The 72089-nt window shown below is 36.7% G+C and overlaps 1 protein-coding gene across 1 annotated transcript; it reads left to right on the top strand.

The window, feature by feature from the left end:
* Positions 1 to 31012: 31012 nt before the first annotated feature.
* On the top strand, positions 31013 to 71807 carry OPRM1 (opioid receptor mu 1). The gene is made up of 3 exons (XM_015073668.3): positions 31013 to 31404; positions 69960 to 70312; positions 71045 to 71807. The coding sequence occupies exons 1-3, from the start codon at positions 31112 to 31114 to the stop codon at positions 71608 to 71610; spliced, it is 1212 nt and encodes a 403-aa protein (XP_014929154.2). The 5' UTR covers positions 31013 to 31111; the 3' UTR covers positions 71611 to 71807.
* Positions 71808 to 72089: the final 282 nt, after the last annotated feature.

Raw genomic sequence — 72089 nt, 5'->3', positions numbered from 1 at the left:
CTCACTTATCACATCCCCAAATAACTTGGCCATACTTTTGTCTGAGTTTCACCTCAGCCTATGAGCATGCACCAGTCTCATTTCCAAAAGTTCAATTACTTGGACTAAGCAGTTTCTCTAGAGACATAGAACTGGGAAAATTCTGGGTGCTCTCACTGTTACTTCAAAAGCTAATTCTCATTCCATCGAATGAAATATTTATCCCCTAGGGGAGCTAGGGAAGCTGAAGAGCATGTTTCAATCGTCTGCCTATTATCACTTCCAGTGCTTATTCCATTAGACAATTCAGTGACTCAAAGCCAGATGTTTTTATCCCCAAGTGAAAAGTCCTACATTTGGTCTAAAATGACAAATACACTGCAGTGCGGAAAATGACATTCTGAAATTGGCCAAAGGGTTTTGTTTAACATCAGAGCACTTAGAGCATTTCTGAACTTTCCCCAAAATTTTATCTTTCACAAATACAGTCTTCGTATCAGTACGTGCTTCATGACATATCAATATTTATTGCCTGACCAGTAAGATTTCGTTTTCATACAGGTCTGGTTTTACTAAATTATGGCTCAAAAATAGATTGTCATGGTACTTCTTTTTTGGTGCTGAGGAAGATAAATCACATCTTCCTCTTACTTCTCCATGGGCTCCATCACTAATACCATCCCCCCACCCCGCCTTGCTTCCTCTATAACATTGGATAATTCTATTTACTTATTTTTAGTGCAGTAACTGATCTCTTTTTAAAATTTAGGCTGCTAGCATTTTTTTTACTTACCACTTGAATAATTGAATGATTATTTTTGAAAAATCAGTGAGATTATATATATATTATATACAAGAGAGAATTCATATATTATATACTATATATCTATCTCCAGGTTTTTCTGGACACCACTAATGTATGAAATTCAAGAGTTTGAAATCCTCCTGTAGCTCTGTGATTCCTTGCTGATAAATAAGGATTATGCCACAAAAAAAAAAAAAAAACCACCATTGTTGATGGAGGAAAATGTGTTGGCAGAGAATTCTGGGACAGCAAAACAGAATGATATCACACTGACAGTAATTCACAGTTAGCCAAAAAACAAGGAACCACCCTGAGGCCAGCTGAATGGCTTCAACAACTCAGCAGATGCAGAGCAAACACATTTTCTAACTCTAAAATGGAATCCTACCCTTTGAAATAACTCTGCCATATGGTGGTGTTGCTAAAACTTTTACAATGATCAAGACAATTCAGCAGTTTGCCTGTGCAGAGTCCAGTAAGGTGTCCTGACCGAGATCACACCTATCCTGAATCTATCCACAACAGATACGAAAATTTGTGGTGATTCACTAAGACTGCATACCCAAGCTCTATAGCAACCTTAATTCAGAACAATTTCTACAATAACTTTTGGGCAAAACAGCAGAATATGTAACAACAGGGCAGAGGGTCAGGATCCAATCCCTCTTCAGTGGAGAAACAGAAACGCAGAACTTCCTAATTGCTTCCAGATGTCTAAAGCATTTACTCTCTTCAGATGACTATTTCACAAAATTTTATTTCTCCCCAAAATGACAACATCTCCTCCCCAAAACATCACTCAAGTGGCAAAATTAGAAATGCTCAACAGATAACTTCCTCATCCTATTCCACCACCAAATCCACCAAGATCAAACATCTGTTCTTTTACACACTGCTTCCTTTGGTGAATGGCCTTTCTTCCAGAGCACATCAATGCCTCTCCCTGTGTTCTGGATCCCAGCTCCTGAAATTACCTACTTATGTCCCTTGTCAGGATTTCCCTCTTCACTGGATTTTCTCATGACAAAATAAACATGGGACATCTTTTTCCTTTTAGAGAGTCCCTTGTTTGGGTGTCTGTGTTTTTTTTTTTTTTTTTTGAATGTTTATTTTGAGAGAGAGACAGTACACATGTGCAAGAAGGGGAGGAGCAGTGAGAGAAAGAGAGAGAGAGAGAGAGACAGAGACAGAGAGAGAGAGAGAGAGAATCCCAAGCGCAGAGGCCAACGCAGGGCCCAAACTGATGAACTGTGAGATCATGACCCGAGCCAAAACCAAGAGTCAGACTTTCAACTGGTTGAGCCACCCAGGCATCCCGTGTCTGACTCTCATGGTCATGAGTTCAAGCCCCACGTTGGGCTCCACATTGGGTGTGAAGCCTACTTAAAAAAAGAAAAAAGAAAGAAAAGAAAAGAAAAGAAAAGAAAAGAAAAGAAAAGAAAAGAAAAGAAAAGAGAAGAGAAGAGAAGAGAAGAGAAGAGAAGAGAAGAGAAGAGAAGAGAAAAGAAAAGAAAAGAAAAGAAAAGAAAAGAAAAGAAAAGGAAGAAAGGAAATCCCCTTACAATTCTACCTACCTCCAATTTTGAGGAATTTTGCTCCCTTTACTAGCAAAAATAACAAAAACTGTTTTGTCCTCATTGCCTTCATTTTTTCATCATCCACTCTCTCTTAACCTCATAATTTTAGGCCTTCATCTTTACTACTCCACTGAAATCAATCTTGCTCTTCGTCAATAAATACATTCATGTCGTCACATCCAAGGGTCATGACTGACCCTCTTCGTACATGCCCTCTCAGGAGCATTTGACCCAACACACTTTCTTCTTTCAAACACCTCTTCACTTGGATTTAAGGACATCATATTTTTCTGATTTTCCTCCTATCTCACTAATCATTTCTTCTTGATTTCCTCTGTCATCCGCACATTAGTGCCTCCAACAGGCTCCCTAGTATGGATCCAACTACTTACAAGGCAGTTCTACTAGATGTCCAGTAGTCATCTAAAAGCTAAACTTCTATTTACCCTACGTAAATAAACTTTTCTTTAAAAACTTTTTCACCTCTAGGTAGTATTGTTGTGATCCCAGTTGTTCCAACCAGTAACATAAAATACCTTGATTCTTCTCTTTATCTCACATCCAGCAACCTCTCAACAAATCCTGTTATCTCTGACTTCAGTCTCTTCTTATCTCCTGAAATTTTAGTTCAAGTTCACATCATCTCTCACCTGGACAACTGACTAGCCCTCTGACTGCTCTCGCTGCTTCTTTTTTTTTGCCTTTCCGCATCCCCGTTCTGATTATCTATTGTTGTATGACAAACTTTCTCAAAGCATAGTGACTTATAAAAATAAGGTTATTTTTTATTTTCATCTTTCTATTTGTTGACTGGGTTTAGCTGAGCAATTATCTGGTTGGTCTCAGTTGATGTCATTAACACAGTAGCTGCTGTATAGTGATTAAGATCTTGAAAACCTGGGCCTCTCTCTCTCCTTTGTAGTCTCAGGGCTTGTCCTCTCCATGTGATCTCTCCAGTACAGTAACCATATGTCTTACATGGTTATATATACTTCATTAGATAGATAGATAGATAGACTATTTGTTCTGCTTCTCTAGAGAACCCTGACTGATACAATGATGCACATTTTGCATACCGTGCATCCTTTTAGCTTAAATAGACTTTCCTATTATTAATGTCTCTTTGAATTCTCTTATCTGGTTTCATTTCAGTATGTCTTTGGAAAAAGAAAAGCAGTTTTTGACAGCCAGGAGGCAGCCTGGCACTCATAGCTAGGTCTTGGTGTTCTCCTGTGGAATGTAATTTCAGAGAACATCAACATCAGAAAAGGCCAATCTGTGACTCTTGTGGATCAACACAAAGACAAGACCATAACCATGTCTGAGTACAGACAAAAACATTAACATCCTCCAAACTGCAAAAATGTCTGAACATCCCCCGATCCTGGTTGATACAAATGACTACAATTTTAACCTTAATCTAGTCTTCTTTCCTTTTTGATAAGATTTATTAAGATAGAATTACCTCCACTCTCTGACAGTGTCCAATCCAGAACAAAGTCAGCTTCCTCAGTCTTCTTCAAAATTGATAAACCAAGCCCAAATCTTATTTTGAAAAGTTGTTTCTAAAACTCTCTTACTTAGATGACTCACAGTTCTTGATGGTGCAGATTTCCCCTTGTTGAAACGAGCAATAAACCCAAGTTGTTCAATTATTGTTATATTTCTGATAGTCTGGCTAGACAGTATTTGCAATCTTAACTTGTTATATATATTATCAGTGGCCTTAAATGATATCTGGATCAAATCAAGGTGCCACGCAATGCTTAAAAACAGCAGCATAAAATATGAAATTTTAAAAGACCAATAAAAGTTTTGTATCCTAAATAATTCTCAATGATACACTGATTGCCTTCAATGTTTATTTTAGTTTCTTATGGTTTAAAATCAATATTGAATATCAAAAGCACTCAGCAAATTGCTGTCTGGAAGTTATTAAATTAATCCCAAGTAGCTATATTGTTTCCTTTTCCTGAAGAAAACTGTAGGCTTGTAATCATTATAATTCTAGGTCCTGTGAGTATTCTGCAGCAATCAAACACTTATTAACTGCCACTGTTAATGCATCCATCAAAAAAATGTAGAATGTATAAATTTAAATTCAATTTAGGAGATAATGGAACAACACAGTTAAAAACTCAAATGATGAACAAAAAAGAGACAGAGAAAAGCCAAACATATTGAGGCACAGAAAAGAAAATGACAAACATACATCCAAATGCATTGAAAAAAAATGAAAATATCTCCTACTAGGCAAAATGGAGCAGTAGAGACTTAATTAACTCTCCCATTGAAACACTCAAAAACAGGATGAGATGTATAAAACAAAAACTTTCAAGACATTGGACCATGGCAACAAAGGGCAGGGATTCCTGAGAAATGTAAATTGAGGTAAACCCCACAATTGCTCGAGCTTATTGCTTTGAAATAGTTCCCAGTCAACTGCCACAGGAAGGGGCAACATAGGCAGAGAATCAGAGTTGTGACGTCGAACTAATAGTCCAAACAGTTAGATGTACCAAGCAGAGTCCTGGAGACGAGAGGGCTGCCCAGAAAAAGGACCCTGAAACCTGCAGAAGATCACTCTTGAGTATTCAACAGAGTACTGAACAGTGCGTGTGTGTGAAGAAGGTATTGGAAGGCTGGCGAAAGAACCACCCAAAAGAATTAGAGGGACCAGTACCTGATACTCACACATAGCTGAATACAGTGCCCGTTCCTACCAGCCAAATGGAAAAACATCATATTTCACGCAGCATTGAGTAAAATATTCACAAGGCCCTCTAATCTACCAGTCAAAAAACCACAAAGTACATGGTTTGGGACAGGAAATGATCTTCCTATAATTTTAGTTATCTGCTCAAAAATCAGCCTTTGTTTTTACTAATTTTCTCTATCATTTTGCTATCATCTGTTTCATTGATTTCTTCCCTGATTTGTATTATTTCCTTTCTTTTGCTTGCTTTGGGATTATTCATCCTTTCTAATATTCTGAAGTGGAAGCTGAGGTCATTGATTCGAGACCCTTTTAAGACTAGTGCTATTAGTTTCCCTTTAAGTACTGCTTTGTCTGCATTGCACAAATTTAACAAGATGTATTTTCATTTTTATTCACTTCAAGATACTTTTTCATTTTCCTTTTGAATTTTTTATCCTATGGGTTACTTAGAAGATCTCTAAGATTCTAAAAATATTACTTTTAATATTTCTTTCTAATTCAATTCCACTGTGCTCAGAGAACATCCTATGACTTGAATCTTTGAAAATCTATTGAGAGTCATTTTATGTTCTAGAATATGGTCTACATTGTTAAATGTTCCATGTGCAATTAACAGATTATTCAATTAGTCTTGGTGGGGGGGGTGTTCTATAAATGTCAATTTGTTCAAACTTGTTGAAAGTATTAAGTTCTCTACATCTTCACTGGTTTTCTGTCTACTTGTTTATTTAATATTAAGAGTAGATGATTAACTATTTAACTATAATTGTGAGTTTGTTTATTTTTCTTTACAGTTCTTTCGAGTTTTTCAGTTTTTACTTGAGGATCTACTATTAAATGCATAAATTGCATTTAATTAGGATTGTTAAGCTCTCTTCATGAATTGACCTCTTTATTATCATGAAATGGCTCTCTTTATTGCTGGTAATATTTATTCTGAAATCTACTATTTCTGATATTAATGTAGCCACTCCAGATTTCTTTCGATTACTGTTACCATGGTATATTTTCCCATAGTTTTACTTTAAATTTATTTGTCATTTTTTACAATATTTCTTTATACTTTTCCTTAGTCCCTTTATGTAAAGATTCCATTGCTTGAATTTTTTTCTACAGCTATCTGATATCTTCATTTTTTTCATTGTTTACCTCTATTTCATTATAAGTATTATCATTATATATGCCTGTTCACTGATTTCTTTCTTCTGCAATATCTAACCTACTGTTAATCTCATCCAGTGTATTTATTCTCTAAGACATTGTATCTTTCATCTTGAGAAGTTTAATATGGAGATATATACTTTTTCCATTTCTCTACCTAATATGCCTAATCATTCCCCAGCTTCTTGAACATGTGGATTATGATTACAATAACTGTTTTAACATCCTTACCTACTAATTCTGTCATGTGCATCATTTGGGAGTTGTTTTAGTCAATTTTTAGTTTTACTTCTCATTAAGGATCATATTTTTCTTCTCATTGGTACACCTGGTAATTTTCTATTGTTTGTCAACATTATAAATTTCACCTTGTATGTTGGATATTTTTGTATTTCTATAAATATTCTTTACCTTTATTCTTGGACAGAGATAAGTTATTTTATATGATTCTTTCAGGTCTTGATTTTCACCTTTGCTAGGCAAGACCAAAGCAGTATTTATCTATGGTGAATTTTCTCCACTATTGCAATAAAAGTCTTGATATCTGATGAATTAAGAGGTTTTTTACACTGGCTGGTGAAACTATTCTCAGTCCCAGTTCAAGTACTATTTTCTCTAATCTTTTAGGCGTTTTTTTCCTCTAGTCTCGGTGGCCTCACATGCATGTACTTACCAGAATACACCTATATAAAAAGACTTGAGAAGGAACTCTACAGGTCTCTCTAAATACAGCTGTCTCTTATCTGGTAATCTGCCATACAAATAAAACCATGTTGACCTCCATGGACTCCCCAGCCCTCTTCTCAGCTGAAGGAGACCAGCAAGTTCTTTCTGGGTTCTTACCTCCTTGTATTATATGAAATTTTTTTCAGGCAAGGAGTTGGGACAATGTTGAAATTCACCTTGTTTGTTTCCTATTTTTGAGGCATCACTATCCTTTGTTACCTGATGTCCAATATCTTAAAAACCACTTTCATATATATTTCACATTTCCTCAGTTATTTAGGAGGTTAAGTTATTTAAGAGGTTAATTGCATTTCCACTGAAAGCAGAAGTCCCAGACTTGAAGATTTCAATTTACAAAGGACTGATCCCAGATAGAAATGGACTCCAGCTTTAATGTAATATACCCTGATTCTTCCCAAGGATATAATTATTGGTACAAGAAAATGGATGATTACTAAGAATGGTAAGGATTGACATTATCTTAATATTTTTTTCATTTCATACACAGTAAAGGGAAGAAGAAAGACTTCTCACATTAAAGATATCTGAATCTGCCCCTACTTTTATTCTTTCAACCTCCATGGTCTATTAATTTTCCCATCAGCTATTTCAAAGGAAGAACATTTCACCAAATAGAGTGACTGGCCAGCTGTCATTCTGTATGGACACTGTTTTTTTTTTGCATTGAGAACAACACAGACAATCACTCTGGGAATAATTTGGGGAAGACTGTGAATAGTGTTCTGTTGTGTTTCCCTTTTTTACTACTGCTTTATGGACTTTATATTGTACTTGGGTTGAAGTTCACAGAAGTTTTAATAAATGTATACCCCAGGAACTCATAAACCATATCTGAAACTCTACAACTGTAATTGTTCTTTATTTTGCTATGCTCTAAGGAATTCTGACACACGCCCATATCTCAAAAAAAAAATTTCCCACTCTATTTAACTTATGTGTTTATTTAGGAAATATTTATTGAATGACTACTATGTCAAAATACTGTGTGAGACACCAAGGTTGTAATATATGAAACAAAAAATAGTCTTTTTATTAATGAAGTATATAATCTAGTGAAGAAATGGATAGCACAAGTAAGCAAATAAGTATTTAAATACAAGGTGTATTAGGTGCTGTGAAGGAAATCAACTAAGGCTATGCTACAAAATTTTTTAAAAATCAATTTTTATAATATAGAACCGTCTTATCTAAGACAGTAAGTTAGTTATAAAATGACCCACTGAATGAAAAGAATCAATCACACGAATAGCACAAAAGAGAATGGGCATGGGGATGTGTTTGTGCTGAAATATTAAAAAAGATTAACTTGATGTGTTCAAAGATATGAAATAAAGCCACTGTGGTTGAAGTATATAGCAAAGGGGACAGTAGAAGCAGATGAGGTCGAAAGAGAAGCAGAAGCCATATTGTACAGGTCCTAAATGCTACAGTCACTGAAGAGTTTAAAGCATGGGGACAGCAGGATCAACCTTATGTTCCTAGAAGACCACTCTAACTTCCATATGTATAACAGATCAGAGGAAGGCAACAGTAGAAGCAAAGATGTCAAGTGGGAGACTAACGCAGGAGTCCAGATAAGAACAATGGTGAAATACACTGAGGTGGTGGAGATGCATGGGGTAGATGACTATATGTTTGGACAGAGAGTTTGTGTCTGGATGGGGATGGAGGGGGGGGGGACAAGTTTCTGGTTTCAACAACTAAGTTAGAAATGATATCATCATTTACTGAGATGGTAAAAGACTAAGTGAGAAAAAGCTTTGGAAGTGAAATCAATTCATTTTGGGGCACAGTAAATTTGGAATGTTGGTGGGTTATCAAAATAGGGATGTCAAGTAGCCAGCTAAATAAAATGATTTGGGGGAGGAGTTTGAAATGGAACTATTATTTTGGTAGTTGTAAAAATTTCAATTATACTTAAAGGCATGGGATTTAATAAACTCATCTAAGGAGAGAATGTAATCAGAGGAACCTAGGACTTACCTCAAGTGTGATAGTTAATATTATGTGTCAATTTGACTAGATCACAGAATGCCCAGATTATCTGCTTAAACATTATTTCTGAGTGGGTCTGTGAGGATATTTCTAGAAGATATTGGCATTTGTATTGGTAGACTGAGTAAAATACATTGCCCTCCCCAGTATGGGTAGGCATCATCCAATCCACTGGGGACCTGAATAGAAGAAAAAGGAAAAAAGAAGAACTCTCTCTCTCTCTCTCTCTCTCTCTCTCTCTCTCTCTCTGAATATTGAACGGGAGCATTGACCTTCTGCTGTCTTCAGCACCTCTAGTTCCCAGGACTTTAGACTCAGACTAGAATCTACACCACTGGCTCTCTGGCTCTCAAGCCTTCAAACTATGCTACTGGTCTTCCTGGGTTTCCAGATTATAGATGGAAGATCATGAGGCTTCTCGGTCTCCACGATCAATAGATACAACACCAGATAGGCAGGTAGGTAGGTAGACTGATTCGATTTCTCTGGGGAACCTTGACCAACATACACCAAGGAACTCCAACACCTAAATTTCACACAGAGTAAGAGAAGAATCAGAGAAGAAGAGAGAGAACAGTGTGACAGAAAAGCCAAAAGAGAAAAGTATTTTGAGAAAGGTAATGTGAGTAGGTTGTGGAAAGACCTGTGCTGATCAGTCCTAAAGCCCAATCACTCTTGTGAAGAACAGTTTTTGCAAAGCATTAGAAGTGACAGCCAGGTTGAATAGGGTGAAAAGAAGTAAGAAGTGAGGAAGTAGAGACTGCATGTGTGACAAACTTGGAAAAATGATCTTGAAAGAAATATGTGTGTGTGTGTGTGCAAATAAAGATATATTTCCTCACTAAAATAGACCCTGAATATTTGCCATGGTACCAACTGGAAGCATATAAATAAGTTAGGGAAAGAAAGAAAAGCTTCCAAGCATCATCAAGGAAGGAAATATGCCTAGCGGTCCATAGTCTTGAAAGATATGTGGAAATCCATTCAGTCTATCAATATTTGTGCAAACCAACCTATTGCAAAAATTCATTAGTATCAGCACAGTGTTACAAAACACCTATCTAGCCAAAGATATTCTTTCTATTTAATAAGAAGAAATGGTTGACACAGATTCTTAAAAATTGCAGTAAGTTATGTGACCTTTGCCACTATGAAAGCTTTCTTTCTCTGACTGTATAAAACTACCATTAAAACAAACAAACAAACAAACAAACAAAAATACTACGTACAACCAGAACAAAATAGACCTCAGATTTAACTTCTAGGTGTGATTTTCCCATAATTTTACTTCAAAAAGAGCCAAATTCACAGGATATTTTCAGCAAATAAGAGAATTCGTTATGTCTCCCAATATGGGTGAGATACAGAGAGGTGAAAAGTCCATAAATAAGCGAAGGTGAATGGCTGTTGCAATGGCTGTTGCAAGGTGAATGTTGTTGCAAGGGAGCAATCAAGAAACTAGTCTTATTATTTACTATGAAAACATACAAAGTTTAAGTGAAGGGACTATTTTTTAATTTAAAAGTTTCCACCCAAGTAAGGACACAGAGCCTATTCCATTCATTCTTACTGAACACAATGAGGTTGACCTTATTATTTTAATTTTACAGATGAGGACACTAAGGTTTATGGAAGTTAAACATCTTACCCAAGGACACACAACTGGTGGGTACCAGAGCCAGGGTGTAAACCCAGCTTGTCCAACTCCAAAGCCCATGCTCCCAGAGATGTGGCATAGTGATTAGCAGTAGAGGGAAGAGGTTAGGACTGTAGGCTGGAAACCAGACTGCCTGAGTCTGACCCCTAACTCAACCCCAAATTAACTCTGTAAACTCGGGCAAGTTGTTTCTTCTACTCTAGGTCAGTTTTCTCACATATAAAAGGAAGATAATATTTACTTCATAGGATTGGTATGTAAATTAAATGAATTTAAACAAGACTTGGGCCATGGATTTCAATAAATGGCGGTCATTCGTATAGGAATAATTCTATCTTTAGTAAAGTCACCCTTGTAAGGGAGCGTTCCTAGTGACTTCAGGAAGCAAACATGCTTTCCGGTCAAATCACCCTAAGCCGCTTTTGATCTGACATCTGAACACAGACAACTAGAATTTTAATTTCAAAATACGGACAAAATTGTCCTTCTCTCATCATTGCTTACATGTTTGCTTGTTGTTCAGGCTTTCCCCTCCCCAGCCCCCAATAAGTCTTTGTCTGCCTGTAAAGAGAAGGATCGCAACTAAATCAATCAGCACCAAAGCTGGGAAATCTTCCAAGATCATTTGGAGAGTACCCACAAAGCTTAGGGAAGTGTGATCTGTCACAATATTGTAAGCTTTCACTACGTCTGCGTTCTAAAACTCACCGGAAAAAGCAAAGGCGAACAAGATGGAGCAGTGGGTCCGGAAGGGCTTCTCCGTGCCGTGTGCGGTAACGATTTTACCTGCGTTAATTGCCCTTTTCTTTTATGAACGAGAGAATTCAGTCCAGTAGATGTGGCAGAACTATGTTGTTCTGAGAAGACAGAAGAAGACGCCTATCTTTTATGTAATTGCAGCCCCTTGTTCCTGTGTTTGTTACATGCAATAAATGTCATTCTATGAGAAGGACCAGCGCTTGCATCCCATCAAAATCTTCCCCGAAAAACCTGGGGCATACATACCCTCTCATATTATGGCAGAAAAGCAACAGTACAAGGCACGTTACCGAAATAACATAGCCCAGGGGAGACAGAGCTGATTTGTTTTGTGGCAGAAACCTTTTCCACTGAATTTGCTACAAAAGCAGGTCTAAGGACTACTGAAGACTCATCTTTTGAATATGGTGCATTCTGCCTTGTCCCTGTGATGGAAGAGCTGACAAATGAGGGACAGCAAGCACAAAAGGAGTAATTAACAGCTTTGAGAGTTAAACAAAAAGACATGTATGTACGCATACCTGTGTTTCTCCAGAGTGGCTATGGAATAAGTAATATCTATGCCAAAGTATGGTTTTATAGAAATCATTTTAGAGTTCCTGTGGTTACTTATTGATTTTATTATACATTTGGAACCTTGGAAAACATAGGGAAATCTAGATTTCCTAGCTCTAGGAATTAAATATTTAGAAAAATCAGCTTAAGAGAAAAGACAAGAAAGAAAAGTTTCAACAGATGAAAAGTTTCATGCAAGTTTTTTTTCAATATAAATATAAACTGCATCCTGACTGTATGCTTATCTGTGTGCGTGTCTTCGTGCCCTCACACATGGTTATACACACGTACTGTGCACTCGCACGTGGTTATACACACATAGAACTCAAGGGCAAGCAATTTGAATTGAAGTAATACATACGTCTCAATTATCTGGATGCTACAAGAAAAAATAAAAAATATTCTGACCATAATAGTTTTCCATTTCAATCATGCATAGACCACTTTAAAAATGTTTAGGACATTTTTTATTTAAAATAAATCTTTGGCAGCTGTTGGAATGGAGAATAAAATAGGCCCATTGGTTTATTTATTTCACAGATGGACTTCTAATACAGATGGTGCTACTAAAATTATGTTACAGCAATGTTTGCACAGAGATGGGATTTAAATTCAAACATGGGGGGAAAATGTTCATTCAGAACAAAAAGGAATTGCACTTTAAGAGTCAAGATGAGGGACACCTGGGTGGCTCAGTCAGTTAAGCCTCTGACTTCGGCTCAGGTCATGATATCACAGTTCATGGACAGCTCAGAGCCTGGAGCCTGCTTCAGATTCTGTGTCTCCTTCTCTCTCTGCCCCTGCCCCGCTCATGCTCTCTCATGTCTCTCTGTCTCTCAAAAATAAATAAAAGTTAAAAAAAATTTTTTTAAAGAGTCAAGTTGAGACAACCTTTTAGGTAACTTAGACCATACTGTAACTATCAACAAAATAATTTAAGTTATTGAACTTCCATTTCCAAATGTAAAAACTTAATTCTCTCCTGATACCAGGAAGTCTCTGTCTTGAGGACACAGCTGGAAGAGACAAATAATTGCATCTTTAACACTTCTGTGATGAGATCAATTCAATAATACCAATGGAACTGACAATTTATAATCATTGCTTCAACAAGTGATTTAATATGGGCTAAATAATAAAACTATAACATGCTAACATTTTCACAAAGGTGGGTTTGAATATCTGACAAAGTTCTAAAATAATCCCAAGCAAGTAAAACTCAACAGAAATAAACATTTGTCTTCTAATTGCTGTCATGATGGAAATTTTCCATAACATACATTATTGAATTATACTACTCAAAGAGGAGCAGTAGGCAGATCCATCAGCTTCTGGTCTAGATTATCAATGGCTACATCTCTTTCTTCCTCCACGAGGTGCTGGGTAGACTTAAGCCGAAAATACACATTTGTGGAGCTCCCACTATTGGCAAAACAGTGGCATTTATGATGACATCTGATTTCCAGAACCCTTCCTGGGTATCATGGCTTTAAAGGGTTAATGTGGCAAATAATGCCATCCTCTAACACCTGTGAGCCTAGCCCAGAGTCTCACATTTAAAAGCAGGATTTGGGTCAAAACTGGCTTCAGGTTTTGATTACAGCTCAGGCAATTAAAAACGTTTTCTCTATCTTTAAACTATTCATCCTCAATAATGTTCAAAAATAACAGAGGCTAAATTAAATGTTTTCCAAAAATAAAAAAAAATGAGATAATTTTTTTAGTAATATATATTGCTCACTATCCTTAATCAGTTAGGCTTGTGCAAGAGGAGAGGAGAGCTTCAAGTCTGTGTTAACCCTGAGCCCCAAATATTTTGATTCCTGCCTTTTTAAGTCAGCCAATAATCCAGAGAAAATAAGAACAATGAAGATGGTTATGTGTAGAGTGCCAACCAGTTCCAGCCAGTATATTTTCAAATAATGACATATGGAATTCTAGGAGGAGTTAAAGACAGCTATGTGCATTTAATTTAAATCACAGTGTAAATGTGTGTGAGAGAGTGGTTTGAGAAAATCTATTAATGATGTCGTTCAAGTGTCAAATAATCAATGCATGTTAACAAAATATGTGGAAACAATTTGGGAATTTATTCATCTAACAAATGTTTATTGAGAAACTACTCTTGCCAGAAAAACTCCCTGCTTTCATAGAATTAGTATTGAATGGTAGAACACAATAAACATAAAAGTAACATATAATCAGTTGACCCCTGAAAGCATGGATTTGAACTTCACGGGTCCACTTATAGGTAGATTTTTTTTTCAATAAGTACAGTATAGTGTTGACATTTTCCTTGGAATTTTCTTAATAACATTTTCTTTGCTATAGCTTACTTTATTGTAAGAATCCAATACTTTATTGCAACAATGAATAATAATACAGCATACAAAATACGTGTTAATCAACTGTTTATATTATCAGGAAGGCTTCCATGATACAATTGGCTACTTGCAGTTAAGTTTGGGGTGAATCAAAGTTATACATGGATTTTCAACTATGTGGGTGTCAGCACCCCTAACTCCAGCATTGTTAAAGGGTCAACTGTAATTGGTGGATAGTGGTAAGTGTTAAATAAGGCTTAGCGCTATGAAGTAAAATCAAGTGGCAATGGTGTGTCTATAGTTAACTATTACTACCAAGTTGTGACATTCAGCAATAAGCGTTTATTGCACATGTGTCAACTATGCTGATCTGACTGGGGTTGGCTGACTATAGAGTGGTCAAGGTCAATCTTGGCCAAGGGATTGGGGCAATTTAGCTCTAATCCATGTTTCTCAAAAGTCCAGCAGGCCAGTCTGAGCAGGTTCTCAGGGCCTTGTAAGAAGAGTGGGAGAACATATAGAAACAGCCAAGGCTTCCTGAGACCTAGACTTGAAATGGGCACAGTGTCACTTCTAGTTCATTCTACTGGCCACAAAAAGTCATATTACTGAACTTGAGACTCAAAGAAGAGTATAGGTCATCCCACCCACTGGCTTCAAGAACGAACTGGAATTAATAGTAAGGGTATGGACACAGGGAGGAGTAAAAAAAAAATGGAGCCAGGGATACATGAACCACAGTGTGTACGCTACTTGAAAAGATTGGTCAGGAAAGGGGTTATTGATCTATTTGATCCAATTGATCAGACACCTTAAAAAGCCAAAGGAGTGAGACACTGTGATAAATGGGAGAAATAGTTCAAGTGCAAAGGTCTTGAGGCAGTAAGGAGGATATGAGGAGAAAGAGGTAGAAAATGAGGTTACAAAGATGATAGAAGGATGTGGTTTGAGGAATAGATATTATAGGGCCTTGTAAGCCTTTGAAAGAATGTTCATTTTTTTTTTGTAAGATGAAAGCCATTTAAAGATTATGAGATAAGGAGAAACAAACTTTATATTTAAGGGGACTACATCTCACAAAATGCAGGGCAGGCTAAAAATTGTCATGAAAATTGAAAAATTGAGAGCCATCGAGAAATATTGCCTACAGACAATAAGAATAATGGGTAAATTCTACATGTGGAATCATATATACAAAAGTACATACAGTAGTCCCCCATTACTCACAGAAATTGTGTTCTAAGACCCCTAGTGGATGCCTGAAACCCCAGATAGTACTGAATCCTATATGTACTGTATTTTTTCCTACACAAACATACCTATGATAAAGTTTATTTTATAAACTAGGCACAGTAAGAGATTAACAACAGCAATTAATAATAAAATAGAACTATATTAATATACTGTAATAAAAGTTATGTGAATATACTCTCCGCTTAAAATGTCTTACTGTACTGTCCTCACCCTTCTTCTTCTTCATGTAATGATATGAGACGATAAAATGCCCATGTGATGAGATAAAGTGAAAGAAATGGCATAGGCATTGTGACATAGCATTAGGAGCTTCTTGACCTTCTGACTATCTCAGAAGGAGGATCGTCTGCTTCCAGACTTTGGTTGACCACGAGTGACCACGGGAAGCAAAACTACACATAAGGGGTGACTACTATATATAGGACCTTAAAGGAATATTCAAAGTAAGGTTATTCACAACATTCTTGTGCTGAATTTAGAAAATAGCCCAACTAAACAGAGACTCCAGACTTCAGTATGAATTGTGGCCTTGGATTTATTACTGAGAGGCTCACTAAGCGCAGATATTCTCTATGTTATGTAGTATATGCATTTCTGAAAAGTTTTCTGGGACTTTGAATTTTAAACTGAAGTAATTTCCCAGTGCTATAATTTAAAACATGTAACCTCATGCAAAAATGAATTGAAATCCCCTAAAGTAAAAAACTTTACCATAGACAATAATGAAACTTAATAAAGTAACAGGTATAAAAAATTAACATACAGAAAGCTATACCGTGTATACACACACACACACATACATACATACACACACACACACACACACACGCACACACACAAGCATCCGACTTCAGCTCAGGTCATTCATGATCTCATGGTTCGTGGGTCTGAGCCCCGCTTCAGACTCTGTGCTGACAGCTCAGAGCCCAGAGCCTGCTTTGGATTCTGTATCTCCGCCTCTCTCTCTGTCCCTCCCCCTGCTCGCACTCTGTCTCTCTCTCTCTCAAAAATAAACAAACCTAAAAAAATTGTTTTGAAAAGAGTTTAAATTGCTTATAAAACATCTTTTAATAAGTTTTAGAACTGAATTTAAAGAATTTATATTGAAAGTCATTTTCAAATTTGGAAATTCTTTTTTTTTAATTTTTTTAAATATTGTTTTGAGAGAGAGAGAGAGGGTGTGTGTGTGTGTGTGTGTGTGTGTGTGTGTGTGTGTGAGCAGGGGAGAGCGGGGGACATAGGGGATCTGAAGCAGACTCTGTGCTGACAGCAGCAAGCCCAATGCGGGGCCCAAATTCACGAACCGTGAGATCATGACCTGATCCAAAGCCTGACATTTAACCGACTGAGCCACCCAGGTGCCCCTCAAGTCTGGAAATTCTAATTCAACTTTTGTTAACATAACATTAAGTTATTTTCTACAGCTAGTCATACATAAACAGATGCCTTGGTATGCGTGAAAGCATAGTACGTACGGACCTATCTTCACTGTGATAGGTGTTCCATCATTATACAGGGAAGAAGGAAATTGAGACTGATAGAAAGTTTTCTCAGTTGAAAACCAGGTTATCACCAAAACTAAAAAAGAGTTCTTTAGAAATAATAACCTCAATAGTAAATAATTGTATAAGGAAATAAAAATATGGTTGGGCTTCATTCTCTTAAGGGCTATGATCTCATTTATATGATTGAAAGCAAATATCCCGATATACCTCTCAATCTGGTTCTTCGTTGGACTGCCAATCTGATTTTAACACAAAATTGACTTGGTTTTTTACTAGCACTTATTATCTTCTGACGAATCATAAATTAGTCATTAACTAATTTATTCCTCCTTTCTCTCTCTCCAACTGCTCCCTACCCCCTCTTCCCTCCCTCCCTGTAGAATGCAAACTCCATTAATGCAGGGACTTGGCCATACTTTTATCTTTACCTGGTTCCAGTGCCTGACACATACAAGTTGCCCAATAAATATTTTTAAATAAATGAATGTGTGAATGTTATGGCCACATATCTATCTAAGAAGTGATATGGTCCTAGTGTGTTTGACGATGTGTATAAACCCAGGTATTTATGATGGACAGCTTAACCTCTAGGCTTTCAACTCATTCCACCCTCTCACAGAGCCTACTTTACTCACCTGTATAGAAAAATTCAAGATAGTACCTGCCTCATGAGGCTATTCCAGGTAAAGCACCTACCACAGTGCCTGGCATAAAATAGGCTCCCAGAAAATGTCTTACTCCTATTCATATGTTGTGAGAAGAGATTGAGAAAGGAAAGGGAATTGGCCCCCTAACATCTAATTTCCTGAAGTCTCTATTCTACTATGTTCCATTGTTAAGTTGTGGAACTATTCTCAATTTCAGTTGCTGAGTTAGTAAAATGGAAATGAAATGATTCCTAATCAGCTACCATACCCAGGTTCTTCCAAAAATCAAATCAGACAACTTAAATGGAATTGCTATGCTACTACGTGATGTGGAAAACAAAGGCAAATGAAAAATTAAATTTCCTTACAACTTACAACCCACTGACAAATCCTTGAAACAGACAGAGTGATCTTCTGGGAACTCAGCTGCCTCCGTGATGACACTTTGCTAAAGGCCAAAGGCAATCTTAGCTTAACATTATCCTGACCCACCCAGGATCCTGTGAGTCAACTTTAACATATAAAAATGTCTTTGGAAACTTATTGTATCTCTACCCTCCAAGATATAGGTTGGCAATCATCCTCCAAGCTTATGGCCCCCTGATATACATCTGAAGGGTCTCATGACTGAGTTTTCCTAAATAGTAACAAATGACCTTTTCCTAGCAGCAGCTAGCGCCTCCAGGTCCTGGAAACTTTACTTCCAAAATACCTTAGAGACATATGTTCTCCCTAACTTCCTCCAAGTTTGAAGGTATATCATCAATCACCCCTCACAACTGCAGTGCAGCTCTTTCTGCCCATGGGTCCTGTCCCCATGCTTTAAGAACACCATCTTTTTGCACCAAAGATGTCTCAAGAATTCTTTCTTGGCTGTCAGCTCCAAACCCCAACACTTCAAACCATGTCACTATACAACTGTGCTGTGTCATATGCCATCTACTCATTCAAACCATTTAGTCAAATAAGTCTACTGCTCTATCAAATAGTACATATTTCACACACCATGTGAAAAGCACTGAATTCTTCACCATGTGCAATGATTTAGCTGTTCATGGCACCGCCCAGGGAAGCCATAAATGGATCCAACATTGTCTTCTGACTTTAGTTTAGCATTTGGCTGCTGGCACCCACATGTAAACATGGAAGAGATTTTCTTCACAACACATCCCTAGGTTCAAAGTTCTTTCTCATTTTCCATTTTCCCCCAGAAACTCCCTTTCTTGTCTTTTCTGGTCATGCTCATCAAAAATATGGGAGTCCAAAAGCTATTATAGTTCTGGGAAATAATAAAAATAAACTAAGGTTACTTATTGACCAAGGACAAAGCATTAGATTTCTCTTTGAAGCATAGTGCCATTGTCTTACCCACACTTCAAGCCCAGGAATGAACACTCAAGTCCTGAAAAAACTACTATTCCCAGACCTATGATAACCTTTCTCTTTGTGGTTCATACATCTTGGAAAAAAGAGAGCATCTTCTATTTAGATGTAAGACCCACCCTCCTTAGATCCATCATTAAGCTCTTCTCCCAGGCATCCTACTCGCACCCCATTAATATCTCTCTCCTCTCTTTTTGAACTTGGAATTTCTCCCTCACAGAATTTTTTTTCATTATATATTTCTGACAATATGACCATCTTATTTGGCCCAGTTTATAGGTTCCTATTCTCTTTGTACAGGTCTCTAGATCCCTCCCATGGGGCTTCACTGAATTCAAATAAAAATTCATACATAAAATAATTCCCCCTTTATGCTTTGATCTTCCCTTAAAACATTTTAATATACATAAAACTGACATTTTTTAAGGTAGTACATATGCAACACGACAGCAAATTAATTTTTTTTTAAGTTAAGCCCTCTAGAACATAAATGAAAGTACTTTTTATATGGTTATTTTGTGAGGTTATATTTCTAGAAATACTTCCTGTTTCAAGGACCAATCTTCAAATTGCCTTCAAAAAATGTATAAACCAAATATTTTTTAAAAATTCAGCTCCATAGTCTAAGGCTGACTATCTCATTTTAAACCCCATGTAACATGACATAAACACAATACATAAACTTGGCTCTAAATGACTTTTTTATTACATGAGAAAATCAATCCTAACATCAAAGAAAGAAGACCAACATTTGCAGCTATATTGAGGGATACATTAATAATTATAAAAAAGCACAGTTCCAGATGAGATTATTCTATCCAGATGAGATGGGCTATCATTGGTAATTCTGAAGGCTTCTATCATAAAATGTTCTATCAGGAAATGAGAAAAATTCCCATTTATTTTTATATTCAGGAGTATTCCCTTAAATATTCAGAGTATACCTGACATTACCTTTCTGAGAGTCTCCTGATGTTACCCAGATATGTATTTACATTTAAGAAGACATATTAACATATTTACAGGGAAGTGTAAGCCCTGGTTTTTGATCTTGAAGTTCTTAAACTTGTTTAAAGAAATAACTTGACAAGTATTATGGAAACACTAGGATTTTAGAAATTTTCACTTATGCTGAGAAATACTGTAAAAATTCAAAATAGGACTATGTCTGGTGCCTTAAGGAATTAAAAAATTTTAATAGGAGTGTATTATCAAGTGTAAGCTTAGAAGTGTTAGCTTTCTTGAATCAAGTCTTACTATATGTCTGAATTCTTTCAAAAGAAATGCAGAGAAAAGTAAAATTATAAGCTAAAAATGAAAGAACAATAGATAGTTAATCAAAGATATGTGCTCAGCTTTCTTCTCACAAATTTTTTCTGGTAAAGACAATTTGGGGATATTTTCCTCACAGGATTTAGAAAGTACAGGGAGATTGAACAAGAGGTTTGGGTGATGCACGTTGTCCTACATCAAATTTTGTGCAATCTATTCACTGAAAAGAGGAAAATTATATGAATGTCAGAAGGATCCAGAGTTAAAAACAACTTTAAAAATATATGTATTGCTTTCATTGTTCCTGTTAAAAAAGGGGGTCACAGAAAAGACCAAAAAATAGGGCAAAGTTGTATTAACTTATCTCTCTGAACCTGCAAATGGATACAGACAAAGGCTAGAATATGTAATCCAAGATAATGGCCAGAAATTACAGCCACAAAGAATCCAAGTGCTACCTAATGCTAGGGTTTTTATAGACATTTGTTTTAATTTTATATTAAAAATAATAAAAGAGGCACCAAGGTGGCTCAGTTCGTTGAATGTCCCACTTCAGCTCAGGTCGTGATTTCACTGTTCATGAGTTCCAGCCCCATATTGGGCTTGCTGCTATCAGCACAGACCCTGCTTCTGATCCTCTCTCCCCCTCTCTCTCCACCCTTTCCTCCCTTGCACTCTCTTTCTCTAAAATAAATAAAATATTTTTTTTAAAAAAAGCAATAAGAAAAGAAAAATCTATAATAGTTTAATACCATCAAAAGCTCCATGAGGGTCTATATCTCTTGAAATCCTATTTCAAAAACACAGTCTCTGAATGTTAATATACAGATATTGGCATTTAGACAATTTTACATTATTATTTTGCTAAAAGTGTTTACGGGGAAAATGACCAATCAGTTGTTTGCCACAAGTGCATTAAGTTCTGAGATACTCTGCTCCCTATGTCCAGAATGCCTCTCACCATCGGCTCTTCACCATGTTCCTGGCAATCAGTTGTTACAGAATGTTCACTGAAGATTTTCTATATTCTATCTCTGACCAGTCTATATCATCCAATGGGGCCAAAACAGTGCCTTGCAGTCAGTCAACGAACACTTATTAAATACTTCCTGTGTGCCAGAGAAGAAAATGATCAAAATACAGAGACAAGAAAGAGTATGGCAAGTGCAGAAAACTATAAGTTGTTTAGTACTCACAGGGAGCAAAGTGCAAACAGTGAGTACCCCGGAGATGAAGCTAAAAGGGTTTATGCTGAAGGACTATATATAACAGGAAATTCAACTTTATCCTACAATAATAAGGAGCTAACAAACATGACCAATAGTGGCACAGTCAGATTTCCATTTGTAACATCTCTTTGGCAGCACTGTGTAAGGTGAATGCATAGAGAGAAAAAGAGAATCATTGAGATTACTATTCAACTCTACAGGAGTAATAAAAGCCTGAACTAGAAGACTGATAGCAAGAATGAGACGAAATTTAAAAGGTAGAATCAGCAATCACAGTAATTGAATCTGGGGATAAAAGGGGAGTGGGAGCAGTCGATGAACTTATTTAACAAGTATTTATACCATGTTTAATGCACCAAGGACTCTTGTAAGTGCTTCTATTAACAGCAACACATGTAATACCCATTAAAGCTCTAGTGAGAACTCAATTTTATAGATGAAAAAGCTGGCCACTAGCAGGTTAAGTAAATTGTCCACAGTTGCATTGCTTGTTTGCGATTAACATGGGATTTTACCAACAAACGGGGCACCAGAGTTCATGTGCCTAACCACTGCAGGATTCTGCCCACCTAGAAGTGCTGAGGATGGCTACCCAGTTTCTCAGTTGGGAGACTCCAGGGATAATGACACCATGAGGAGAAGTATGTTTGGACAAGATGGTAAAAATACATTCAAAGGATGGCATTTCTAGTACCTGTGAGTTGTTCAAGTGGAAAAGTCCACCAAACCCATGGGTATTAGAATCTGAAGCTTTAGATAAAGGTCAGAGCTGGAGATATAAATTGATTGGGTCCATCATCCTATAGGCAAAAACCAAGAATGATTTGATATTACTTTGGAAAAGCATGTTGAGAAGGTTAGTAGACCAGATGCTGAAAAACATCAGCATCTACAGAGCAAGTACGGGAAGAAAGAACTATTAAAATAAATTAAAAGGTGTGATCAGAGTGATAGGATAATCAAGAAATGGAGTTGAGGAGAGAGACAGTGAAGAGACTCAAGAAGACAAATCCTGTAAGACTGAAAATGCCAGGAGGTTAGCATTATGAAAGTCCCTAATGCCCTTAGAAATGAAGGTCAGATTTTAAAGTGTCGAGGAATATGAGGCTGTGAGAAAAGAGGGGAAAGATTAAGGGCAGAGCCTGGGTTAGAGATAAAAACATGAATAAAGTGCCATTTTAATGAGAATGGAATGGCATCCTTTTACTAACACCAAAGTAAAAGGGTCTTTTGTACAAAGGCCTATGTGTAATGGTTTGAATACAGAAATAACATGCTGTAAAAAAGCTGCCACCATCACTTTCTTTTTTTTTCTTAAGGTTTATTTTATTTTTGAGACAGAGAGAAACAGAGCATGAACGGGGGAGGGGCAGAGAGAGAGGGAGACACAGAATTGGAAGCAGGCTCCAGGCTCTGAGCCATCAGCCCAGAGCCCGACGCGGGTCTCGAACTCACGGACCGTGAGATGGTGACCTGAGCTGAAGTCAGACGCTTAACCGACTGAGCCACCCAGGCACCCCTGCCACCATCACTTTCTATGTGATCTATGAAGCATGGAGGTTCAAGGAGGGGGGAAATGAGGCAATGAATCAAGAAAAAGGAAACACAAAGTAGTATGTAGATAAGAATGCAGGTTAATGAAGTTGGTTTGGGTGAGTCATTAAAGGCTATGGTGCAAACGAATGATTTGCTCAAGGAATGACATGGCACTGACACACATGGTCAGTAGATTGACAGGAAACAGAAAACAAGAAATATTTATAAACGTCTGAATCAGTGGTTCTGAAAGTGTGGCTTATGGATTCCTGGAGGTCTCTAACTCTTTCAAGGGAGCCATGAGGTCAACACTATTATTACAATAACTCTAGAAAGTTATACAGCTTTTTCACCATGTTGAAATTTGCATCAATAGTACAAAAAAAAAGATGGGTAAAACTGCTAGCACCTTGGTAGGAATCGAGGCAGGAGCTGAAAACTGTGTTGCTATATTTTTCACGAATACACAGTCACAGAGAAGAAAAAAAATTCACTTTTAACATGTCGTTGACAGATCAGTAAAAATAATCGGTTTTATTAAATCTTGACCCTTGAGTATGTGTCTTTTTGATATTTCAGATGATGAAGTGGGAAGTGAAGCACTTTTGCTACATCCCAGGGTAGAACGGTTGTCCCCAGGAAAAGCATTTCTGTGATTTAGTGCAAACTAAACTTTTTCTATCACTTTAAGGAAAACTGAATATATTTCTTACCAATGATAAAATTCAGACTTTCAAGCAAAATTGGAAATTAGAAAACTTTTGTCTTCCATTGTAGTTTGACAACATCCCATATCTGAATAAATTTCCTAGAATACCAGTGGTGGCATTTTTTGATACCATACAGTAGACTGTTTCAGCATTCAGAAAATTGTCATAATCCAGTAAACCAACATTTTCCAAATCATCAGTGCATGGTGTTACAAAATCATGCATGAGTAGCAGATTCGCTCAAAGTGGAAGATAAACCAATGGCTTTTAATATAACAGAACACACACACACACAAATCACTATTTCAATTTCCACATTCCAACTAACCTTTAAGTAACTAGCATTTGCTAAATTCAGGTTTAGTATCAAAGAAAAATATCCACAATTATCTGCAGAGGCCACTAAAATACTCATCCCCTTTCCAACCGCATATTTGTGTAAGACTGTATTTTCTTCATATCCTCAACCAAACAACATATTGCAACTGAATGCATAAAGAAATGTCCTCTTCTAAACCAGACATTTAAAAATAATTGCATAGTATAAAACAATGCCACTCTTTCACTAAATATTTTACTTTGGAAAATATAGTATTTTTCTAAAAACTTATATTTACCTATAATAAGTTTACAGTTATTTTTTTAAGCTTTTAATGTTTATTTATTTTTGAGAAAGAGTGTGAGTGAGGGAGGGGCAGAGAGAGGGAGAGACACAGAATCTGAAGCAGGCACCAAGCTCTGAGCTATCAGCACAGAGCCCGACGTGGGGCTCGAACCCAGAACAGCAAGATCATGACCTGAGCCGAAGTTGGACGCTTAACTGACTGAGACACTCAGGCGCCCCAAAATGAATGGATGTTTCTAAAGTTTTTTTTGTTTTACTTTTTAATATGATAAGTTGTAATAATGATAGCCTACATAAAACAAAGTTTGTTTTGAATCCTCGATATTTTTTAAATGTGTAGAGTCCTGAGACCAAAAATATCTGAGAACTTTTTGTCCAAACATAAAGCAAAAAAAGAAATAGAGTAATGGCAGACCTCTATAACTGGAAATTGAAGAGGAAGACTCAAATAGAAACGAGAATCCAGATTTTAAGAAAGATATTTAGACCAATGAATCACTTAAACTAGCTGCTGAAACTAGCTCAAAAGAGTTAACTGGACCCATAAATACTACCTTCAGGTCCTTAAAGCAATCAGCTCTTTAAGGTCAATTTTATACTATTAAATATAGTGTAATGTTTCCACTAATTCTTCTTGCTAATATTCAAGCCACACACAACAAGATATAAAAAGCCAAAAGGCAAATTATAAATACTTTCACATACAATGGAATATTACTCGGCCATTAAGAAGAATGAAACCTTGTCATTTTTGGCAACATGGATGGACCTAGAGAGTTTTACGCTATGTGAAATAAGTCAAAGAAAGACGAATACTATATGATATCATTTATATGTCGTATCTAAAAAACAAACAAGTGAACAAGCAAAATAAAATAGAAACAAACTGATAGTTGCCAGAGGGGAGGAAGGTGAGGGGACAAGCCAAATGGGTGAAGGGGAGTAGGAAATACAGGCTTCCGGTTATAAAATAAATAAGTCACAAGGATGTAATGTACAACATAAGGTTTATGGTCAACGGCATTGTAAGAGCATTGTATGATGACAGATGGTAGCTACACTTGTGAGCACAGCATATAGAGTTCTCGAATTGTTCTGTTGTGCATCTGGAACTAACATAACTTGTGTGTCAACTATATTTCGATTTAAAAAAAAAAACAGGACAGCACCTGTACAATCCAAATAAAGAATTATCCAACCCCCTCAAAATGTGAATCACTATGTAGTACACCTAAAACTAATACATTGTATGTCGATTATAATTCAATAAGTAAATTTTTTAATGTTTTAAATAAATAAAGTCCAAGGCTTTTGTCCACCCTATCTCAGACATCTCTCTCTTAGGTTTATCAAGTTGAGGTAGTGTGAAATTATTTTTTATTTTTTGTTCTATTTTTACCATGTAAATAAGTGTACCTGTTCCATTTTATTGAATGTAAAAGCAACAATACAGTAATTAAGGATAATATTGTATCATAATGCAATTAAGTCCTTTAGTATACACATTTAGATATTATATGGCATAGAAAATATCAGTAAATAGGGGCGCCTGGGTGGCGCAGTCGGTTAAGCATCCGACTTCAGCCAGGTCACGATCTCGCGGTCCGTGAGTTCGAGCCCTGCGTCGGGCTCTGGGCTGATGGCTCAGAGCCTGGAGCCTGTTTCCGATTCTGTGTCTCCCTCTCTCTCTGCCCCTCCTCCGTTCATGCTCTGTCTCTCTCTGTCCCCAAAATAAATAAACGTTGAAAAAAAAATTAAAAAAAAGAAAATATCAGTAAATAAACACATATTCTTCTAATGAAACCTTAGATGCCCCCTTTTTTCCAGAACATCAAACCACTGTAATACTTTTACGCATTGTATTTATGTATTCTTCATTAATAGCTGTTAATCTTGTGTTCCATTAACAGTCTCAAAAAAATCAGGACTAAGCTATTAAAATATGTGTGGGGTAAAGGCATTTATACGAATAAAGCCAATGTATTTTGAAATTCAAAGAAGAGGGGCTTTTAGCACTTGTTTAGAATCTATTCCATTACTAAATGCATTGCTTTGAAGCAAATATTTTTATGAAAAAAGTGTTTTGTGATAAGGTTTGATATCAATGTTAAATCTTGACTGGTGGATAAGTTTTTCCCTCTTCAGATAGAAAAATCTAGGCTAAACAAGAAATGTTAACAAAAAAGCACATATTCCTAATATATAGATTAAGGAAATTAAAAGCTTAAGGAAACTAAATATTATATGGCTAGAATCCATGTTATATAAAATAATTAAGCATGTAATAAATTGCCTTATGTATTTACATTTCACCCCCTTTTACAAGAGACCTGAGATTTCACAGCAGACTTAAGACCACTCTGGTATGAAACATGCAATTATGGAGAAAAGGGAGAACACCCCATAAAGCAACTAAAATATAACAGAAGCTGGAACATGAGGTCCTTTTACACTATATGCTAAGTGATACCAATTTTTATTCCCATAACAGCTCTTCCCTGGTTTTATCAAGGCTTTCCTAAGATATTTATTTGAAAGAGAAATTAAGTTTGTCCTGCATTTTCTCAAACTGTATAGTGAATAGATGGGAGATACTGAGATATAGATATTAACATAATTTAAGGAAAGACTTATGATGTCCAGAATATCCCACATTCAAAACAGAAATGATAATTTTCTCAATGAAACTTGAGAAAGAGTAGCAGAAAAGGAAAACATCAGATTTCAGTTAAAAATATATAGTTGAAGCCCAGAGTTCAAATTCCTACTCCATAGAATGAAAAACAAATAATGTTTCTAGAGAAAGACAGTGGGAATTTGTACTCTGTGACAGTAATTCTAAGAGAAAAGTCACATGGTTAGTCCATATGTCTATACACTGAGTCCTGGTTAGTTAACAGAATATACTGACTTTAAAAAAATAAATGTTATTATTATACTCATAAAGGTGTTTTGTTTTCAAGCTGTGCCATTTAAAAATCACCCAGATTATTTTAGATGAAGTATTGTCTTTCTCAGTTTGGGCTGCTATAATAAAATCCAGAAACTAAGTGGCTTACAGTCAAAAGAAATTTATTTCTCACAGTTCTGGAAGCTGAAAGCCCAAAATCAGGGTGACAGCATGGTCAGATTCTGGTAAGGGTCTCTTCCAGGTTGCAGATTGCCAAACTGCTCTTTTCTCATTGTATCCTCATATGGTGAAAAAAGAGCTAGAGAGTTCTCTGGAGTTTCTTTTATAAGGGCAATAATCCCATTCCTTTTATTTTTTTAATGTTTATTTGTTTGTTTTGAAAGAGAGAGACCAGGCAAGAGGCAGAGAGAGAGGGAGAGAATGCCAAGCAGGCTCCAAGCTGTGAGCATGAACCCGACACAGGACTCAATCCCATGAACCATGAGAATCTGATACTTAACCCATCGAGCCATTCAGGCACTCCAACAATCTCATTCCTGAAGGCTCAACCCTCATTACCTAATTGCCTCTCAAAGACCCTATGTCATAATACCACCACACTGAGTGTTAGGATTTTAACATATGAATTTGGGGGGGGGGACACAAACATTCCATCCATAACATTTATGAAACATATGCTGGGCACCTGGGTGGCTCAGTCAGTTGAGCCACGACTCTTGATTTAGGCTCAGGTCATGGGATTGAGCCCTGCATCAGGCTCTGCGCTGAGCATAGATACTACTTGGGACTCTCTCTCTCTCTCTCTCTCTCTCTCTCTCTCTTTCTCTCTGCCCCTCTCTCCTGCTCACTTGCTCTCTCAATAAAAATGACAAAAAAAAAACACATATACTAATTATGTCTCAATTAAATTAGTATATTATAGATGGAAATATATTACACATTTAATACATACAGAGGAAAAAGTCTACTATGTTTTAAATACCACATAGTGAACGGACCTACCCTCAGGAATCTTCTTGCACAGTGTATAAAGCTGAGAGAGTAAATAAAATATATAAAGTAGGAAGTAGGCATACAAAAGATGACAAAATCATATTCCAAAAGATTTTCTTAGATTTGAGTCATGAACTAGATCTAACAAGATGTCATTTTAAAATTAAAAATCTATTGTGTTGTGCTCAGATCACTCTAAACAACTATAAATTTATAGGACAGGAGAAACATGACTTATAAGGCATAAGAAGTAAGCTCCAATTGTATCTAACTTTTAAAACTGCAGAACTTGGACCAAAGTAGACCTTTAATAAATATCTATTGAACTCATTTGGCTCATGTTTAGGAAATGTCGTCAATATTAAACATAAGGACATAAGGAGAGTCAAGAAAGTAATGTGACTTCAAAAAAAAAAGTCAATGGGGCCTTCCAATAACTATATTGGTAGAAAGAAAAGTTTGTAATATTGCTAAGTTTTTATTGGTCAAGCCAAACTTAAGGCACTGTTTTTAGCTCTGGAGATGTACCTTAAGAACCGGGGTGGGGGGGGGGAGGGAAAAAAGGAAAGGAAAGGAAAGGAAAGGAAAGGAAAGGAAAGGAAAGGAAAGGAAAGGAAAGGAAAGGAAGAGTGAAAGGGAGGGAGAGAGGAAGGAAAAAGGAAATAAGGACATACAAACTATAATGTGACTAGAAAAAAGGCAAGGTTACAGAAAAAAACCAAAACTACATTTTATAAGGAACAGCCAAAAGAAAGTAATATTTAAATTGTAGAAGAGACTACTTAATTATTGTCAAATATATGAAGTGGAATAATAAGTTATCATTTATTAACTACTATTGTATTATATATATCATTTAATCCTGCTAACAGGCCTATGAGGTATTATTAACATTTTTTTTACTGATAAGAAAACTGTCACTCAGTGTGAGAAAGTAACATATTCAGATTCACACAATTAAAAGTTATAAATCTAAAATTCACAAAATGATTTGAGTCAAAGGCCAGGGCTTATTCCATTGTGCCTATTTGTCTTTCACATCAAGTAAAGCTTCGACTGCTTCTATGTGTCCTCAAGAGACTAAATAATGCCAGAGAGATTTCAGTTCATTGTGAGTGAATTGATATACAAGTTCATACAAGAATATGTGGTAAGGTATTTTTATTAGTCTTTGGGAAATCTCTGTAAACTTTTATTGCTGAAATTACACCCTTCAGTATAAAAGGATAAAAATAATACTGAACATTGGCCAAGTAACTTATGGTTAGTGGAGTTTACTAATGAGTTATCTGCTTTCAAGAAAATGATAAAAAAAAATTGGAATTAAATGTTCTTTCCAAGCTCCTTAACCTACTCCTCTCTCTGTTCCCCAAGAAGGTTGCTTTTTACAACCAATTGGGGATACCTAATCCCAATGCTTATTGTTAAAAGACATATACATACACAAATACACACATGTACAGATATGAGAATTACTTCAGAATTAGTATTAACTTACCAAAAAACAAAGAAACAAACAACAACAACAAAAACATCTTACCCCTGGTTGATTTAAATTTTATTTCTAAAATAAAAATATTTGGGGTCTTGGAAGTGAGGTATCAAATTTTTAAGTGTATCAATATTCTTCAACCTTGTGTGGATATCAACCAGTTCCAGATATCTATGAAATTCCTCTAGGAATCTCTATAGGAGGAAACAGACTGAAATAATGTGAATGCTTGATGTTGACACGCTTCTACTGAAAAGCACATGTTCATGTGCCTGGCAATAAAAGAGGTAATAAATAATTCTAAACAGATCTGTGAGAGTTAAGTGTGGAGGATCACCTTTATCTTTCGTTGACTTTCCTGAATGCCACAATCCCCTGATTGCTGTAACCAGTTCTTGTGCCTTTTCCCCACCAGGATAGAAATCAGTTGCAACTAAAGCTTCTGCTCTAGGAGAAATTAAAGGAATATGGACTGAATGGAATAAGTTTCCTACACAAAAGTTTGTTTCTCGCTTCTTTTTCAGAAAAAGGACATTTGTTTCAGACAGGTTTGTAGGGTTGAAAATTCTCGTTCAGTGATGTAAAAACACCTTTGCTATGTGTAGACACGCAGGACTGAGACAAGGGGACTAAAGACGAGGAATTTGTGCGCCCTATGCCAAAGATTTCAGCAGACTAGAGGGCTGGAAAAGGGTTGGGGGGTAAGGATTACTCAGGTTGCACCAGGCCAATGTGCTTCCTGTCCTATTGTATTATACAGAGAAAACGGCGCTAGGAAAATAGAGTGATGTCAGCCCCCTTTCTTATGCTTTACTGCTGCCAAGAACTAACTCTCTCTCCCCCCAACCCTTTCCTCCAACTCCCTTCCCCATTCTGCTCCTCCTTAGATGTGTTTGCAGGGACGAGTGCCGAATGGGGAGACAGACCCACTCATTAGATCGCTTTGCGCAAAATCCACCCCCCTTCTCTCTTCTCCCTCCCCTCCAGCCTCTGGATCCCGCACAGCCCTCCCTCCCCTCCCTACAGTGGTGTTGGGTTGAGGATGTGTCTCTACTACTAAGGCGAAAGGGGGCTACAAACAGTGGATAATATCAGATGCCCAGCTCTCCCCTTCTGCCTGAAGCTCCTCTCTGGCTGCACCAGGATTGGTCTCTGTAAGAAATAGCAGGAACTGTGGTAGCGGCGGCGAGAGGAAGCAGCTGAGACGCGTGGAACCTGGAAAAGTCTGGGTGCTCGCTGTTACCTCACAACGAGGTCCCAGCCAGGCGTCAGCACCATGGACAGCAGCACCGTCCCCACTAACGCCAGCAATTGCACTGATCCCTATTTGCACTCTTCAAGTTGCTCCCCAGCACCTAGCCCGGGTTCCTGGGTCAACTTCTCCCACCTAGATGGCAACCTGTCCGACCCATGCGGTCCTAACCGCACGGAGCTGGGCGGGAGCGACAGCTCGTGCCTTTCGACCGGCAGTCCTTCCATGATCACAGCCATCACCATCATGGCCCTCTACTCCATCGTGTGCGTCGTGGGTCTCTTCGGAAACTTCCTGGTCATGTATGTGATTGTCAGGTAAGGAAGGCGCCAGGGCTCCCAGCAGAGATTTCAGCAGCTAATAGGGGCTTAAAGGGACACCTGACCCCTGGGTAGTGTTTGGCGGGAGGATGAGAGAAGAGAGGTAAACAGGGGGGTATTATGGGAGCGACAGTGGATAGAGTGGTTGTTGTGAGTGCAAAAATCTACTTTTCTGTTTTTCTCTCCACTGTTAAAGAATCAAAAATTTCAGAAACAGAGAAGTTGCTTTGGTAGAAGCTGTAAAGCTCCGGGGGGGAAAAATAATAATAATAATAAGCTCTTAGAGCTCACTTACACTGAGCCAAGGGGGCTCTTGGGCACAGGAACCCACAGTCCCTTCCACAGGAGCTGTGGACACAGTAATTTGTGAATAATGAAAGAGAAATTTTAGTTAGATTTCCTAATTTGGGGGCCGATCTCCTTTTGAGTTCTTTTCAGAGAAGAACCTTGGCAACTCTCCTACCCCTGCTGGTTTCCGTGTACTTTGCTGCACCCCCTGCCCTCCTCTTTCCTTGTCACATTTGTCTCACTTCCCTCGTGGCCATCCTGAGGCCACACTCAGTGAGAAAGTTTTTCTTGTGTCTCTCCACAGTAAATAATGTTGTTTTGTTGTAATAAATATGACAGTTGGGCTGCCTAGACCATTTTGCAGTTGGCAGCTGTAGATCTGCTATGGGAGTCACAAACCGAATTGGGAATAGAGTGTGGTTCAGGAGAAATGCAGGGTATGACTGTTTTTCAAATCCTCTGAAAATGAGACCCAGTTAAAAGTGACCAAAAGCGACATAATTCTGGATTATAAACTATAATATAAAGAAGTTACAGTGGTTGCTCATGGGGAAAAAAGTGTCTTTACTCAGTGAAATTATTTCAAAAGAATTTGTGGGCCATATTCTGTTTACTCATATGCTCCAGGTTTGTTTGGCAAAGAGTGTACGAGTTTTCAATATTAACTGAGATTAATGTAGATTGCGTTAGTGCTGGTGTGTATATTCAAATCCTACATGCTAATATGGAATATGATATATTCATTTTTGTTAAAGTAAATAAATATTTTAACACCTTAAAATGGGGTTTTCTTCCTACTAGGGGTTATTTGTATGTAGTGAACATGGTATTTTCATATTTAGTTACAATATTCACTCCATCTATTCAGCAAGTATTGCAGGGCTTAATGGAGCTCCTCAATCATTAAACAATCATGTTCCCTATTATACTTTCATGATCAAGGTGCTGCAAGTTGCTTGTAATCGATTCTTTCTTATATGCCTGGTCTCTTTAATTAATGATTGTTAAAGAATAAAACTAATTTCTCTAATCTTTTGCTGAGGTATGAGATAAGTAGTGTCTCTAAGAAAAGAGCACCATCTATTGAGAAGAAGGCTAACAACAGAAGGGAAAATGCAGGAAGGAAATCAATGGAAGAATTTATTTTTGAAAACATTTACCTTGTAATAATCTAATACAAAGATTCAAAGATAAAAAAACAAGTCTAATTTGCAGTTATGATAATAAAAATAATAAATAAAGCATAATTAAAGGACTGCTTTATAAAGAGAGAATATGATTCTCATTTGTCCTAAGAAAATTCATAGAATCACAAGGTGATAAGGCTGGAAGGGACCCTAGAGATTACCTATGCTAGATGAGTAAACTGAGGCACAGAAAATAGCAGTGATTTCTTCAAGGACAGATAGTTCATTAGTTCTATAATACTGTTAGTTCGATATAGTATCTACATTAGCCAATATAATTTTCTTTTTATTAGAGTGGCAAATTATGATTTGAGTTAATTCGACTAAAAGACTGATGGAATAGATTTAGTTAGCCGTAATAATGAGGAAATAATAAAGTACCCCAAATTTATGTCTGAAATCATGGACACAATGAAGAGAAATTACTAAAGTGTCTAGAAATCCTGCTGTCTGAAGCATAATCTTTTATTTCCTTTTATTTCTTCTCTTGGTATTTTCCTTCCTTATTTTTCTCCCCTCTAGTTTATCCTTTTCTATAAAGAGAGAGCCAGTAAAGCAGCAATTTGGCTGTGAAATAAGAAGGCTGGTCTTATTTCAGTGTTTAAGAGATTGCTGGTTAGGTGAGTTTGTTTTAAAGGCATCTGACCTCTTGATGGCTTGGAGACGGATAGTGACATTGCATCTTAGTAAGAATATGATATTATGCTTTACTTCTCTGTTCTAACAAAATGCAGTATGATTTGAAAACTCATCCCCAACACCCACCTGTGGCAAGTTGGGTGTTTAATTCCACAGTCAGGTAACCCTCTGGAAATATGACTGTGAAACAGAAAAATAGACTGATGAAGTGATGAAGAAAGCATCTGGGGTTGAAGAAAATATGTTTATTTAGCTTAGAATATTTAATTGGACTGTCTCCAGGCTGTGGTGTTTTTACTACAAAAGTGATAGTTCGGAGATATTATTGCCCCTGTTAAAAAGGTGAGTAAAATGCTACCCCCATTAGAGTATTGAGGTAAAATGCTCACTTCCTGCTATTATTTAAAGTTCAACAAATACTTTTGAAAGGTCAAGTACAATTAATGGTCAAGTTGCAGTTTCCTAACCAGATTAAGGTAATATTTATTAGTATGTTTTAATACACCAAGTGAATCATGAGGCTCAGGTGACTATGGCAACCAAAACAACAACAAAAATAACTGCTAATGCAGATACCATGATTAATACTGCTCTGTTCTGTCTCAACTCCATCATCATCATACCTTCATCAACAACATTATTAAATAGTATAACTTAAGTAGGATTCTTACACAGTGCTGTTCTGAAAAACATGAGGGAGGAAAAGAGATACCATCACCATCATATGATCTAAAGATTTAAAATCCAGATGTCAAATGATAGAAATGTTATAGCTATTCATCACACAAAAACTTTTTTTGGGTTTAAAGAAAAAAATTACTTGCAAGATAATATTATAAAATTTACCACACAAATTCTAAAAACTGTGGTGATAAAATATTACAAAATGTATTATTGTCAAGAATATTTTTTAAAAAATCAACCAGAATAGTACACAGAGTTATAGCCACCAGGAATGTTTCATTTTTTGAGAGCGCTTATCCAAAGCACAGAATTAATCATAAATATAAAAGTTGATATTGTGCCAGATGTATTTATTTTTGTAAGTTTTTTTTCCAAAAAGATTTGTCCATGTAGTCGTGAACATTGTCTATGCAGACACTGTTAAGAAAGAAAGAAAGAAAGAAAGAAAGAAAGAAAGAAAGAAAGAAAGAAAGAAAGAGAAAGAAAGAAAGAAAGAAAGAAAGAAAGAAAGAAAGAAAGAAAGAAAGAAAGAACAGAAAGAAAAAAGAAAAAGTAGAGGGTTGGAAACTGTTAGATCTCTATGAGTTGTGTAAATCATCCTGACCAATAAAGTTCCAATGAAGAGTGCCAAATGAATGATATTGCCTTCATTTTTCAGATTACTTCTTAATTTGACTAGATAAATTCTCAATATGACCAGTTACCAGAGCAGAGAATGTATATATATGCAAGATGTTATTGTCATTTTTCTTTCACTAAAAAGTATTTCTGACTTTAAAACAAGTCCTATGAGCTCATACTTGTTTTATATACTAAATATTTGATTCAGATTTAAACTACAAAATGAACAGGCATGACTGATTAGAACAGAAGTATAAGCTTTTTTCCTCACTTCAGATATAAGTAGCTGAAAAAATAAGCAATAACAATGTTTTATCTAATATGTATATATTAGATATATATTTTATATATATATTATATATATATTTTTTATCTAATACACACACACACACACACACACACACACACACACACAAATACGTATATACATATGAGTTAATTTTAATACATAAGTCCCTGAATATGGTCACTAGTAATTTTAATAAAATAAAAAAAGATAATTGTTTATTTAGAAAGCTCAAATACTAACAAAGCTTGCTTTCTTTTTTAAAACTATAAAATATCCTAGTTAGAGGATGATTTTTTTTTTTTGAGGATGGATTTAAAGGAAAAAAAATCCTACTAAATAAAAATCTGTCCTTAACATAACGGTTTACATGAAAATATAAGAATTTAATTGTATTCCTTTTACTTGCAATACAGAGGTCCTGGTAGTATTTCTTACAGTGTCAACTTTAACTATTTCACATATAGGTGCTAATTCTACCATAACACTGTTCTTCACTGTGTCCTAAAAACACTATGTTGCTTTTCATTTCCTCTGTGGTAGGTTGTGTTTCTGTCATCTACAAAGAGTTATCACTGAGTTTCTTTTCTTTCTCTCCTTTCTTTCTTGAAAGAATGAGCTATCTCATATTTTATTAAATGTTTCCAGCACAAAGGAATGTATAGAGAGTAATAAGATTCTTCACCTTCAAAAATTATATGTATAATTATAATAATTATATATACTAGTAATATATATTATATATTACACACAATAATATATATTATATACTTTATATAATATACAACACATGACTGTATGTTTTATATATTATAAGTTGGGGCGCCTGGGTGGCTCAGTCGGTTAAGCATCCGACTTAGGCTCAGGTCATGATCTCATGGTTCGTGGGTTCGAGCCCCACATCAGGCTCTGTGCTGACAGGCCTGTTTCAGATTCTGTCGATCTCTCTCTCTCTCTCTGCCCCTCCCCCACTCGCGCTCTGTTTCCCTCTGTCTCAAAAATAAACATATATTATAAGTAATCCATAATATATAACAATTATATATACATAATAACCTATAATATGTAAATTATATTATACATATGCTACATATATATAAGAAGCAGCCTCATTTTTCCTATTATACTGACTCCCCAGAGACTATTATTATTGTAAATTTGGTGGTTATTATTCATAGGCATATTTTAAACTTTTATTTTTGCTGTGCTTCCATAAAGTATAATCTTTTAAACATGTTCTTTGAACTTTATATATTAAATGTTTATATTTTATATTAATGTGAATAGACATAATTTCACTATTTTCCCAGAGTTGTTCTAGTTCCAGCAGATCATAGAAATGAGATGGTAAAGAATTAACTCTCCTTAATACTGTTAACTTATCTCTAAATCTGTGTTAAAAATTATGGTGAAGATTTCTTCACAAGTGTTTTCCTGAACAAATATTTTCATTAATACTTACATGCAGTATTTGGGGAAAAACTTCTGGCAACTGCTACAATAAGTAAATCTTGTGAATAAAACCTAGGTATAATTTCTCTACTTCTAAGGAGGAAATAAAAATAATTGGTTTCTGACTACTTCAAAATGTCATTCATGCTAAATGCTAACAATCCTTACTTTGGGATTTTGAATGTCTTAGAGAACTCTTTACACATAAAAGTTTAAAATGTTATTTCTTCTAGAATTCCGCTTTAGGTATTAATTGAAATAAAATTATTTTGGTTAGCAGGAGCAGATAAACTGGTTTTGATAAATAATGTAAAACAGTGTGACATCTTAAAATATATTAACAATAAATACCAAGACTAAATGTTGTGTGAAGTTTGTAAAATATGTGAATTTCATATTTTTAATCTTCATAAAGATTAATGTATATTAATTAACTAAAACAACAATTTATGACTATAGTCTCCGAACTTGTGTTTAGATGTAGACACTTACTTCAAGAACCCCTAAGTCAATATATTGGAGTGCCTGGGTGGCTCAGTAGGTTGGGCAATTGACTCTTCCATGGGCATTCAGCTCAGGTCATGATCTCATAGTTCATGGGATCAAGCCCTGTATTGGGCTCCGTGATGAGAACACAGAGCTTGCAGAGGGATCAATCTCTCCCTCTCTCTCTGCCCCTCCCCTGCTCCTATGCACTTGTGATCTCTCTCTGTCTCAAAATAAATAAGTGAACTCTATTTAAAAAAACAAACTCATAAGCCAATATATAAAGGAAATCAAAGGAGCTATTCAGGATGAATCACATGCTGGGGCCACAGAGCACTGCTCAACTGCTAGCCCCATCCTACCCTCCATTGCTGTCCTCAGAGCACCTTCATGGAATTTCCAGAGCTCTCTCAGGTAATATTTTAAAATAGTGATTTTCATATTGTTTCAGACCTTTGTTGTACCTCACCTCTCATCCTGCTGTTCACCTTTGACTTCAGTGATTAGTATGGCAGTTAGTTTTGCCTGGATATATCTTGGTAACTTTCTACCCTAGCTGCATCTATAGCCCTTGTTTTCATCCCTGGAACTTCTCTGACTCTACCACCCTCCACAGAAATAAGCCTGGTATTCACAGGTGAGAATGTGTGAAGAAGTTGCCACCCACGAAAGACACCTTGACTGGGGAAATGGGAAGCTGTGGACAAATGGTCCCCTCTGCTTCCCTCTACCCTTAGGTACACAGTTCTGAGGAGCAGACCACAAGGCACATTAGAAACTCTGGTCTTCATTGTGACCATTTCAAGAACATGCTTTTCCTTCTTTCCTTTTTACCTTCTACTCCCCCACTTCTGTTCCCACTTCTATTCCCTGCAAATGCTCTCCAAAATGATTTACCTTCACAACAATTTCTGTCTCACTCTGTAAAGCGTATCATTCCTGCTATTTTTATGACTGGTTACAATGTGTTGGCACAGTAAAATCCAATTAATAAATAGGCCTTTGCCAATTCATTAAATATAGGTTTTCCTGAATAATTAAAAGTTCTTAAGAAAAATTCTAATCAGTATCCCATATTAGAACAATGAAGAGAATTCATGAGCGAAGCTTTTCCTTTTATTAGTTTTCCTGTTTCAGGATTCAGGAAAGGTTTTAGTAGATATTCCCTTAATGGACAGGAAGTAGGTAACAGTCATGTGTAGTGTTCAGATTCCTTCTTGAGTTCAGGGTGATGGTAGCAATATGCTCTCAGATATGTAAAAGAAATAAATAAAGCCTCCTGTGCCTTCTAATAAATTATCTGAAGACAAAAACTACCACCCCCTTCTCCACTGGTTCCAAGTTATATAATACCCATAAAAGTTCTCATGATAACTAAATTCAAGAAAATTTCAGGGTCCTCAAAATGAGCTGAAACAACAGATAAAAGAAATGTCGTATACAATAAACATCATGTAATGAGTTTGTCTTCGCATCTCCTTTCCCTAGTCATCCATTCTTGCTTCAGGCTGAGGGTCTTTGAATTCAAGATATACATTGTAGAATATAAAGGTCACATAGAAAAAATGTTTTTTTGCTTTGGCTCAGGACCCCAAGTGCCACTTGTGGCTCAATTTCAAACTGTTCTGTGCCTCATTCTCCTCATCTGTAAAATGTAAGAATTGAACTGAAAAACTCTTGAAGTCCCTTCTAGTACTAAGAATTCCTATGGCAACTTCAAGGACTACTTCTCCATAATTTTGCAGCTACACTATCTAGAGAAAAAAGAGTAATGATTTACCAAGTTAAATAATGTTGTTTTCAATTCCATCTCACCCTCTTGCATTTTAGATAAGCTCAAATGGATTCTGTCAGAGAGAGAAATTGCTGAGATGCCAGTTTGGTGTCAATTAATATAATGAGCCAGACCGAAGGCAACAGTCAAGGCTTCATTCACTTACTGTGAGAGTATAAGCAAGACACAAAACAAGATAAAAGTGTCCGCTCCCCAAGGTTCTGTTTTTCCCCCACATTAAGGCACCAGGTCACAAGAAGAGCTAGGAGCGGGAAAGTATTGAGTCAGAGAGAAGAGTTTCTTCAAGGACTCCTGATAAGGAAGTCTCAGCAGAGACACCTGGAAATAGCTTTGTCAAGGCCTACTCAATAAGAAGGCTCCAAATGGAGGCAGTTGGACTAGTGATGCATATACATCTTAGAGCATTGCTGTTGAGGTGGAAGAGGGGCATGAGTCCTTGAACACAAATTCCTCCAGATTATATACCAAGTCTCTTGTGGGGAGGACAGCTTCTCCCCATGAAGTCTACCAAGTAGAGCCTTTGTAGTTGCCTATGGTTGAGCCTCAAAGGTCACACAGTATATGGCCTGGACTCAGACTTCTCAGGTTCAGCTTAAACCCTGACACGTCTCTTTCCTCTCCTGTTCTCTCCCCCTCCACTCCTTTTCTCCTCTCCTCCCTCTCGAACTCCCCCTCTCCTCCTTTCCCCCTCCCTCCCTCTCTCTCGTTCTCTTTTTAATTCATGTAAAGATTATTTTAATATTTGCTTTCAGAAATTAATTATATTCAGGATGTTGCATTCTAAAGTAGGGCAGATAGGACTGTTACACATGAGGGAACCCTGGATGGGTTCAAATGAGAGAGAGATCATTCTGTTCTGGATATGAGTTTCTGCCCAGGCAAGAATATTGTCAAGTATGTTTTTTAAATTCGATCATGTGTTATCTTATTAGTTGCATATAAGTAGGTGTCCTAAAGAGATTCAAATGTAATCATTCACACTTAGTAAAAATTATTCTTTGTAATTTAAGGTTTAAATATATTAAACCAACATGATACATTCAGTCTCCAAATATGCTACATATTAATTTCTACTATAAATTTTTATTTTCCCCTGTCATCTACTTTTTCTAATAAAATCCTTATTCTTCAAGTCTCAACTTAAAGCCATTTCTCTTTGCAGCCTCCCCAAAGTACTTCTACAACCAAGTTCCCTGCACTGTAACCCATGATAAAGGCTCTGATTGTGAAAAGTCTGGACATTTTCTCATGCTTTTACAAAATGTCACTTGATAATCCTTGAAGACTTGATAGACAACTATCTCTCTGTGATAGTTAAGAAATGTGATAGTTGTTCAAAGTTGAACAACAGAAGCATGCATCTTTGAAACATTTTGTAATTCAAAGTTTTCAGCATTTCAGATTCACCTCAAAGTATTCAGATGTAAATTCTGATTCAGACAATTCTCTCAATTCACTGCTTTATTCATGGGTATTTAGCTTTTATAACTTGAATCATGAAAACTGATCTGTATCACTGGATTAATATCAGAAAATCATAAATTCACATACACACACATATATCTATGTGTGCATATATGTGTAAGTCCAAAAACATTAAATTGGAAATAGATTGTGCTCTTATGATTGAAATACAGAAAGATTTTAAAGCGTGAAATTACTAAAGTTAATACAGTTAGTTCTCAATATTCATGATAGTTATGTTTTATGAAGTCATTGTGATTAATAAATTAGACAAGACTGAAGCTTTGCTTCTAGGGAAGATTTAGGGTTACGTTCCTGTGAGCCACAGTCACATTTGCATCAGTTAATCAAAACATAACTTTCTGTTATTTGTGGTTCTGTATAAAGGCATCCATTTAATCTTTATTGTCGATTCATTAACATTGAATGCACAGTCAACAGCATTGTAACCAATGTCTGCATGAAACTCATCTAAGATATTAGACACATCACTGCCATCTTATACTTAGGCACACCAGACAGCACTTCAGCACTCTGTTTGAGGTCAATTTTAAATAGTAAGATTACCGACAAACAACGCAAAAATGCTATAAACGTGTCACAGAAAGGAGACATTTGTAGTCTGAGAGTTGAAATGGGAAGGCAGAGTGTTGCTTTGTTTGACCTCCGCTGAAAACTTGTCCATCAAAGCAACTCAAAGTTTCTGTCACTCTGTACATAACTGCAAATGACCATAAAAACACATCAGTATAGAGTTTAGGGTTAAAATAAAATTTAACAAGCAAGGTTGTTTGCAAATACAGAATCCATTAATAATGAGGATCAACTGCATATACAAATGTTTTCCCAGGAAATATTTTAAAAACAGAGCTGAAGAAAAAAATCAGAAAGCATGTTCCATATTAAATATGATTACAATTTCATGTCATGAAGGCACATTTTGTATTTTTAATCATTATTTATCATAATCAAAGGGAATAGCTTGAAGACAAAATGGGTTCCCATATGAATCAGTATATCACTAGATACCTATATTAGCACACAAATTTAAGAACATGCATGATGCACAAGAGTCCCTTTTTCTCCATATCCATGCCAGTATTTGTTATTTCTTGTCATACTGACATTCATGAAGTGATATCTCACTGTGGTTTTAATTTACATTTCCCAAATGCCTAAAGATGCTGAACATTTTTCCATGTACACATTGGCCTTTTGTATATCTTCTTTGGATAAATGTCTATTCAGGTCCTTTGCCCATTTTTTAATTGGGTTTTTTGTTACTGAGTTATATGAGTTCTTTATATATTTTGGATCTTAACCCCTTATCAGATATATGGCTTGAAAATATTTTTCCCATCCCATGGATCATCTTTTCACTTTGTAAATGATTTATTTTGTGTGTCTAGAAGCTTTTCAGTTTGATATAGTGCTGTTTGTTTATTTTTTATTTTGTTGCCTGTGTTTGAGTTGTCATATCTAAAAAATCATTACCAAGACCCATGTCAAGGAAACTTGTTCCTATGTTTTCTTATAGGAGTTTCATGGTTTCAGGTCTTACATATAAGTCTTTAGTCTATTTTGAGTTAATTTTTGAGAGTGGTGTAAGATATGGGTCCAGTTTCATTCTTTTACATGTGAATATCTGATTATCCCAGCACCACATATGGAAGAGACTGTCTTTTCACCATTGAGTATTCTTGACTCCATTGTCAAATATTAGTTAACCGTATATGTTTGGGTCTGTTTCTGAGCTCTTAATTCTGTTCCTTTGGTCTATTTGTCTCTTATTATGCCAGTACCATACTGTTTTGATGACAATAGTTTTATAATATAGCTTGCAATCAGGATATGTGATGTCTGCTGTTTTGTTCTTCCTTCTCAAGATTTCTTTGGCCATTCAGGATCTTTTTTGGTTTCCTACAAATTTTAGAAGTGTTTTTTCTACTTCTGTAAAAATTCCATTGGGATCTTGATAGGGGTTGCATTGAATCTATAGACGGTTTTTGGTAATATTGACATTTTAACAATATTAAAATGTGTTGGGTTCTCCCAACACATAGTATGAGATACTTTTCCATTTATTTGTGTCCTCTTTGATTTCTTTCATCAACATCTTATAGTTTTCAGAGATATTTTTTTATCTCCTTAGTTAAATTTATTCCTAAGTATTTCATTGTTTTTGATGCAATTGTATATGAAATTATTTTCTTAATTTCTCTTCCTGATAGTTTGATATTAATGTATAGAAGTGCAGCAAATTTTTCTGGATATTTATTTTGTATCATGCAACTTTATTGAATTTATTTGTTAATTCTAACAGTTTTTTGGTGGAGTTTTTAGGATCATGCATATATATAGTATCATGTCTGCAAATAGTGACAGTTTTATTCTTCCTTTATAATTTGGATTTTTATATTTTTATTTCCTTTTCTTTTCTTTTTTCCTAATTGCTATGGCTATGACTTCCAATACTATGTTGAATAAAATGGCAAGAATGGGCATCCTTTTCTAATCTTTATTCCTGAGAAAAATTTTCAGTTTTTCATTATTGAGTACTATGTTAGCTTTGGGCCTGTCATATGTGGCCTTTATTACATTGAGGCACATTCCCTCTATACCCACTTTATTGAGATTTTTTATCACAAATGCGTGTTGGATTTTGTTAAATGTTTTATATGCATTTATTGAAATGATCACATGATATTATCCTTCATTTTGTTAATGTGATGTATGTGTCACGTTGATTATTTGCAGATGTTGTACCATCCTTGCATTCCTAAAATAAATCCCACTTGATCGTGGTGCATGATCCTTTTAAAGTATTGTTGAATTTGGCTTGCTAATATTTTGTTGGGGATTTTTGCATATGTTCATCAGGAATATTGGCCTGTAATTTTATTTTTCTGTGGTGTCTTTATCTGATTTTCATATCAGGGTAATGCTAGCCTTATAAAATAAATTTGGAAACATTCCCTTCTTTTCAATTTTTTGGAAAATTTTGAGAAAGACAGGTATTAATTATTCTTTGAATGTTGGGTAGAATTCACCAGGAAAGACTTTTGATCCTGGACTTTTTTTGTTGGGAGGTTTTTGATCAACGATTTGATCTCCTTGCTAGTAATCATTCTTCTCAGGTCTTCTATTTCATCATGAGTCAGTTTTGTTAGGTTGAATGTCTTTATGAATTTATCTATTTCTTCTAGGTTGTCCAATTTGTTGACTAAAATTGTTCAGAGTAGTCTATTATGATCTTTTTTATTTCCGTAATATGAGCTCTAACTTCTTTTTCACTTCTGATTCTATATCTATCTGTCTGTATGTCTGTCTATTTATCTTTCTCTTAGTGAGTCTAGCCAAAGGTTTGTGAATTTTGTTTATCTTTTCAGCTCTTACTTTTATTAATTTTTTCTATTGTTTTTTTAGTCTCTATTTCAATTATTTCCATGTTATCTTTGCTGTTTCCTTTCTTTACACTACCTTTGGGGTTTGTTTATTCTTTTTTTTTTCTAGCTTCTCTGGATGCAGAGTTAAATTGTTTATTTGGGCTTTCCTTGTTCCCTGAAATAGGACTGTACTGCTGTAAACTTCCCTTTTAAAATTGCTTTTGCTTCATCCCGTAGATTTTGGACTGTTGTATTTCCATTTTAATTTGTCTCCAGGTATTTTTTTTATTTCTCCTTTGATTTTTTTTTTACTCATTGATTTCAATAGCATGTTATCTAATATCCACACATTTGATTTTTCGAATTTTCTTCCTGTGATTGATTTCTAGTTTCATTATATATTTAACAGTCTATATCAAGTTAATAGCATCTTAAGTTTGAACATGTTCTAAAAGTTCTATATTTTTACTCCCGCCCCCATGTGTTCTGTTTCTGATACCATATTTTGCATCTTTTCTTTTGCCTATCCCTTAACTAATTATGATAGTTATAGTTAATTTTACTACTTTTGTCTATTAACTTTCATATTAACCTTGTAAGCGGTTAATCTACTGTTTACTATATATTTGCATTTATTAGTGAGATTTTTACTCCCATATGTTTTCCTGTTACTAATTAATGCATTTTCTTTTCAGCTAAAAAAAAATCCCTTTAATATTTCTTGTAAGTCAGTTTAGTGTTGACAAACTCCTTTAGTATTTGTTTGTTTGGAAAACATGATCTCCTTTTCAGTCTGAATAATAACCTTGCTGGGTAGAATATTCTCATTTGGAAGTTTTTTTTTCCTGTCAGCACTTTGACTATATCATGCTACTCCCTTCTGGCCTGCAAAGTTTCTACTGAAAAATTAACTGATAGTCTTATCAATTTCCTTTGTATGTAGCAAGTTGTTTTCTCTTGTTGCTTTTAAAATTTTTCTCTTTATATTTAACTTTTGACATTTTAATTATAATGTGTCTTAGTGTTATCTCTTTGGGTTCATCCTATTTGTAACTCTGTTTGCTTCCTGAGCCTAGATGTCTCTTTCCTTCACCAGGGAAGTTCAGGGAAGTTCACCAGGGAATTTTTCAGCCATTATTTATTTAAATAACTTTTCTACCTCTTTCTCTCCCTTCTACGTCTGGGGCCTCTGTATGTAGATGCCTTTTCTTTTGATATTGTCCCAAGGGTCCTTTAAACTATCTTCATTTTGTTTAATTCTTATTTCTTTTGTTCCTCTGATTGGGTAATTTCCGCTGCCCTATAGTCCAGGTTGCTGATCCATTTTCAGCTGGTTTTGTCTTGTTCTTTCATTTGGAATACATTCTTTTGTGTTCTCATTTTGGGCAGCTCTCTTTTTCTCCTTATTAGATGAAACAACTCTCTCTTCAAATCTTGAAAGAGTGGCCTTGTGTAGGACATGAACCTTATCATTCAACCTTGCCCTGGATTTTGGTTGTTTCTCAGACTTCTTTGATTGTCTAAGTAGCATGATTGGTTTTTGATGGGTCCTAGTTGTTGAGAGTATGCCAAGACCTGTCAGAGTTCCAAAGGTTTGGATCTCAGACAGAGCCTGGTTTTAGGCTAATTGTAAGCCAGATCCTCTGGCACCAGCTTTTAAGATGATAGATAGATGATAGATAGATAGATAGATAGATAGATAGATAGATAGAAATAGAGATAGAGATAATCTTATGTATATATAGATGGGTCTGCAATCATAAACCCTGCTGATTTCTAGACCAGGAAATTTGGAGGTATCCCCTCAGCAACACTGGCAAAAAAATGCATTAGTCATATATATAAAATCTCATTTCTTGGATGCATCAGGGAGCTGTAGCAAGGTCAAGGGAGGGCTCTAATATGGTATCTCCATGCCCACACTCCCTGGGTGCACTGCTGTAGCATCTGGATATGTGGCAAACCTGAAGCCTGAGCCTCAGGCTGAAGCTCCAGGACAAGAAAATAGGCATTTGTCTCATGAAGACTGGGGACATGTTTTAGTCAGCTGTTTGTTCAGTACCTAGGGATGGTAGGCTGCTAAGAACAGTCTCTCTGATTATCTCAGACTCATAAGGCTCAGAAACACAATTTCCACTGGCCAACAGAGCCAGGCACTCAAGAGGCCTGCCTTGTGTGGGCTGCACATGTCTACCATCTGTGGCAAGGCTGGCTGTGGTTGTGACATACCAGGACTGGGACAGGACAACCCACAGCTGAGATGCAATGTGAGGTACTTGTATGTCTAGCTATGGTGCATGAGGGGCAAGACACTCAGCGACAATGGCTGCAGTGTGAGGGAGTGAGGCTCCCACTAGAACTAACAGGCCAGAAGATGGGTGGTACCCACCAGCCCCGGCACCAATAAGGCAGAAGGTGAATGCAAATATGGCACCTGCCAGCACCTCCACCCCCAGAGTGAGTCTCAACAGGTTCTTGCCTTTCTGGCAGATGCTTTAAGGTTAACATAATGAGCCCCCTAATATGGATTAGTCGCCTTTCAAATTGTTGCTTTTTTTATGGGTCCCCTTGTAGTGGGTCTATGCTGAACCTTTTGAGTGGATTTCTGTTCCTCATAGCCCTATTGTTCTCCTGGAAGTAAGCCCTGTTTGTTTATGTTTTTCAAAGTTTATTTGTTTATTTTGAGAGGGGGGCAGTGCACACAAGCAGGGGAGGGGCAAAGGGAGGGGACAGAGAGAGAATCCCAAGCAGGCATGGGGCTTAAACTCAAAAACCATGAGATCATGACCTGAGCTGAAGTCAAGTGTCTGACACTTGACCAACTGAGCCACCTTGTCGCCCCCAGTCCTGTTTGTTTTTAAGGCCAAACTCTAACTCTTTGGTGGCTCATTTGTCTGATGCAGTTCTCAAGGGGTGCCTGATATGTGACAAGAAAACCCTCACTCATCAAGGGACAAGTTCTGTATTATAAGAACCCTCCTGACTATGGTCATTACACCTGGGGTGGGGTTTCTTGGAAGGCCATGTCTCTGCCTCTTCTACCCATATTGATGTAGCCTTTTTATCCTTTTTTGTGTAAACACTGTTCAGCTAGCTTTCAGTTCCTTTTCAGAAGGAAATGTTCCACATATAGCTGTGGGTCTGTTGTGTTTGTGGGAGGAGGTGAGTTCAGGATCCTCCGATACCACTACCTTTAACCCTCATCCCCCCAGAAAATCAGCAATATTCATTACCATCCTTAGCCAGTGATTAGGAAGCAAGTGCTTAGAAAATAGCATGCTGAAAAATTTCCCTCAATTGGACATGCTTTGTGGTTATCTTAAATCAGTGCAATTTTTTAGGCTCTCTCACAGTATTTTCATCTTCAACTATTTGAAGCTTTCAGGAAAAATTGAAACTGTCATCTGCAAATTCGTATTAACTTCTTAGCAAATACAAAATCTGTCCTCAAAGACACCTATGTCTGCACACCAGCCACTCTGCACCCACCCCCATGCACCCAGATGGTGACTGGCAGCTTCATTTCACTCAACCTCTCATTATGCCCTTTCAGGCACAAAAGCTCACTGGTTGGATTTTTTTTTCTTTTCTTTCTGATTTATGTAACTTGCTCATTTTAAAACAATTGTTTTCTGCAGTTCTCCAAGTTTCCTTTGAAAAATGTTATCTTTTGTGTTTTAGGACCAGGCTGGCTAGCTCGATAAAAAGGAGCACTAGTTATGCCAAAGTATTCTGTGGTGTTTGTAACCCCTTGGTTTCTTGTCCATGGTTTTACTCAATGGTTTTTCCAAGGACTCTCTGAAGTCTCTTTTCTGCCTAACTCCACATCTTTAATTTGGTTCCCATCTGTCTCCAAATGACTGAATCTTTGAATAGTTGTGCTCAGATAAAACTTTCTGGCATGTACAGGAATTCTTTAGATTAGCCAGATAGCTGCTGGGTCTAAGTCTGCAAGGAGAGCAAAGTTGAGGAGAGATTTAACTGGGCGATATATAGTCCAGCCAAAAATTCTAAGGTTCCCAGAATCTCTTAAATGAGAATGAGATCTACATTTTCTCAAGGAATCCAGACAGGTTAAAATAAATCATTATTTTTTTCCAATTAACTTATTAACTCATGGAACATCATAACTATTGCATAAGTCCTTGAAATATGCTTAGACACATAGAAGAAGGCCTCCCAGATCATCTATTCCAGTGGTGCTCTATCTTCGTTGCATATCAGAATCACCCGGGAAGCCTTAAAACAAAAATAAAAGCCTAGCTCCACCTAAGGCTATGGTTGATTAAATCAGAATCTCTGGGGTTAGTTTTTAGACATAGGCAAGAAGGCCTCTTAATGTGCAGCCAAGATTTAGAGGCACAGATCTGGTTCAACCTATTCACTTCATGGAAGAGGAAATGGCGTCTTATCTGTCCAGGAGGTTTACGAGGTCTGTTCATACGCCTTGCTTCTCTGAACTTTAAGTTGTTTATAGTAAAAGTAGTAAATTAAACCACCTCTCAGAAAAGCTAAAGTTCAGGGTGTTTTCAAAATTTCCCTAAAATTGACCAATTGGCTCTCTTCCCAATAGGCATGGTGGAGCGGGTAGAGTCCTAAGAAGACTCATGTTTGAATCTCTGCCCCTTGCTAGTTAACACTGTCACCCATCCTCCCTAAATCGTACTAGTAAAACTTTACTAGAGAAATAATAACCATATTCAATTTCACATGGATTTTAGGTCCAAATTAGATGAGATATATGGAAGTGTACGATGAACATTAAAAGTGCTATATAAAAGTAAGGAGTTTTGTTACTTGTTCCCCTCCTACTGAGAATTCATCTTCCCACCCATTAGGCTCACGCCATTAGCATGTAGTGTCTCAGCACTCACCTAGTGCTTTGCTTTCTCATAGGTCAGATATATTACCCATTATAATATTTTGAAATGCAGTTTATCTCTTTAGAATCACAGTTTCTGCAGAGGCAAGGCAAGGCACTGCATAGGTGTCACTGTTGTCATTCTCTTGGTTCCAATCAGTTCCTTCCCAACTGGATCATTCCAAAATCATCTTGCTGACTACCAAGATGATGTGAAGAGAAGTCTAAAGACAGAGCAGTGCAACTTACTTGGTTCCTTATTGATAAGTCTTTCCATACTGTCCACTGAATAAATTCAGTGGGTAAAAAAGATGCAAACCAATTATGGGGGAGAAGGGAAATAGCTATTTTGTTACTTAAATGTTTCACATTTAAGTTGAGGTTACTTAACTCAGGTCAGGGCATCTGAAGCAAAATTTAAGTCTAAATGCTGACTGCACGTGATGAAACCCTTTTTAGCCAGCAGCATTGTTTATTAACTTATAATACTGGTGTTCTCAAACACTAGCTTTGGAAATTTAGTCATTTAGATTCCATCTCTGAGAAGACTCCTAGCTTCTTTTATGAGTCTGTGTCACTCACTAATCATAGTAAAATTGGTCAGAAAGGTGGAGCTCTTCATAATGGATGCCTTAATGATGATACAGTGAGTCTGTGTGTCTATCTTTTCTAACACCTTCATGATGGATTTTTTTTCAGAACTTGCAAAGCAATGTCCATAAGCGTCCTAAGGATAGTAAATGGTATAAATAAGCAACCACAGGGTAGGAAATAACATCCATGGGGCTTAGTGTCTTCCAGAATGAAGATCATTCTAAGTACAAAAGCTGTGGAAAACAAGATCAATGAAAGGGAAGGTCTTCTTTGTTTCTGAACATTTTCCCACTGAAACAGTGGGTTCAGTGCCAACGAGAGGTTGAGCATTTTCTGGGGGAGTATTAAATGTTAATTGAAAAATTCTGCCAGCAGTATGACCTGAACATCAGAAACTGATTGTGCCTGCCAAGAAGAACAGGGGAAATTATTACAGACATTATAATTTCATACTTATTCAGCCCCCATTGGCTATGAAAAGGCAACCACATGAGTTGAATGAAATTAAGAATAGTGTGCTTCTGATGCTGCTGGTGATCCAAGGCCAAAGAAATAAGAGGTCCTATTAAAATCAGACAGTGTAAATTGAGATCCTGCAGTCTGTTCTTCTGAGAACAACAACAACAACAAAAAAGCTTATTTAACTTCTTTGCAAAATAAACGATACACATATCTAAATAATAAAGATTATACCTTACAATTTTAAAGGACTTTAAATTTTTCATTACACTGAGTAATTTGAGTTTCAAAAAATTTTTGTGATCATAGACAGGGAAAAAATTGTTAACTCGACTAATATTGAAGAGGATGAAACTGAGGCTCTGAGCATTTATTTGCTATGCTTATTGGCCACTCACCATGTACAAAGCACTCCCCTTGGGGGTTGTAGATATACCAGTGAGAAAACTGATACAGTGTTCCCTGTCCCCAAGTGTACAGTCTGGTGGAGAAGAAAATCAAATGATTTAGCCAGTTGATAAATGCCTAAGATAGGACCATAACAACTAACCTATGATCTTTAACCACACTATCAGGCAAACACTATTCCCAAGCTTTTTAACAATCAATCAGTATAGTTTTTCTTTCTCTATCACCAATCCCAGCAATGGGATAACTCCTGATTTAAGTGTTTATTCACTTTCCAAATTTTTTAAAGGTATTATTTATGTCTCAGAGACAAGAGAGAGAAAAGTGAGTGGACAGGGCCCCGGTTAATTTAATAAAACAATGAAAGAGAATCTTATCAACCATAATTTACAACTTTCTCAAAGCAGTTATTATAAACATTTTACAAATAATAAGGATATTACAGCAGAATAGTAGAGTCCTGAATGAATGGGATATAGGGGAAGAAAAATCTCAAGAATCATTGCTAAGAGATTCATTAGTGTCACTATACTGTAACCATGGCCATCTTCTTCTGAACATTTTGTAACATGCACACGCACAGGTGACAGAAAACTCAAGCTGGAAGTCAGACAGGAAACTTGTATTCTTTAAAATTACTATCCTTTGTGTGGAATTTAGGATATAAATATCAAAGGAAAAATTGATACCATCTTTTGAAAAGATTATTTCTCTGAACATAAGAGATGTTTCCTGCATACAAATAAATATGTCACATTTCCACAAAAGACATTGTTCCATGAGTCAATGCCACAAAGCGTATATTAAAACACATAAACCACACCAACGTTCATTTCCACAAGAGTATTATTTTCTCAACAATTTAGAAACTCAAAATAATAGTACATGAACAAATGAAGTAGCATGCCCATCTACACAGACTTGCTTTAATTGCCTTTTAAAATACATTTTATATAAAGTTGTAGGTCTTCTGCACTATCAAATTAATTCTAGTACAGTGACAGAAACCATGCTTTGGTGTGGCTGAGATGTTTTGTTCACACAGTTGTTTGAAGTTAAACTGATGTAAAATATAATATAGCAGTCAGCATTCTAATTAAAATAGATGATGTTATGGAACTTAACAAACCAAAACATTTTGTGGAGAGATAATTGGTCAAAGAAAATAGTTGTGTTTTTTAGAACAATCATTGGTCAGGATGCATCTTTAGCACACTTGAAAAAATGTTACAAACATTATTAGTATAAGCAAAACAAAAGTAACACTTTTATAAATATTAACATTTACCAGGGTCTTTTGGAGAATAGTGTCAGCCTCATTAAATTTGAAGCCCATGAGAAGCATAGCCATCATTTTAGCTAACATTTGTTGAAAGTTAATACGTGTTAGACTCCACGTAAAAATCCTTAAATAAACCGGGTTTTTTTTTAATTTCATCATTACACAAACCATCTGAGGAAGGTACTAGTTATATTCCAAGTTTTACAGAAGAGAAAAATAGAACTCAGAAAATTTAAGTAATAAGCCCAATTTGTCCAACTAAAAATTAGAGAGCTAAGATTTGAATCAAGATCTATGTAACCCTGAAACTTAACTTTCAAAACTGTTATGTGTAATTGCATCAAAGCAAGATTTTCAAGCCAGTTTGCAAGGCTTCGATCTTCTCTTCTATAGCATACTTCTAAGAATATTCTCTAATTGACAATCTGTTCATGACTTTTCCTTTCTTGATTGGCTATACTCCCACTGAAATGAAAATGAATTAAACAGAACACTTGTCTCCTTATAGGTCTAAATCTGGAGTTTTTCCTTAAATTGGACTGTGACATTTTGAACTGAACTTATGTCTTTGAACTAATGGGATCTAGGTCTCTATCTTTCAGCTGAAAGGTAGACTGATTGGTTCTGATTAATAGGATCCATTAATTATTTGTGAAACTGTTAATTACAAAAGCTCAGCCATCATCTAAAAGTGCACTCATATAGGGGATCGATCCCCAATAGCATAACTTGATCTGCTTACAAGTGGATGCTAATACTTCATATCTGATGAATACAACACACTGATCAGGGGAAGGTTTGTATGCCAGGCTCAGTGCTGACAGCTATAGGTCAAGCTTGGTTTTGGATCTATTATCTAGCCAAGCACCATGCCATTTTCAGATTTCCATTTACATCAGCAATCCCTTTCTACATTTTTGGAAAAAGGAAGTTTCCAATTTGGAGAAGGTAAGCTCCTTGAGGATGTGACTGTATACTTTTTTTTCCACTCTTTTATCTTGAAACCAAAAGAGTAAGAAACAGTCATAGGACATAGGACATTGCTGAAATGTTTCAGTCCACTTATTTGATTATACTGTATATTAATGCTAGATTCATTTCAGCCCTCTGTGTTTAAATGTCCTGATTCTGGTTTGTGAAAATTATAACTTTTGTATCATTGCTCCTATGAGAGTTAATGGTTGGTATAGACTTAGAATTCCTAAAAGTAAAATTCTTATAAATATCATTGCCATTGTTTAATTTGGGAGCAAAGATATTTTCTAAGGTTATTTTCCACATTCAAGAAGAGAACCTGAGTCCATGGAATCTGCTTTTTCCTTCTTCCAACTCACTGTCCCAAGGAATCCAAATGGGATATGGGCTAGAAGGAGGTAATAATGAATGAGAAACATTGAATCTGGGAGAATTAACTCTAGAAGAATCTGAGAAGAACCCATCTGGAAGAAAAGATAAGCTTTTATTCAGGATTTTGCTAAAAATTCACCTAATTAAATTCAAAGAAAAACATCTTATACCATGCCCTTATCTCCCTGGTGAGCAAAACACCAGATGGAAGGCAAGTTAGCTGGAATTACTGCCAATGAAAGTAGCAAGATATGTCAGTGTTACTCCAGAGAGCCTAAATAAAGTAAACAGAAACCTTCCCTTGTCACTCATGACTCTTACCTGTGACACTTGTTTTGCTTCTCAAATGGCTTATGGAGCCACTTATGAAACATATGGAACTATATGGTCAACTGATCTTTGACAAAGCAGGAAAGAATATTCAATGGAAATAAACAGTCTCTTCAACAAATAGTGTTGGGAAAACTGGACAACAACATACAAAAGAATGAAAACTGGACCAATTTCTTATACCATATACAAAAGTAAATTCAAAATGGATGAAAGACCTAATGTAATACAGGAAACCATCAAAATCCAAATGAGAAAGCAGGCAGCAACCTCTTTGACATCAGTCACAGAAACTTCTTACTAGATATGTCTCCAGAGACAAGGGAAACAAAAGCAGAAATAAACTATTGGGACTTCATCAAGATAAAAAGCTTCTGCACAGCAAAGGAAACAATCAACAACACTAAAAGGCAACCTTTGGAATGGAAAATGATATTTGCAAATGACATATAAGATAAAGGGTTAGTATCTAAAATCTATAAAGAACTTATCAAGCTCAACACCCCAAAAAAAAAACAAACAACCCAGTTAAGACCTGAATGGACATTTTTCCAAAGAAGACATGCAGATGGCTAACAGACACATAAAAAGATGCTCAACATCACTCATCATCAGAGAAATATGAATCAAAACTACAATGAGATATCACCTCACACCTGTCAGAGTGACTAAAATTAACATATCAGGAAACAGATGTTGGGTAGGATGGGGAGAAAGGGGAATACTCTGACACTGTTGGTGCGAATGCAAACTGGGGCAGCCGCTCTGGAAAACAGTATGGAGGTTCCTCAAAAAGTTAAAGAGTAAAACTACCCTAAGACCCAACAATTGCACTACTAGGTATTTATCCAAAGGATACAAAAACACAGATTCCAAGGGGCACTTGCACCCCAATGTTTACAGGAGCACTATCAACAATAGCCAAATTATGGAAGGAACCCAAATGTCCATCAGCTGAAGAATGGATAAAGAAGATGTAGTATATATTTACAATGGAATATTACTCAGCCACCAACAAGAATGAAATCCTGCCATTTGCAACAATGTGGATGCAGCTAGAGTGTATTATGTTAAGTGAAATCAGTCAGTCAGAGAAAGACAAATATCATATGATTTAACTTATATGTGGAATTTAAGAAACAAAACAGACGAACATAGGGGGAGAAAAAGAGAGGTAAAACATAAAACAGAGTCTTAGCTATAGAGAACAAACCAAGGATTGCTGGAGGGGAAATTGGTGGGGGATAGGTTAAATGGGTGATGGGGATTAAGGAGCGCACTTGTTATGATCAGGCTTGAGTGTTGTATATAAGTGATGAATCACAAAATTCTACTACTAAAAATAATATTATTCTATATGTTAACTAACTGGAATTTAAATAAAACTTAAAATAAAAAATACATATACAAAAAAATTAAAATGCCTTTATTCTAAAAAAGAAAAAATAAATATATTCTATGACAATTATGCTTATAATTCTTCAGATGTTCTTTTCCATAATATAAAGTCTCATGTAACTCTTCTCCTAAGATATAAGAAATGTGAAGTGTTTAACTTTGATCACAAAGTTAGAGTATTAAATACAACAAAATATTATCAGAGTTTGTCTCTACATGTTAAGCTTACGATGTTTTGTATTTTACTTTTCATATATTCTCCAGGTTTTTTACAATGGATATGCAATGGTATAATGAAGAAAAACACAATAATATGAAAATAAAAGAGGAAAAATTTTTAATGTAATAGATGATCTTGAAAAGCAATAAAATATTCATCAGATGCCTTTTTCACTAAAATATAAGTTGAGACATGTTTGAAGTTCTCCCATTAAAAATACAGTTACATACATTAATTTGTGACTAAAAATGTTGATAGTGCCAAATAAGTCTATTCCAAGTTGGAAGACAACTCCATGTCGACTTAACAACTCTTTTCACACCATAAGACGAAAATTTCAAATTTTAAAGACTAATGGGACTTTTTTGCTTTGCCAAATTACTGGTTTATTCATGAATCATTTTTTTTCCTACTAACAAGTGCTATTGAATTCCCCACAGGGGAAAGAAATACCTTCCAAAAAATCTCTCTGCATGAAAATACTTAGAAAAAAAATCTCAATAAACTGCCTTCTTTTTCTTAGAAAAATCCCAGGTCAGCATGATCACTAAGTTATAAAAAATTTATAATGCTTGGATGGAAAACAGTCATCATAAATACACTACTTTACATAAGTGAAGATTGAGAGGAACTAATTGTATTAACTTTATTTCTCCTTCAATTGGTCTTGAAAGATTTTGGACAGCTACTGTCACTGGAATTAATTGAATGCCAAAATATTTAGATATTAGCAGGTTCTATGACACATTAAAAGAGATAGGCAGGGAATGCTCATCAACAGTTTTGACAAACGGAATTTGAAATTAGGTCTTCGTGTATCTTAATTAAATCTCTCAATTGCAAAACTCAGGAGTGGGGCACCTGGGTGCTCTGTCAGGTAAGCAGCCGACTCTTGAGCTCAGTTCAGGTCTTGATCTCAGGGTCATGAGTTCAAGCCCCAATTTGGGTTCCACACTGGGCATGAAGCCTAAAAAAAAAACCCCCACTCAGGAGCAATGAGAACATTCCTATTTCAACTCCCTACATGATAAATGATTCTTTCCAACATGCTAGACTATTGTTAAACACTGGTAACGTTTATTTCTATAGGATGCACACACAAAACCACACACAAAACATCTAAATTATATAGACATTTTGCTTGCATAGCAACAAAACACCCAGGTATCTCAAATGTACAGTGCTAAGCGTGTCTGTCTTTGACACTGCTCCAAACCTTTTCAAAGTTCTCTTTGAAACAGGGACAGGGGCTCCTAGGTGGCTCAGTCAGTTGAGCATCTGACTCTTGATTTTAGCTCAGGTCGTGATCCCAGGGTCATGGGATTGAGCCCCAATTCAGGCTTCACACTGAATATGGAGTCTTCTGAGGATTCTCTCTCTCTCCTTCTGCCCCTCTCCCCCACTTGCTCTCAGTCTCTCTCTCAAATAAAAAAAAATAAATTTAATAAAATGGGGACAATAACCATAGTTGTTTCAGCTATCAGTAGGATTTTTGTGAGCATCAGTTTACACAAATGTATGCAGAAACCTTATTGCACTTTATAAAAGTATTTATTATATAGATAGCTTGTATTGCATGGTGTGTGTTATAGCAGTGCCACGTGATAGTGAAGAATATAAACTGTAACAGATGTGGATTTACATCCTGCTTCTGTCACTGTCATTCTTCAGTGGGTTATTTAATCTCCATGAAGCTCTTTTCGATGATCTACCAAAGAAAATGGATATGCCATCCATAAGCCTGTTACAAAGATTGAGTTAGAAAATCCAAGTAAACTGCTCCTGGTAGTGCCCCCTTATCTTCAGTTTCACTTTCCAGAGTTTTGGTTACCAGTCTCTTAACGGAAAACGACCCTTCTGGTGAAAATAACATCAGAAGGTCAATAGGCTAATGCTACATCACAATGTCTGTCATCATTCATCTCACGTCGCCTTATCACAGGGACATTTTATTATCTCATATCATCACAAGAAGGAGGGAGAGCACAGTACAATAGAAAATATTGATGTTTATGGAGACCACACTCACATAACTTTTATTAAAGTATATTGTTATAATTGCTCTATTTTATTATTAGCTACTGTTAATCTCTTATTGTGCCTAATTTAGAAACTAAACCTTATCATAGGTATGTATGTATAAGAAAAATCAGTATACACAGGGTTTGGTATCATCTATGGTTTCAGGCATCCTTGGGGACGTATCTCTTGAAGATAAGGGGACTACTATATAGCAATGCCCAACATAAAAGATTCAATAAATATTGGCTAGGGTTAAAATAATTTAAAATAGCACCCATTACCATCATCATTTAATGTGTTCTCATAGTAATTTTTAGAAGTAATGTAATCACCTCTTTACAATTGTAAAAATTGAAATTCAACCACTTGGCCAAGATCACAAGACACAGTACTCAGACCTGCGTATCCTAATTCTAAACCATATCTTCCTACTAGGCTATGCAGGACTGTTTTACTCTTATCTTGATCACGAAGGTAAATTGGGAGGAAATTTAAAAAATCAAGGTAGTTTTGGTTATTCACTGCTCTGTGGGTTCATAACACTTTAACAGGACTGGCCTTGCTCCTCAAAGTCAACAGTTTCAATGACTTGAGAATTGCCAGGAATGTTCCTACCTTAAAAGGTAAGATTTTTGGTTACTTAATCTCCCAACACTTAACATTTTAATTCAGGAAATACTGGATTTTAAAATCTAAAATATCTCTAGAAGATATTGTAAAGGAACACTATAAATATAAAACATAGGGCTGTAATCGAACAAGAAGGTTTTTTGCTTCAATGACTCCTAGACCTAAGGAACACTACTTGAAGGAATGGAATGCATTATAGGTGAACGAGTTACCAAGGGCCTGGTGAGGAGCCAGCCAATGGCTCAATGCATGGTCGTGGGCTCTGAAAGAAGGGAACAGCCCTGAAAAAAGGTGAACCCCCAGTAGCATCTGCTACAGGCAGACAATGAGTGAATACATTTGCCACGATTCCAGTGGTGCAGGCAGCTGTTGTGGCTGCAATGCCCTCTAAGTGGCCTGTGCCCATCTGTGGACATCACTGGAAAATTCCTAATGCTCCTTCCAATTGCTGATTGCTGTTGGCCCGCTGGTGCTGGTACAATCTCCTGAGCCAAGTACGCTCTACTATCAATGCTCACCAGCTGATAGCCACAGGGAATACACCTGGAGCCAAAGACAATTAAACTTATTAAGCTCGCTGCAATGAGAACACCACAGGAATTTTAGTGTCTGGTGATTTAGGATAGGCTTCAAGGAAGCAGAGGTCTATTTGCATAGGGTGCTATCTCAAAGCAAGAGTAATTTGATGCGTGAGCATCAGTGATTTTTTATCTAGGACACAGAATTCACAAAGTAGGGCTGGAGTCATCACTGAATAAGAGGCAGCCATCACTTAATGTTAACCAGGAGAGGGAAATGTTTAGCATTTTTATGGCTGTGGGTGATTTGGATTTTATCTCTGTTCAGGCGTAGTTGTAGAGTGGATTGTTTTTATCTTGTTGCATCACAGCCATGAAGAGTTCTCCTATGTTGATATTCTATAGAGCTATGTTCCACAAAAAAATACCACAGCCTGGCTGTCAGCAACTTGGCTAACTCCCTGAAAGCTCCCTGGGGCTTTTTCCCTTAGATTCCTCAGCCTCACTACCATTAGGCACCACCCCCTGCTCTCCTCTGGCAATAGGGGAAGGATAAAAATGGGGATCAATACGGCGTGGTAAGAGCACATAGGAGGAGAAGATATGATTTGTTTCTGTTGGGGATGATGAGAATCCCTTAAGAATACGAGATGAACAGGATTGTCATATTTAAAGAGATATATAGATGTGGGCATTTGGGTCAGGAGAATTCATCACGTTGCTTGGGCGAGCAGACAGTAGGGTAGACAAAGAGCATGGTCTCTGGACTCCAGAAGCTTACAGACCAAGAAACAACACAGCTAATTCTAGTATAATCACCACACATGTTACACAGCACTAAGATTTCATGCACGAGCATGCGCAAGGTTGAAATGTACTCTCAAATTCATTAATAGCACGAGATTTCCCTTTATTGACTACTCAAATACTTGTTGAGAGTAAATATTATACAATGTTTCATTTCCAGATTTGAGAACAAGCACAGCACTCCACTCTCATCCCCCAAACTCTAGACCAACTTTCAGAAATTATTTTTTAACTAACATAATTTTGAGCAATAAATCAATGAATAGCCAGATATAAATCTGTGAAAATTAGAGAGGAGTTCTTGATAGGCCATGTGGATGTTTAAAGGGACCCATTAAATGCCATGCCTACTTTCCATGAGAATGTTTGAGCCGACCGAGAGAGAAGATGTCATGATTCCGTGAATGGAGAAAATACATCAGCATGTTTAGGATAGTACTTTGCTGGTAGGTATGCCTTAGATATGTAGTATTAACTGTTTCCTAATTCTAACCCCAGAATGAAATACACTAACCCACCTATTTGTAGTCCTGGACCACCAGTGACCTCCCTATAAGGAAATCAACCTCTTTAATATTTAGAATGTGAAGTAGCTGGATATGACATGAACAGGAATGCCAACTTTTAACTTCTCTTAGGTGTGTGTGTGTGTGTGTGTGTGTGTGCACGCACACACACATGCATGTTTTTCACAAAGGCCTCTTTTACTGTATTTCAGACACTATTAAAAATTGTCTCTGAAATTCCCTTTCAATAGTTTAAAAATGTTTTTTAGAATGTATTATTATTATTATTTAATTATCATTATTTTTAGAGAGAGAGTGTGAGCCAGAGAGGGGCAGAGAAAGAGAGAGAGAGAATCCTAAGCAGACTCCATGCTCAGCACAGAGCCTGATGTGGGGCTCAATCCCACACCTTGGTATCATGACCTGAGCTGAAATCAAGAGTTGAATGCTCAACCAACTGAGCCATCCGGGCACCCCAGAATGTATTTTTAAATTAAAGAAAACAATGATGCATCTTAATGTAAAAATAAATAATACAGGGAAGTACAAAGAAGAAAATAAAAAATAAATTGGAACCCAACTTCCTGGAGATAGCATTTTGGCCGATATCCTTCCAAACAGCTCATACATGAGAAGAGTGCTACATTCTTGTTATTGCACTAAGCAATTTATGAAATTTAAAAGAAATTGGCATCTTTCATCACCAGGATGAAATTATGTTCAGGGATTTCTTTGACAAAGATTAAGTGTATTTTTTTAAGTAACCAAATAAAATAAGCATTTTTGATTGCCTACTGTGGGCTGGAGGGAAGAGTACCAAGACTCAAACTCTGACTCTGAGGGACTTTTTGTTTGTTAAGGGGGAAGGAACACAGAGTAGTAAACAGACATGGGGTCATCCCAGTTCTGTCCCTCACTGGTTTTACAACCTTGTGTTAGCCTGCTTATCACTGAGCCTTAGTTTGCTCATCTGCAAAAAGGGAAAGATAAAGTGCCTGTTCCATCATGAAGGACAGAGTTTGAATTGGACTCACTGGTGATAATTCACTGTAGCTCGATTTTAGCCTCAGTTTTCCTAGTCACACCCTAGAGCTATTCTCTATCAAGAACTGTGAAATCTCCCCTTTAAGGACCCCCTACTCCTTTCAGACTAATAATACCTCCTCATTCTCTAGACCCTGAATCTGGTGCTCCCTCAAAACTGACCATCCCCATCCATCATTCTAACCACTTGTTTTGCAAACTACAAATCTCAAATGAGCACCCAACACCGCCAACCAAAAGTTTCTTTGCTGAATTTGCTCTCCTGCTCTCCTCCCTGGCAGATCCCCCACCTTCCTTGCTCCATCACCTTAATTCATTGATGCCCAGACTTTTACTTCGTTCACTCATTTAACAAATATTTATTGTGTGCCTACATGGTAGAATTGAAGGCAGTGAACATGGATTGTTTTTTTTCCAGCAGCTTTGCTGAAACAAAAAACAGAAATGGACACCAGGAAATGAAAAATGAGGTCAATAGAAGGATTTCACTGGAAAAAATATAAGCAAGCAAAAAAGGTCTTCAATGAGTCTGCAGACCTTTTCTGTATCTGTCCCCCTACTTTTAGTCTTGCTGTTAGTAATAATCAAGAAGAGACCATGTGTGCTATGAGTCCCATCTCCTTTCAGTTTCTCAAGGACATTGCTGCCACCAGTGCCCTCTATTTCCTCTGATTCATCAGATTCCCAATGCTAGTGTTTCTATCAGCGCACACACGCTCACTGATATATACCAGATATATGATATATACCAGATCAAGGTTTTAAAAAAAACCTTTCTTGGGGCACCTGGGTGGCTCAGTCGGTTAAGCGTCTGACTTCAGCTCAGGTCATGATCTCACAGTTCATGAGTTCGAGCCCCACATCAGGCTCTGTGTTGAAAGTCCAGAGCCTGGAACTTGCTTCAGATTCTGTGTCTCCCTCTCTTTCTGCCCCTTCCCTGCTCACACTCTCTCAACAATAAATAAATGTTTAAAACAAAATTTTTTAAGTAAAAATTAAAAAACCCTTTCTTGACTCACATTCCCTCTGTTCTGCATAGCACAACATCTCAAAAGCATTCTATACGCTCCTTCCCCCTTGCTCCCCTTTGCTTTTTAACTCTTAACTAAATATCTCCCAACCCCACCACTCCACAGCACTGGTCAAGACTGTTAATAATGTGTATTTTGCTAAAGCCCATAAACATATCCCTGTCCTCATCTTACTTAATCTCTGCAGCATTCCATGACTTTGACCACTACAGACTTCATGACACTCTTTATTTTCTTGGTTTCCTAACCCCAGTTCTGGGTTTCTTCTCTAAACTGGGGCTATTCAAGGGCACCTGGGTGGCTCAGTTGGTTAAGTGTCCAACTTCAGCTCAGGTCATGATCTCACAGTCCATGAGTTCAAGCCCTGTATCGGGCTCTGTGCTGACAGCTCAGAGCCTGGAGCCTGCTTCAGATTCTGTGTCTCCCTCTCTCTCTGCCCCTCCTCTGCTCATGCTTTGTCTCTGTCTCAAAAATAAATGAAAACGTTAAAAAAAAAATATTTAAACTGTGGCTATTCATTACCTGCCATCTTTATTAGGACTTTAACCTGGGCCCTTTTTTCTTCCCTATATGGACTTTCTTCTTAAGCTTTATATATTATATATTATATACCTTAGTAATTAAGTCTTATTGATCCTTCTTCCCAATTATCTCAATTCACCATTTGTTACATCTTTTTAAATGATGTTACTAATTATTTTGCTGTTGTTGATTGTGGTGATGGTGGTGGTAGTGGTGGTTAGGGGGTAAGAAAGAATAAATGCTTTGGGGGATATATTGCATTTGAGAAGCCAATAGCAGGTGGAGATGTCCAAAAGAGAGCTGCAAAGGCAGTCATAGAACTTGAGAGAGAGGTTGTGGATCAGCTAGGATTATGAGAAAGTAAAGCAAAAAACATGAACTCAGCTCTTCTTTTAAAAATATGATTCTGCTACAACATTCAATATAATGAGAAAATGTCTCAAGATTTCCAAGATGTTCCCAGCATGGCCATTTTTGAAAGGAAGATTAAGAAGCTTTGCATACCTACCATATTTTAGCTAGATAGTGAGTCAAATATTGCTGGGGCAAACTACTTTGCAATGTTATCAGCAATGCACTCCCAGAAATGTACATGACCCACATCACAGTACAGAAAGCACATTATAATTTTAGGTGGAGCCTAAAGAAATGGAGGGGAAAAAAATCTCAAAATTTGTACATCTCTCTGTTTCAGGGTCTCTTATCATAAAACAAGGTGATCAGACAGCACGGTTTTGAAAGCCCCTCTCAGTTCCTACTTATCATTACATGACCTTTTTGACCAAAGTTCTCTTTAATATGACAGTGATTTGACAAGGAAAAAAGAATATTCCCTCTTCATTTTTACTTTAAAAACTTCTGGTTCCCAAAAAATGTTTGGCTTATCTTACTACAATAAATAAAATAACCCAAGCCCTTCTTTCCATATTTAATTCCATTCAACAAGCATTTACTGGTCCCCATTTTGTGCTGAGTTCTGTGCTAAATGGACAATTTTCTCTATTTTTATTTCTTTTATCTTTTCCATTTGTGTTATCTTTCATATTTTACTTATATTGAGTGATTGTATGCGCATCAACACCAAAAGTGTAAAGGAAGACTTATATTCATTCTTTCATTAAGTACAATAGGTAATAATTTCATAGGCAGACTATGCCTCCTAAAAATTTATAATCTTTAGCGTATGCTTGAGCTTCTTCAGAAAGCAATTTTCTAATATTGATGGTGGTAGAATTGTTTTATCATATTTTGAAGTTGTATCCTTTTTTTGTTCCTTCATTATTAAATAAATGCCTAGGGATATATTATTATTTGAAGTTAGTGATAATGTACAACTCGATTATTTTTTGTGTACAAAACTGTCAGATTCTAAACTAGAAGAAATTTCTTTTTCTCTTAGAACTTCCAAATTTGAAATCTAAGATATTTCTAAGTTCTCAAAACCAGGTCTCTAAAATAAAAGTGAAACATTGTTTCTATGAACCAAAAGGCTTTACTCTGAGGTAGACATTCTCATGGTATATTTGAAGTCCGTTAGTCTATAGAGATGAGATTTTCTTGTAAACAAAAATATAAAGTTATAGACAAGAATATTTCAACTAGCAATGGTGGTTAAACACATCAGAAGATTTAGCATAGTAATATTTTTCTATGATACATAAATATTATTTATCACAGAATATAGGTATTAAGTAGGCAAAATATATTTTTTTCATATAAGCTTTGGATGAAATAAATGCTATCCATGTCCTGAAGTAAAATTTTCAGGAATGAAATAAAGCAGTAAGTAAGCCCTTCTGAAAGGCATAATCCAAAAAAAATGATTAACCAAAGTCTCTTAGCCAGAATGGAAGCCTCTCATTTTTTTTCCCTCTAATCAGAAGCCATGTTCTCCCTCCATCGTCCACCTCAGTTCCATTTCCGAAAGGAGAATTTGAAAAGCCTTACAAAATGCATACAATAAAATAAGAGAAATAAAGATGAAAATAGGCAAAGAGGAAACCAAAAGAGAATGCAGTGATGAGACCATCAGTAAAGTTGATAAGATAGAAAGGTATGCGATTTTAATGTCATTAGGATTCTACGCAATTATTAATAGGAAATGCAGATTTTACTTTGATTTTTCCAAGCCACAAATGCAAAAAAAATATATAATCACTTATTCATTTCACATTTTCTATTTAAAAGATTCATCAACTCAATCTACTTCAAGAGAGCAGATTTTTCCCTCGCTGTGTGTGAAAGATATTTTTCTCATGAATTGTCATTAATGGGAGATGGAGGAGGAATAAAGTAAGAATAAAAAGAGAGAACAAAAAACGAAGTGGGGTGTGGATAAAGAGAGAGCAACACTCAGCCAAAAAGATTCTGATTGTCCTCACATTCTGGTGACAAGGAGACGGAAAGAGCCAATTAACCTCTGGAAGGAGGTGCCTCTGTGTTTATTTCCTGTAAGCCTCTCTCTGTCTTGTCTTGTGAGTCAGACTGGCAGGCAATACTCACGTTCTTGTCCACAGGACTCAGAGGTCTGAGGTTACTACTCTCTCCTTTTTCTAGTATAAGCTTATTGGAAATTTGGTCGTTGACCACACAAAAACACTTTGAAATAAATATAAGTGAAATATTTTAAAACATTCTATAACAAAGTGAGGAAACCCCCTGTTCCCTCTTTCCCTAACCTAGTGGAGAATATAACAGAAAATAACAAATGAGTATACGGTTTCTTTCTATGTTAGTACCTAATGAGAGTATTATCATTGGCTTTGGTTTTGGTTCTTGTTTTACATCTCTCTCTCTCTCTCTCTCTCTCTCTCTCTCTCTCTCTCTCTCTCCTCCTTCCTGCCTCTCTGTCTCTCTCACACACACATGCTTGCCGGAAATATAAGAATGAAATGGACAATAAATGAGAATTTTAAGTAGGTAGTCATATGACCATTTTTGTTCATGTACGTAATAATTCATTTTCTCTATTAAAAGTGTGAATTTCTTTTTTTAAAATTTTTTAATGTTTATTTTTGAGAGAGACACAGAGTGTGAGCAGGGGAGTGGCAGAGAGAGAGAGACACAGAATCCAAAGCAGGCTCCAGGCTTTGAGCTGTCATGACAGAGCCCTATGCAGGGCTCAAATTCACAAGCTGGAGAATATGACCTGAGCCGAAGTCGGAGGCTTAACTGACGGAGCCACCCAGGTGCCCCTAAAAGTGTTAATTTCTTTTTTTAATTATTATTTATTCATTTTGAGAGACACAGACACAGCATGAGTAGGGGAGGGGCAGAGAGATAGGGAGAGGGAAGGAGGGAGGGAGGGAGGGAGAGAAGGAGAGAGAGAGAGAGAGAGAGAGAGAGAGAGAGAGAGAGAGAGAATCTCAGCAGGCTCCATGCTGCCAGCATGGCTCAAACCCACAAAGCAGTGAGATCATGACCTGAGCCAAAACCAAGAGGCAGAGGCTTAACCGACTAAGCCACCCAGGTGCTCCAAAAGCATGAATTTCTTTATGTGAGGTAGACAGAAAAGTCATGGCAGATGCTAGAGAAGTATCTTTCCAAGCACAGTGCTAGAAAGGGCTCATTGAGTCTTTACTGGGTTAGAGATCTTTCTACTTCGCTGGTATTAGCAAACGGGAAAAAGAGCGAGAAAAACTCCATTTGGTAAAAACACGAAAGGGCAGCAAATTGGCCCAAAAAGAGGTGAAGGCTCTGTTGTGAACCCCCAGAAAAGGTAGTAGAGCGATATGAAGGGTGTCATGTTAGACAGCTGACAAACTAGATTCTAAAATATGCTCTTCCTCTATTCAAGCTTCCTTGGCCATTATTTTTCTGGCTAGAGACAAGGCCATCATGATTCAATAATTAACTCTAAATAAAAGAATAACAAAAGGTTTGCAAAGCCCATTTATACAAGCAATTTATTCAGCGTGGCTTCATTTAACACCTGTTGGTCACAATCAATGGTGTTTTGGCAAGTAGTAATAGTTGCAAAAATGACATCAAGAATGGGTCTGAAGATGAATAAGTATTCTTTTATAACCACAAAGAAAGGAAGGGCATTGACAAACAAAAAGTGTGTACGAAATATGGGAGAATATTTGAGCTGCCAATGAAATGGGCTTCATAATGCCTCTTCCCCAACACAGCATCTAAATATGGGTCAAACATTGAAGGTCCTGAGAATACAGTTTCTTAAAAAAATAATAATTGCATGGTAATACATTTGGATTTTAATAAGCTACTCAATCACCTAGAACAGTTTTAAAGAAATACATACCAGGAAAGATTTAGTGGGATAATTATAAAAAAAATAAATAAAAAAAGCTTGAGCCTCTACCTAGAGAAAAAGCCCCAGTTCAGTGGGCAGAGTAAGGCTGGTCAAGGTCACGAAGGCCTATAATCCAGGTGAGACACTCCAAGGACATGCCATGTATCCCTCCAGTCGTTGCCCATTTTGTCACCAAACTCGTTCATGGCACAGTAAGAAGGAATAGGTACAAAGGATGGAAAGAGGCTTGCGTGTTAATATCCAGGAGCTCTACTCAGATCCACTCAGGTGAACCAAGCAGCAGAGATGGTCCTTCCTTCAGCTCACCTCTTTGGTAGGTTTGCAAACTCTGGTTTGTATACTCCTATAATTCATGGGGTGACTCTGATTGTTCGTGTAACTTTTCTGGGGCAACATTCATACCACTGCATCAGAGCAGAACAGAATGATCAGCTCATGTTTGCTGGACTGAAGGACCCCTTTTCTGATCAGACTGTCCCTTTAGAGTAAAGCCTTTAGAGATACATTGGAGGCAAACTGGAATTCTGAAACCTTTGGTCTTGTATAATTCTCTTACATATATTTAGGAAATTGCAAAACCCTCATTTATATTTGCTGTGACTCAAAGTGTGAGTAACTGGGGTAAGAACACTGGCTATCTTTAGAGGAAGACTCTTTGGATAAATTGAGAAAATTCAAACAGCATTGTTCCTGTAAAATGCCATTTGAAACAGCTTTTGTAGACATCCACTTTTTCTTTTGTGATGTAGGACCCTAACCTAATTTTGTTACACAAACATCTCTTTCTGGGGGAGGAACATCTTTTTAACTGAAATAAACACACATTAATAAGTACCTAGTGCTATAATGAGCCTGAAGGAAAGGTTAGAGGTATGTTGAGTCATAAAACTGACAGTAAAGAACCTGAATATTCAACATGATACACTCTTAAAGATAAGATGTGAAATGGAAGGTCGGCTGGGTGGGAAGTGACTAATGCAGCGGCGTGTGCCTTTGTATCGTGTACGTCTGGAATCAGTGATGGAGCTAGCAAGGGTTTTGTCTGCTTTGTGGGAGAAATTTCTTTTTATAAACGTCAAAAAATTTTTTTTAATTTTTTAAAATTTTTTATTTGAGAAGGACAGAGACAGCATGAGGGGGAGGGAGGGAGAGTGAGAATCCCCAGCAGGGTCCACACCCTCAGCTCAGACCCCAACACGGAGCTCAAACCCATGTGACCATGAGATCATGACCTGAGCTGAAACCAAGAGTTGGACGCTTAACCAACTGTGTCACTCAGGTGCCCCATATAAGTATCAAAAAATCTTTAAACCTCTTGAGCATCTAAGTCACTTATTCTGAAATCCTAAAAGTTGGAGTTTTGATTTTATTTGTTTGCTGTTGGAGTTTGGAGGATCTTGTCTAAATTACCTTTTTGATGTTTGCCACATTTAGAGTCCTCACTAAAATCAAATTGGTTTACTTCTTTAAGTTAAATGGCTTTCTCTACCTTTTCCTTTTGAAATCTTTTAAAGGAATAAAACTTCTAAAGCAACTCAAAAGGCCCCAAGTCTGACTCTCCTGCATTAATGCAACATCTGCGATTATAACAGACAAGATCGAGAATCAGAATTTTAGAGCTCAAAGAAACAATTCAGTCCTGTTGACCATAAGAGGTTCATGAAATCCTCCATTATAACTACAGCTTCCTGGTGCTTATTGAAAACCAAAAAAAACCTTTCCTGAACACTGAATTAAGGCCCTAAGAAATGAGTCCATAATACTCTAACCTCCAACCAACAATTATCTTGGTCTGAATTAGCTTCTTAATCATGTGACTGAAAAATGTACACAGGCTGAAGTTTAAAGAGAATGTATTGCACCAAGTAAACAAAAAGTACAAGGCTTCAGGTATAAGTTCCTGTCTTACTCTCCCAAATTCACATCCTCTGTGTTGGATCCACTTTCAAGTAGGTTCTTCCAACAACTACACACCCTACATTCTCTCAGGTTTAATTATTTTAAAATATTATATTATTTCTCCAGAAGTCCCCCCAAAATCTTATTGGCTCTGGCTGAAACATGAGACTATATCTGAACATTCACCATGGCCCCGATCACTTTACATCGTGGTGCCCTGAACTAGTAATAGAGCAAATTGCAAAGCACACAGACTAAGAGTGGAAAAGGAGTGGTTCCCCGAGTGAAACTGAGGTACTGTTCCTAAGGTTAAGGTAAATAGATGTGGAATGTCAAATACATCTGGCAATTTGACAATACATTTGCAGGATATCCTTCTACCATCAGATATAATTTATTAGTGCTGTCAATATACCTACTTATCTCTTCTAATTTCTGTGACCTTGAAGACATATAAAACTCCTAGAGTACTTACAAAGGGAAAGAAAAACCTATGTCCATGCAAAGTCCTAATGTTCATAACAGCTAATTCTCAGTATCCAAAAACGAGATGCAACTCAATTCCCACTAATAGATGAATGATAAACAAGTTTGGCATAGCCATACTATAATATCCACGTCCATACTCAATACTAATAATAATAACCATACTCAGTAATAAAAAAAGAATGCATTATTGATCCATGCAACAAAATGTGGATGCATCTCAAAATAATTGTGCAGAGCAGAAGAAGCTAAACAAAAAAAGGGTACCTACTGAATGATTCTATTTACATAAAATTCTAGAAAATGAAAACTAATCTAGAATAATGGAAAGCAGATCAAGATCAATGATTGCCTAGGGCTGGGGTTCAAGGGAAGAAACTAAGATGGAAAGATTAAGAGCTGCACAAGGAAACTTCTGAGGGTGATTGATAGGTTTATTATCTTGATCAAGAGTTGGCATTTTTTGCTGTAAAAGGCAAGATAGTAAATATTTTAGACTTTGCAGGCCATATGGTCTCTGTCACAACTACTCAACTCTGCCATTGCATTATCAAAACAGCTATAGATAAGAAGTAATTAAATGAATGGGAGTGTGTTCCAGCAAAACAGGCAGCAGCCAGACCCAGTCTGTAGGCTATAGTTCACCAATTCCTGATCTTGATTAAGATGACTGTTTCACAAGTGTGTACATATGTCAAAAGTTATCAAATTGTACACTTTAATTATATGCCATTTATTGTATGTCAATGATGCCTCAATAAAGCTATCAAAAAATAAAAAAAAAAAAACAGCTTTACCTTCCTCGTGTTGGATTGGATGAAATCCTACCTCCCCACCATGGCACAGAAATCCCTCCATGAACTGGCCTCTATATGCCCAACCTATCAGATTTATTGCCATTCATTCTCTGGTAGGATTTTATCCTTTGGCAGTGCTAAAACTCACATGCCATGCCTTTGTTTAGGTGTTCTACCTATCTAGAATGACCTACTCTTACCAACTGTAAGATTATACTTGCACATTTACAATTCCAGGATGCCTTCCTTCCTCCCTTACCTTAACCCTTCTATTCCCTTTGTTTCTTTTTTGTGCCACCATAATAGTCTTGTGTGTGTGTGTGTGTGTGTGTGTGTGTGTGTGTGTATGCACATATGTATAAACACACTTGCACTAATACACTGACATATATACATACACATTCCTGCATGATTACACTTTTCCATAATTTTAACTATATATACTGAAATTCTTCTCATAGAGTTAAAATGAATTATTCATTTTATATCCATTTCATGAGTATCAATATACTTGGATACGTGACTGAGACCTCCCTGTGTCTATTACATCTATCACAGTGCCTGGCACACGTTAAAAAAAAAGGTAATAAATCAGCAAGCAGCTATTATAACCATTTTACAGATTATAAAACTGATAGGCAAAGAAACTATGTATTTAGCTCATAGGCACATGGTTATAAATAGTATTAGTATTAGAAAGAGAGCTCGCATATCTCATCTCAAATGCTTTCCACTAATCCTTGTGATGTATTTTATTACTGGAATCTCATCTGTATTTCATGTTGGTCTTTTTCTGACTCTGCCACTGTTCCTCCTTCATCTCCTAGATACACCAAAATGAAGACTGCCACCAACATCTATATTTTCAACCTTGCTCTAGCAGATGCCTTAGCAACCAGCACCCTGCCCTTCCAGAGTGTCAATTACCTAATGGGAACATGGCCGTTTGGAACCATCCTCTGCAAGATTGTGATCTCCATCGATTACTATAATATGTTCACAAGCATCTTTACCCTCTGCACCATGAGCGTCGATCGCTACATCGCAGTCTGCCATCCCGTCAAGGCCCTGGACTTCCGTACACCCCGCAATGCCAAAATTGTCAATGTGTGCAACTGGATCCTCTCTTCAGCCATTGGTTTGCCTGTGATGTTCATGGCAACAACGAAGTACAGGCATGGTAAGTTGCAGGCCTGCGGGATGAAGGGTTTATAGACCAACATGCTGGTGAAGTCATGAGTCCAGTAGGGAGTGGTCTAACATCTTAGTCAAATTGTAATTTTAATGATTTTTTTCTAGCAAAATGCCTTTAAAGTTTTTGTAAAAGGAAGTTTTCCCTAAATTGTAAGCCCACTAAGCATTTTAAAGAGAATATAACCTATTGCTTCCTGATTTCTCTACATTTACTTCATCAAAATGATGGGAAAACAAGAAGATAGCTCTACCAAGAGTAATTAGAACTTAAACCACCCCCCCAAAAAAAACACTAAGTGGAAGCTTGTTTTAAAACTTTGAGTGGCTGTCTCCATGACAAATTTATCTTTCTAAAATGATGAGTCAACCACCCATCAAAAGGTAGAATGAAAATATCCATTGGCTGGAAACTCCTATAGACTTTGGACAGTGATTATATTTTTATGGCAACGTAGACCCATAGAGGATCTAGCTCACAGTGAAAGGTCTGCAACTATTGACTGAATTAAAGCAATCAAAATGGACAAAAAATGAGATATGTAGTGGAAAAAAAAAACTAAAAATAAACTCTCCCTGAAAATCAACAGAGAGCTGAGTTTCTCCCTCAATTGCTTTAAATCTTCCCTTATTGGCTTCTCTTCGTGGCTTTAAGTTAGCTCTGGTCAAGGCTGCAATTAGATATTGCTGCTAATTCTCCCTTATAACCATTGTTTCCTAGGTTCCATAGACTGTACACTCACCTTCTCTCACCCAACCTGGTACTGGGAAAACCTGCTGAAAATCTGTGTTTTCATCTTTGCCTTCATCATGCCAGTCCTCATCATTACAGTATGTTATGGACTGATGATCTTACGCCTCAAGAGTGTCCGTATGCTCTCTGGCTCCAAAGAAAAGGACAGGAACCTGCGAAGAATCACCAGGATGGTGCTGGTGGTTGTGGCTGTGTTCATTGTCTGCTGGACTCCCATTCACATTTACGTCATCATTAAAGCCTTGATTACAATCCCAGAAACTACATTCCAGACCGTTTCCTGGCACTTCTGCATTGCTCTAGGTTACACAAACAGCTGCCTGAACCCAGTCCTGTACGCATTTCTGGATGAAAACTTCAAACGATGCTTCAGAGAGTTCTGTATCCCAACCTCCTCCACCATTGAGCAACAAAACTCCACTCGAATTCGTCAGAACACTAGAGACCACCCCTCCACGGCCAATACAGTGGATAGGACTAACCACCAGGTATGCGGCTTCTGGAATTGGGTATACCTACTAGAGATGACATAAAAATTATAGAGTTTGTACCAATCCAGTTTTAATCCATTAGAAGTGGATTGGTAACTAAGGGATAGAGGTTCCTCCCGTGAGGACTGAGGGAGGAGAGAAGTAAATTATGGTCATTGAGACAGAGGGGTACTTCATTATGTAAACAACTCTAGGTGCTGGTATGTATTTATTTAGATACAGAGATATGCCTACCAGAAATCCATAAAGCCACTAAAAATCACTATCTTCACAGCTGTTATTTCTATGCAAAATTCATGACGTTAGCACATGGTGGAAGTGATCCTGTTCTGAAACTCTTCTCATTTCCCCCAGTGTTCTATGTTTCATGCACATCACTCCAATATCTCTGTCACTTCTCAAAAGCCAGTCCTGCTCTGGCTCTGTGGTTAAATGGGAAGAGTTATCACTTGCTGACCGTGCTGATGAGTGTCAGATGTTCCCAGCAAATCAGGGTCACAGCAAAGGAGAAAAGAGAAGGA

The sequence above is a fragment of the Acinonyx jubatus genome, chromosome B2 (assembly GCF_027475565.1).
Source record: "Acinonyx jubatus isolate Ajub_Pintada_27869175 chromosome B2, VMU_Ajub_asm_v1.0, whole genome shotgun sequence".
NCBI lineage: Eukaryota > Metazoa > Chordata > Mammalia > Carnivora > Felidae > Acinonyx > Acinonyx jubatus.
The sequence above is the reverse complement of the archived record's forward strand: the minus strand, read 5'-3'. Positions and strand labels throughout refer to the sequence as shown.

Excerpts from the sequence above, each read along its gene's own strand:
- OPRM1 (XM_015073668.3), top strand. The coding sequence starts at position 31,112 with ATGGACAGCAGCACCGTCCCCACTAACGCCAGCAATTGCACTGATCCC. Across the intron at positions 31,405-69,959 it reads GTCATGTATGTGATTGTCAG|ATACACCAAAATGAAGACTG; the intron begins GTAAGGAAGGCG and ends TTCATCTCCTAG. Across the intron at positions 70,313-71,044 it reads AACAACGAAGTACAGGCATG|GTTCCATAGACTGTACACTC; the intron begins GTAAGTTGCAGG and ends ATTGTTTCCTAG.